General features: G+C 39.3%; 1 protein-coding gene across 1 annotated transcript; it reads left to right on the plus strand.

Moving 5' to 3' along the window:
- The first annotated feature begins 22,861 nt into the window (after window positions 1-22,861).
- LOC113320635 (transcriptional regulator ATRX homolog) lies at window positions 22,862-24,756 on the plus strand. The gene is made up of 5 exons (XM_026568533.1): window positions 22,862-23,191; window positions 23,337-23,519; window positions 23,622-23,789; window positions 24,143-24,271; window positions 24,486-24,756. Exons 1-5 carry the CDS (start codon window positions 22,881-22,883, stop codon window positions 24,604-24,606), a joined length of 912 nt encoding a protein of 303 aa, XP_026424318.1. The 5' UTR covers window positions 22,862-22,880; the 3' UTR covers window positions 24,607-24,756.
- The last annotated feature ends 47,333 nt before the right edge of the window (window positions 24,757-72,089 follow it).

Below are 72,089 nucleotides of genomic sequence, written 5' to 3' on the forward strand. Positions count from 1 at the left end.
TTTTCAGATTTCGTAGACCTGACGGTAAAGGCCATATCTTTCAGCTCGTATGTCCGATTGATGCGCCCTTTTGGTATGTTGTAGCAGATACATAGAAGAACATCTTTTGTTGAGGAAGAGTTTCCCCATTCCTCACCCATTGGTACGTTTTTGTAATCCCATGACCTTAAGCATGTCGTACCTCATTTGTAGAGGCAATGAGAACATTTTGTAGAAGACTTTGATTTGTGACCGTCTGTCGTGCAAGCTTTGGGAAGACGTTCATGTTAGAATGTGTTTATGTCTACACATCTTGATATGAATCATATTTAAGGCTTGAGGAAGTGTCATCCAAAGAGTAATTCTTCAGAGAATGGATAGTTGATGAAGCCGGATGTTGCACCTGAGACTGATGCGGAAATCACAATTGAATTTTCTCCATAAATTCTTATTGATGCTGAGACCATGAATGGAGTTCCTCCACATATCCTTATTGGTGCTGGCACTATGGTTGGAGTTGCTACAGAGACCGAAGATGATACTCTTTGGTCTTCCATCCAGTGATCCTTTACATGCACGAACTAATTGGTGAGTTGAGAATTCCCAAGAGGAAGGTGTACTAGGATTTCATCCCAAATTCTCCTGAATATGACTTTACTGTGAAGTGGATTCATCAAGGACTCGATGTTGTTGTGTGGTAGATAACAACATCGGTCTTTATTCTGGATATGATTGGTGAAGAGAGGAAGTTCATCAGTCGTGAAAGGGCTTGCGATGTAGAGAGGTTCTGTTTGATGACGTTTTATGGAATCACATCAGGTTACAATGAATTGTTATGTGGAAAACATTTATTGAAATATATTGAATTGATATTTCCAATAAGATCAAGTCCCCCAGTGCATCCCTTATTCACTTAGCAGAGTTGAAGGAGTTTGTAGCATCCATTGATGAATGATGTTGCATCTTCTTCAGAAGTCTCATCGTGGGATAGTGAATACCTATCGTTGTAATTCATCTACCCTTTGATCGTGTCGGTGTTGAACCATTTTGTCACCCTCGAGATATTGTGTTGAATCTAGAGGCGCTATTATTGAAGTTGTACTATTTGATTGGGAGTACAATTTGAAGGCTTCTTATATGCTTAAGCGCTGAAGCGTCGAACGTCTTAGGCTTGATCGTCTCGGCCCCGTGTATCTTCTGTTGATTCAGCATCCCGCTGTGATAGTGGGATTCAACACTTGTGCAGACATCACAGATTTATAATTTTGTGTCCTGGACATTCCTGCAAGTCTATGGAGAAATGCCCAGAGTGTCTCTCAGTAGTGAATGTCCCGGTGAGATGCTCGATTCGAAGCGGTGTCAGATTCAACGACTTGGTAAAATATTTCTAAAGTGAGATTACCCACTCATAACATCTTGCAAAGTTGCTAGCAATGGGTCCCCATGCTAGGATAGCATTGAGGAAATAAATGACATAGTCACGGAAGGAACGAGACTTACCTGAGTGCGGAACCTCTTGATGAATGTCTATGCATCTGTTGCAAGTTCTTGCTTCAAGCTCGTCAAAGTTCGAAATTTCTTCAAGTGATCTGATGATGGGATGACGAGTAGCTTCCTGTCGAGTGATGCCTGCGTCTCTAAGGGTTTTCAGTGGAATGATGTTGATGACGGTGTCAGCATCGATCAACATTCTTTCGAATTCATTTCCTCTGAGATGGACTGTGGTAAGCAGTTCCAAGTCACGCATATCCTTGTCTGTGGATGGTGTTTCAAGAAGTATTTCCGGGATGGACAGACGCGACACAATGTAATTTGGTGCTGTGACCATGTCTTTCCTTTGTGCCTTAGACGGATAGAACAATTCACAGATACGCTCGATCAACGATTGATCTGCTTCTTTGACTAGTTGTTCAGAGAGTGAAAGTCCTGACTGAGAGAGGATCCCTGTGCACCCCTTAAGTCCCCAGATTAAGTTCTCCTGATTCGACCTTTTCCTTGAAGATGCGCTTCAAAACTTTGCATTCGCTTGTTGGATGATTGACGAACCTATGAAAGCGACAATAACGAGGATTCTTCATTTCTTTTTCAATCGACTTTTTCCTGACGTATGGAATTTTGATTGCACCATCTTGAATCCAGACTTCTAGCAACTCAATCAATTTTTGGATTGGAAGAGGGAAATCTGGGTCTGTCTGGTCATTTTTTTGATGTTGAGTCGACACTTGTGTATTTCGGGTTTGATTATTCTTCCTTTGTGAAGGAGCCTGGGATACCGGAGAAGCATGTTTGTGTTATTGTTCCTCGGTTTTCCTTTTATTTCCTTCAACAACAACGTTCATGGAAGGATGGAGGTTGAGTTTTAGATTGAAAGAATACCCATTTTTCCTTATAACCTTGCAAACTTCTTTATTCTGGAATCGCTTGGATTGGCTGAGTAGAGCAACAGCCGATCGGTCAGTTGCTTCGGCTACGATCCGAGAATGTAAATCCTCCAAAAGGGATTTATCAAATGGCATTATCCCTTCATCGTAACAGTCTAGATTGAAGCGTTCCAAAAGGGACGGGTCTTCTTTATGAATTCTTGAGAATTGTCCCGAGCTTTCACGAACGTCCAAGTTAGATTGGTGGAGCCTTTTTCCCTTAGCATGGGTGTGGACTTCGTCTTCGTCGTTTTTGGTGGAGGTGTGGATCTTAGAAGATAAATCAACACCAGTGATAACATATGAAGGATTTCCAGAAGCATTCTTTTTAGAGCGATCATATGTTGGTTCCTTTGATAACTGATCTGTAAGAACTTTCAGAAGGGTAAACACTTCGTTCTGTATCTTGACAATTTCCGCTTGATTTGTTACTACATCATTTAGGATTTTCATCAGATCAGCAATGGTGTTTGAGCTTTGAGTGTTCATAGCCCCTATGGGAGCTTGACCAGGCCAGCCGAGTTTAGTAGTAATTGGAAGAAATTCTCCATTACTATGATATAATAAATTTAGATTGGATGTTTCTAAGACCTCCCCATAATCGACCATCGGTGATGAAATTGTGAGTTGCAACCGAGAGAATGATATCCCACTGTGGTCGCCAATCTGTTGATGGGAGAAAACCATTTACTGGTTTTCTAGGAAATGAGGAGACGACCTTGCGGAGGAGACTCCACGAACCGAGAAAATTTCTTTAACCTTTTGCAAACAGATGCACTGCAAAAATGGAGTGCTTTGAATTCGATAGATCAATCTTTAGGACTCCGGCCTAAACCAAGAAAATGGTCGTTCCAGAGTCAATTCGGTCACAAGAGAGGATGGGTTGATCTGTAGGAGGGAAGCTGAGAAATGTGTGAGATCAATGGTGATCAAGGATTGTTGGTGTGTTGTGTATTTGCGTGAAAATAGTTTATGAATGATTGAATTTACTCAGTTGAGATTAATTGATAAGACGATAAGTTCGTGTATACGAAAGGCTGTCTGTTGTACGAATGTTGTTTGACAAGAATTGTATGTTTTTCAATCATAAATTCAGAGAACTATTTATGTTGCAAAAGCAGTAGACACCTTGATACAGTAAGTGTGACAGTTGTTGAAGTCGAAGAGTGGGAGAGTAGGAAATCGTGTAAAACCAGTTTCTCATCGTGCGGAGGTTTGGTTGATTTTCCACCCACTACTTCGTTAACTTCCTCAACTGCTTGCAAGACTTAGTCACATTCTCATCGTGGATGAACACACGTGTCGTAGACCGCCAGACCAAAACCTTAGTTAGTATCCCCCTATGTGACACGATTGATGTCTCGTGATTGTGGAGTCTGCAAGGCAGACGTGTATTTAATAAATCAGTTGCTGACTTGATGAGACGATGAGTCTTTGTATTGCTGAGTCGAGCATGGTTTACGAATGCTCTTGGATTCATGAATTGGACATGTATGTTGAGATAGAGGTATAATAATAAAGTGAGCAAATATTGCTCGTACGAGCAAGTATTGGTCATTTGATGAATTGTTGAATATTGATAGTTGAACGAATATTCCTTAGTCTGAGCAAATGTTGCTCGTTTGATGAATTATTGGTAACATAACCAAATAAAATATTAATTAAAATACTGGCAGCTGAACGAGTATAATTAATTAAAATGTTGATCATGAGATCAACGCAAAATTATTAGTGTTTGAATCTGGAATTATGAACCCTGGATTCGAAAACCCTAATTTCGATTAATTGCTGATCAATTGATGATTTATTGATAATCAACCACGGAGTGAAGGAGGAACCGGTTACATGGGATGATGGATCGACCATGTAGTGTCCAGATGCTTGGGTGAGCAAATTCCAAAGTCTCTTGAAGACCAGTTGGTGAAAAGATGATTAATGTTGGTTTAAACATTTATTAGAATAGTGCTCGAGTGAGCGTTAGGTAATAAAACCTAATTGTGGAGAGATGAAGGACCGACCAAGGGGGCATAAACCGTCCCTTGGTTACCGTGGGACCAGTTGCCGGTCGTTTGATCGAGTGGTTAATTTGAAGAGAGTTTGGACCCAATGAGCAATCGATGGCAAATTAGGTCAAAATTAGGGTTTGAGTGTGGGATCGGCTTCTTGAAAGCCTTAGGGCCGGCCATGGTCGGTCATAGAGGCATGTCCGTGTCACCATGGTGTCCGTGTCTCAGTCCTAAGAATTTTGGTATTTTCTGACGAGCGGTCGAGCAATATATTGAATTTCAGAAGAGTTTGACTTTGACTGAAACTCTTGATTTTTCTCGAATGAGCAAGAAGAACTTTGCTCATGCGACAGATAATTTGAAAATATTAAAATAATAATATTTTAATATTGACGTGTGAAGCCTAATCGGTTGAGTGACCGTTTGACCTTTTGGCTTTTCCATGGTTTGAGCAATATTTGAGAAAATATTAGAAAACTAGGGTTTTCGAGCAAACGATGGAGTTCCATGAGATGATGGAAATAATTAATAAAATAAGGAATTACAAGGTGTGGGACCGGTAACGGCTAGGGCATGGCCGTCCAGTTAGTGACCACGGTTCCGTGACACCTTTCCTGATTTTATGTAATTTTTGTATAATTTCCTTAATGTGAAGGAAATACTATGAAACGAAGGAGTTTCATAAGATTAAGGGATTTCCATGATACGATGGAAATAATAATATGGAAAAATAAGAAATTGTAAGGTGTGGGACCGGCCACGGCTAGGCGGCTCGGTCCCGTGACACCTTTTCCCTATTTTTATTTGATTAAAGCATGGAAACCCAAGAGTTTCTCTCAAACGAGGGAGTTTTCTCTTTCTCAAGTGAGGGAAAACCTATGAGATGGGGGAAGAAATAAAATAAAGTAAATAAAATAAGGGGGACCAGCCATGGCATGACCGTCCGGCCGGCTAGTAGGCCCAGTGGCCCGGTCCCACGCCCTAGCTTATGTTATTAATTATTTCATTATCTCTATGGGTAGCTCGTCCGTCCATACTTCGATCGTTTGTTCGTGTGTTTGGGTGCTCGTTTGTGCATTATTTTTCGTACACTTGCACCATTTTCTCGTGGCTTACTCGATGGTGGCTCAGATTCCCGTACGTTGAATATTTATTACTAACCGATGGAATTCTGCTGGATAAGCCATGAATTGAAGTAATGAAATATACGTAGAATATTTTATATGGATTCGATTAATAAATCTTGCGACTAGAAATAATTAATTGATGGCTCTATACTAGCAGGCATGTTGTCTATGAGCATTATAATTATTAGATAATTGAGCAATATGAGCCAATTGAAGCGTCATATTTATTTTGTATAGTCAGGGAAAACATTGTTACATCCTGGAGACGTTATCGCTCTATACTAGCAGGAAAGTTGTCTAGGAGCCGTCCAATCGTTAAGATTTTATACATATGTCTTTTATATATTCAGGGAAAACGTTGTTGCATCCTAAAGATGTTATCGCTCTATACTAGCAGGCAGGCTGTTAGGAGCCGTCCAATCGTTCGATTTTATATAAAAGTGATTACTGAAATTGCTCAGTTAATGAAATATGTCGTGGTCCCAGTTGAGAGACTGCATACATATGCTCTGAGAAGTAATATACTCGATCATAGGCTCTTAGAGATGTTCTGAGAGACAATACGCTCGATCAGAGATCACTGTGGCATGAGCTTTCACGCTGTAATGAGAGATAACTCTCAATATTCATCTGACTGCTGGATCAGGAATGTGTAAGGTTACGATTTTACCCTTTGTCAAAAATCCACCATCAACAAACTTCAATCAGTATCTAGTTTATAAACAATAATTTTTTTCTTAACTAAATTCGTCAAGTGGATGATTGTCTTATAGCTTAAATCATATTTCAAAAAACAATTCAACAAGATAAACTTGGATCGAAATTTCTGTTGTGTTATAATTTAAAGTCCACTTAGTCATACGACTTAGTCTTATGGATAATATTATGAATACTTTGAGTAAGTAGGAATGATTCAGTCTTCATGTACCTTTTTCGATGAAATCTTCCAAAGTGTTCAGTTGATCTCCATCTTCAATTGGTGAACATAGTGAAGTTTAATACACAACTACACAATTATATTCTAATCTGAGGCATGACTAAAATGTAGACTAGAAAATAAGATATAATTTTGATCAACTAATTTTGACAACAAGCTTGATATAGGAACACTTGTGAGTTCGACCGAGCTATGCTCTAACATTAATCTATAATGAACCCAAGATTTTTTTCTTGCATACGTTACTAAATGCTAAATTCTTGGAAGAATCCAAATGACTCTTTTTAATTATAAATTATGGAATCAAATCAATAACACCGTAAAATAGTATATGAATCCAAGTCCGTACCTAACTATTTAGGGGCCCTAGGAAAAAACCAAAAATTGGGGCCCTAAATATTTTTTTCCCGATCGTTTAAAACAAAATTATAATACTGTAAAAATTTGAAAATGAAAACAACTATATAAAAGAGGTAATCTACTAAAAAATTACCTTCCTCACCTCCTCGATGCAAACTCATCAATTATGGCATCGTAATCAATGTTGTTCACCATATCGACCTCAATAGATAACATTTCTAAGTCGTTTAATCTTTCCTATGATATTGTCGGCCGAAGATAGGACTTGATCAGCTTCAACTTTAAAAACTTCTTTCTGCACGAGGAAACTATAATTGGAATTATCAGTAAAATATTATATTTGATTCCTTCATTTAGATATCAACTTTTCATTTCTTTCAAGAAATCCAACCCTTCAATTACCCTTTCAGTTTCTTCTGGAAAATAACTTTTTAGAACTTTCTATTCAGCATACAAGTTATGCCTATCAATATCAGAACTCATGCCATGCTTTAGATAATTTTGAAGCTTGATACAATTTGCCTTTAAAGTGCTATCATAAAGAGAGTATAAATTATTTACTTGAAAAAAGAACCAAAAAAGCTTCATTGAACTCTTGGAATTGTTCAAACCTACTAGTAAGTGATGATATAGCTTGATCTACCATATAATTAAATAGTTAACTTGAAAAGATCGTTTACCTCATAATGGTGCTTATTCTTCGGTCACAATCTCGTCAAAATATTTTTTCCTTCGAATGATTTGTGGCTCATAGAAATTAGGTTATATTCCAATTGTTTCTGCCAACTCCGTAGCTTCTTCCAATAACTTTTCAAATCCAGTACCCCTTCACTTAAAAGAAAAGAAAGATCTTTTATTCGGTCCATGACAACATCAAGATGCATATCCTCTTTTTGTAAAAGTTTGATGATGAAGTTGATTGCAATTATAAAATGATGCAAGATAACCATGCCCAATATAACTCAAAATTATCGATCTCGCGTGTCAATAACAAATCAACTTCTGCCCTTATTTTCGCATTAAAGCCAATGGATTCTGAAAATTCTAGCAAAGCCTGCCGTATTTTAGGAAGTTGGAATCATATTGATTTAACCTTCTCTATATGACTTTCTCATCGAGTATCTGATAATGTCTTAGCAGTGAAACCACTTATATGTTTTTTAAATACTTGTCACCGTTTTGTAGACGATGAAAACAACTTGTATATCCGTTTCATAACATTAATAAATGACTTTTCTTTAGGACATGATTTATCCATATTCAGAAGCAAAGGATTAAGACTATGACAATCACACGGCATATAAAATTCCCTTGGATTTACCTTGAGTAGCCTGTTTTGCGCCCCTTTATTTTTTCCCTTTATATTAGCTCCGTTATCGTACTCTTGTCCTATAATATCATCAATATCAAGTTTAAGCTTCTCCAAAAGTTTTTCAGATCATCAAAAAATCCTAGTCCAGGTGTTTCTTCCACCTTTAAGAAACCTAGAAAGTATTTTTCAACTTTCGGAGTTCTTAAATAATCCACATATCTTTAAATAATAAATATTTTTTCTTCACGGCGGATTATGTCTGAAGTACAATCAAGCACCACAAAAAATATTGTCCTTCGCGAATTTTTTTCCATAATTTTCTCTCCCACATGGGGTGTGGGAATAGCGAAATCAACTCATTTTGTGTCTTGGGACTAATTAAGGTAATGATGGAAATGTCCTGAACTTTGAAACGTCGAAGATGATCTTGCATTACCAAATCAAACTCCGCAATCATTTATATAAATCTCAAAAAATTGTCGTTATTTGGTTGGCCAATATTTTCGTGATCACTGAGGAAAGTTAAATTACTTTTTGAAAGAGTTTTGATAAAAGAAACTATTTTAACCAAGACTTGTTTCCAATACTCATTTTTTTATTAATTTGTTCTTGCATAGCCTTATCAATTGTTTCATTGTTCTTCAATCTCCTTTCCAATTCATTCCAGTTAGACATATATTCTAGATGTCCCTGATAGGTATCATGTTGTTTAAGTTTTTACCAAGATTATGGAAATCGTTAGTGCCAATGGTATCCAACTGACAATCAACCCCATCTCCCTTAAACAATTTACAACTAAAACAAAACATGCAATCCCTAACGGTTGAATATTCTAGCCATTTCCTATCAACCCTTTCCGCATTACTCATTTTTCGTTTATAATAACGATTAGAGAATCGTATGCGATGTTCATTGTAAGGATGTGAACATGTTTACTTACTTTTATGTGACCTTTCCTACAAAAAGATATCTGAAACGTTGATCAGTTCTTCACCTTGCACATTCTGATTAATTCCACTAAGACCACCACTACTACTACCACCATTGAGAAAACTATCCTCTTTCTTCGTTTCATTAACCAAATTTGCATATTCTCCATCACTGTCATTCATTATTTATCCTGCTGCAGGACCATCAGTTTCACTTATTCTTTCTGGAAGTCCAACACTATCAATTGATCGAGCCAAATATTTGTTCATCGGTCTTCTAAAAAAACTTTGAAGCTGCTCATTATTTTATTTTTTTTTCTTAGCTTTGAAAGAACCCGCTCTGGCATTTTGTTTTCCTACGGGTCATAATCCTTGGTAGTTATTCCCACTCTTTTATTTTGAAGGCTGTTTTTAGGCATACCTAAAAATTTCTAGGCATATCAAGTGAAGATAAAAAGGGATGCCAAATAAAAAAATCAGAAAGCCCTTTAACCAAAAAATTTTATAATGACAAATCTGCCCTTTTATGTATTAGTGTTAATAATCTGGATTAGTGATTAAATTTTTTGTTTAGGGATAAGCTAATTTTCAGAATTATAAGGTTTGTTTGTGTAGATGATAAATTTTGGGGGGAAATTTTTTTATTGAGAAGGAGAGAAGGAGAAGGAGAAAGTGAGAATAAAAATTTCTTGATTCAATGGAGGATGAGGAGGGTCATTCTTCATACAAAAAACCTAGGAAAATACATATCAACTACAACAATGATTCCCAAATGGCTGATTTCTTAGATTATGAGAATGATTTTGCGAACCATGAACAGTTCGGCTTACATCTATGAGCAGAACCAATCCCTTGATGAATAGTTCGGCTAGCTGAAACTGTTTAGGTATGCGCCGAACATATATTTTCCACTTCCAACCCATTTGCTAGACACTAGTTCGGCTTGTATAAAATTTTCCTAGAAAGCCGAACCTATTCCTGAGAGTTCTGGAATAAAATTTTTTAATGGTTCGGCTTATATAATGAAAATCGTATGAGCCGAACCATTTCGTTCATGAATGAAAAGGGTATATTCTGCACAACCAAAATAATGAAGGGCATCTCATACAGTTTATTCTTTCCATTCTTGAATGAAAGGGGTATTTCGTGTACTTCAACTAATGAACAGCTCGGCAAGCTGAAAGTGTTATTATTATGAGCCGAACCTACTATTTCGGCTTGTTTAAGAATGTCATAATGAGCCGAACCTAATCCAGTGTGATCTGGAAGAAAAATCATGTGAGGTTCGGCTTATATTGAGAAAATCGTAAGCGCCGAACCTTTTGGTAGTACATGGTTCGGCTATTTACATAAGTATTATATAAGCCAAACCTGATCATTTATATTCCTGATAATTGTTGGGGTAAGAATTTTGTATTGGTTCGGCACATAATGTGAATATCGTAATAGCCGAACCTCGTAAATGTGCTAGGTTCGGCACATATTATGATTATCAAATACGCCGAACCCCTATCTGTGACTAGGTTCGGCTTGAAATTTCATGCCGAACTGTTCATATACACTTACAGAAACCTTTTGTGAAGAACAGTTCGGCTAAAAACGCAACTCAATTTTGAGCCGAACCAACACCGTAACCGTCATTTAATCGATGAAAAACAGCAAATAGGAGATTGGGTTTGTAAAACTTACTTTCTTATCCTCATTTCCGGAGTTGGAGATGCAGTTGGTTCAATTTCTGGTTCAATTGGTGGTTGATTTTCAGTTTCTACACCTTCATCTTCAATTGGTTCTTCTTCTTCAATTGATGGATTAGAAGGCGATTTGATTTGCCTAGTCCCTGCTTTTTTTTGTACGAGTCATTATGTAGTTGAATTTAATCGACGATCAAATTTTTGTGAATCGATGATTAATCACGGTGATGAATTTTTTTTCGCGGGAAGGGAAAAGTTCGTCTAGAAGAGGAAGAAGATGTTAAGGGAAACTGATTTTGATTTTTAGAAAACTGATTTTAGATTTTTGTATTAAGGGTATATGGTTAGTTGAACTACCCATAGGTTACCTCTTATAAGGTCACCCAAGTTAGGCATACCATTGTGTATGCCTAGAAATTATTGGGTATGCCTAAAAACATCCTTCTTTATTTTGTTACTTCAAGTTGAAAACCTACACGGGAGAAAGCTTATTTAACATGGATAGCATATCGACACATATGCAACATCAAAATTCAAAAATCCTGGTTTAAAAACTCCACGGGTGATCTTGGACAGTAATTTGTAAACCCAAAATCACCATTCACATTATAGTTTGCAGGATTTCACCCTTACACCATAAAACTGTGATTCAAAGAAGAATTAAAATCGAAATTAAACAACCAAAATCAGGACAGTTAACAAAACAACACCATTTGTACGTAATTCGTTCTCCTCCATTAACTATTATGAAACCCTAACTTGCAATTGAATAAAATTACTAATGTCTACTGATAATATTAAAAAATCAATACCCATATCAATGATGTCATGCAGATTCTAAACATAAGTTTGAGAAAAAATATGAAGAATGGTACTAAATTACTAATTTGTGAATGAACTTATCAGAGAGAACGACGATAGTCGAAAGAGGCAGTCAGGCAGAGACGAAACAGTTGAGTAAAGTAACGGCTTGAAAGGGATTTAGGATGGGTTCGGTAATGATTTATTTTATTGTATTTTCAAAAAGCACTTTCGAAATATATATATATATATATATATATAGCATTTTTTTTCATGGCAGTGTTTGGTAAAAATAATTTCAAAGTGCTTTTAACTCAAAGCACTTCCAAAATTCTCCAATTTCTAAAAGCTGGGGGAGAGGAGCTTTTAAAAGCCCTAAAAGCATAAGGTTTGGTCCCACCTAATTTTAATGCATGTTTTTTCTTTTATATCCCTATTATATTCTATAAATGACCAAAATTGCCTTAAATTTTTGTTAATCAGTCTATTATTCTTTATATTATATTCTTTTAGCTCATTGGAACTCACAAAAGTATTTATTGAGTAAACCCGTGTAAGATTTTTATTCTGAATTTATAATACATTTTTTTAAGATTATTATTTTCACTTTCGAACTATATTTATATACAATTTCGATTAAAAAAGGCAATAATAAATAAAAAATTGATTTTAGTATGATTTTTATCCCAAATTATATCTATAATGAAAAATGTTTACTCAATATATATATATATATATATATATATAATTATGTTTTAATCCGATAAAACATAATAAAACTAAATTAAAAGATTATGTATATTTTTGTCATTTGTTACAACTATAATAAGTGAATCTATATTTTACCAAACACAATTTAATTACTTTTTTAATCAGCTTTAGCTTTTAATATATAGTTTACCAAAATACTTAACTGTTTCTTTTACACAACACAACACAACAGAAAAGCGTTTTTATAAAAGTCGCAACATTACTAAACTAAGCCTTAGTCAATTAGGACATTTTACTTATTGAAACTTGGATACTAGATGTGGCAAAAGGTAAGGCTTTTTCTTTGTTGGGATTTTATAGAAAACTGTAAGTCTGTCCATAATGTTCTTATTTTTTTAACTCATGATCGGTCGTTCACAGTAGCATATATACCAGAAAATAAAAATTTGGGACCCCTTTCATCCGGGGTCCCTAGGCGGATGCATATGCCTCCTAAGCATCAGGTACATCCTTGTATGATCTTATGATCCATATTCAACAACCATGATGTCGACTAGTATCTTTGTTACTTTTGTTATACTAATTTCAACATGAGGCCCTTTAACCATTTAGGAATCATGAACGATACTGCCAAAAAAAGAAAGTTAATTTGTAAAAAGACTTGCATGACCAATAGTAATTAACCTCACCAACCAAACACACACAAAATTATTGCTAAAATATAGTTCAAAGTATTTTCGAGTTTATACTCATATATTCGATCAGTCATAATACACTCGAGAGAGTTTTTCTTAAAGTATGTATGAAGCCTCCATCATGTATGCATTGCTGCCGAAATCAACTCAAGGCCATCAAGAGTAAACTTTAAACTCGCAGGAATGGTGTTATAACTTATGAGAATCATATTGCTAAGATTCCAATAGTAAGTAGTGTTGTGCTCTAAGTACTCTTTGCCAATAAAATAAAATAAAATAAAATAAAATAAACAAATTTTTTGATAACCTTCAAATGAAGAAGTTATTTGGCGACCAAGAGATCAAAATTTAATTAGTCAAAAATAAAATTTGAAATTGAAATTGAAGATAGTAGAATTATTATCAAATCAACCTTTTACCAAACCTTGAGGATCATTTTGATTGCTTCAAGTTATGAAAATTGTTTCCTAAATTAAACGAATTCATCGAAGCTGTAAACAGGAAAAGAAAACTTCTTTAATACCTACACTCCCCAAATTAGTTACCCATTCATTAACAACCACACAAAATGTACGACTAGCAGATAGAAAAAATGGGAAAAGTTTAATTAAATGCATATCAAAGTAAGATAATCCAAACCCTAAATAACGTGTTATTGGGAATGATTTTGAGCATAACCTCAACCAATTCCATCAACCTAAATTTTGAAAAGCAAAACCAAAGCAAACGATTAAATTAAAATGAAGTAGAATAATTAGAAAGAAACCTAATTTAGACGAAGAGTATACATCTAGCAGGCTGACACCAATTAAAAAAACAGATTGTTATTCCATGCTTGTGTATGTTTCTCGATTCATAAATGAGACTAAAAATAAAAATTAAAAAAGAACCCTAATCTGAACCAAAAAAAATAGGAATGACCGATACCTGGTATAATTATAGATCTTGCCGATGAGTAATCTTTCTTTCATCTTCGATCTCTCATAACTCAAAAGAGTAACGTCTTCAAAAAATGAAAATTATTATTTGATCACTAAGAAGGGTACGTCTTTTACATTGAACCGCTATCATAAGGCTACCGTTGTAAGGATAAGGGAAATGTTTTAAGGGGTGGATCTTAACCGTTTTTTTTTATCACCATAATTGTAGATCACCGTTGATGCTGGTTATAGAAGAAACACATATTAGTAGATAAATGTGGACCGTGTTTTATAAATCGCAAATGTAGGTCACTGTCTGTATCCATAACACATATTCGCTGATCAATCATGACCGTCCTCTAAGTATCAAAACTGTAGATGGTCTTCCATATAAAAAAACACTGTTAACTATTATAATATAGATTTAGGTGTTTTCCCTTGAGTTTATCCAAAAAAAAGTCCATTTAAGCTAGTTAGATGGACGTATAGCTGCACACGTCTTTAGTTGTTACTATACTCGTTTAATATGGAGAAGCAAAGTATTCAACGTCTCAAAAGAAACACCCGAGTTCAATCTGAGAAAGAAAGGAAAAAAAAACGGTTATATCCACCACTTATCCTACCCGACTTGATATCTGATGAGTTGGGTAGGATCTTACCCCCTTACGAGGAATATGGTGGCAGGAATTTTTTTTTTATCACCCGCCATTCAATGTGTAAGGTGACGAAATATGTCATAACATACCCACTTTACCAACGCACATCCCTAAATACTTTACTATCTCAATGCGTTATAACGCGCTTTAGATTTTACTGAGCCAAATCTTCATTATTGATGCAATGGATTTGATATTCTATCATATATCCTTTTTGAAATATTCTTATATTATGGAGAATATATTGAAATTATTATATAAATGGAGAATATATTGTTAGATAAAGAAGATGAAAACCCAAAATTGAAATTGCAAAATAGAAACAAATTAAATTTAAAAGACTATTAGTGGAAGTGTCATTTCCTCAAAATAATAAAATATTTTTAAACATTATCGAAATGTGGATAAAGCTTAAAACTTTGTAATTATGTTAACCAAAAAATATATTTATTTATCTACATAAAACATAATATAATCTAGATTATATTATGTTTTATGTAGATAAATAAATATATTATTTGTTTAACATAATTACAAATTTTTAAGCTTTATCCACAGTTCGGTAATGCTTAAAAATATTTTATTATTTTAAGGAAATGACACTTCCACTTATAGTCTTTTAAATTTAATCTGTTTCTATTTTGCAATTTCAATTTTGGGTTTTCATCTTCTTTATCTAACAATATATTCTCCATTTGCATGGGAGTTCTTATTTTATATGCCCGTATATAGGATAAGCATTTATTAGCTGTCCATAATTTTATTGATTCCGCAAATATTTGTATCGGTAAAATAAACTTCTATGATACAATAATTACTATAATAAAGATTAGATTATTTCCACAAATACCCTTAAATTCTAGAGATTCTTTATTTGACCTTCTAACTGTTTCTTCTTCCTCTCGTCTTTGTTCACAGACTTACAATTTCTATGAATCTCTATTAAATTTAGACAATGAAAATCAGTTTATCTTTGAAAGAAAATCCTCCTTAACTATAAGAGTTAGTCTGTATGATATGGAGTCTTCCCTTATCTTTTGTATGTGTGTACTTGTATTACTGGGTGTAACGGTTTTGTCTGTAACTTGTGATGTCTTTACACGTGTATAGTACTCTCTAGTCAGCTATATAACTATTCTGACAGAGTACTTTGTCCTGTAACTTTGATAACTCAACGATACAAATTTTCTATCTTTACTCTGATTATCTTATATGGTATCAGATTAGGTTAGATCTTGAAACTTCATTTCAATCAATTTTTCTGCAAATTCTTCTTAAATCATCAGAAATCTTTCATCATTACATATAGCAAACTTGATCTTTGATCAGATTATCTCATAATTACATCTCTGTTATAGTAATTTCAATATATTTCTACTACTCTGATCTGAGTTCTTGAATATTGTTTTCAAAAAATCTTTCTTTTTGTGATCAAATCATCTTTGATTGATCTTTATTTCATTAGCACTATCAAATTTTCCGATTCCTGAGTCTTTTTGATTCAACAATACCTCCAGTTACTCGTACTTCTATCTCTTTCGCTGCTCAACATGGGGAATCTATTCAACATGATGATTCCTTTTACTAATATTGCGAATTTTATTTCTCTAGAACTTGATGGTACCAATTTTTTACTCTGGAAGGATCAATTTGAGTCAGTCCTTATCTAGGTCGATTTGTTTAAGTATGTTGATGGTACAATCCAAGAACCACCTCGTTATACAATAGTTGATGGTGTGCAAATTACAAATCCTGATTGGTTGTATTGGAGGAAAGTAGATCGGTTTGTTTCTAGTTGTCTTAAAGCTACATTTACTCAATCAATTTTTGGAGATGTTCTTGGTTTGGGAACTTCTCATGAGATTTGGGAGTTTCTTGAAACTACATTCACTACTCAGTTTGCTTCTATCCAATCTATGTTACGAAAACAACTTCAATCGATTCGGCGTGGTAACCGATCTGTGAAAGATTATCTTCATGAGATCAAGACTATTACTGATAATCTTGCTGCAATCAATGAACGAGTCAGTAATTCAGATATCATTATGCATGTATTGAACGGTCTTGGTCGTGATTACAACAATTTTGTGATTGCTGCTCAAACACGTGAAGTTCCCTTTACATTCCTTGAGATTAAGGAGAGATTGATTAGTCATCAACAATAGCTTAAGGACCAAGATGCATAGGTTCAAAGTATGTTTGACAATCAACATACCACATCAATGTATGGTAGAAATACAAATTCTGGTGGTGGTAATGGTTCTAAAAAGAACAATAATAAGAATCAGAAGATAAATTCTTCAAACTTCAAAAACAACACTTATACTCAAGGCTCTTCTAGTGGTAGTTCTAATGGTGCTAGAGGTGGTACTGGTGGTTCTAGTTATGGTGCTCAGACAAGTTCTGGTGGTAGAACTTCAGCTTCTGGTGGTTGAACTATTGATTAGTCTCAGGTGGAATGTCAAATCTGTAGAAGACATGGACACTCTTCAAGTAGATTCTATTACAGATATACACCTGATAGGAACTATATCAGTTCAATGCAGAGAGCTTTTTTTGGTGTTGAGTTAGACTCTGATAATGTTGAACAGTCTGCTTCCTTACCTACTTCTGCCAGTTGGATTCCAGATTCTGGTGCTACAAATCACATGACTAGTGATTCCACTCTTCTCACAAATACTTTTTCTTATACTGGATCTTCACAGTTCATGATGGGCAATGGTAAGATTCTATCCATATCTCATATTGGTGATTCCATTATTCAAACTCCACATCAGAAGTTTCAAATTTCTAAGGTATTATATATTCCTAGTTTGAAAGCCAATTTACTGTCTATAACAATATTTACTAAAGATAATTCTTGCTTTTTTGAACTGCATGATTGGGGTTACTTGATAAAGGATGTGGTGACAAACCAGGTTCTTGATAGAGGTTCCATTTCCAACAACCTATATCCTCTAAAGTCTCAGCATGCTGCTCCTCCAGTTTGTTTTCACACCTCAATTGTTGCTTCTTCACCAACTTGGCACAATAGGCTTGGCTATCCTGCTGTTGCTGTTGTTCAAAAATTAGAGTCTTTTGAGTCAATAAAGCTTACTTCAAAAGCTGTAGAGTTTGTGTGTACCTCTTGTCAGTTGGGAAAAAGTAAAAAATTTCCTTTCCATTTGTCTAGTAGAGTCAGTTCTGCTCCTATGCAGCTTGTCCATTGTGATGTTTGGGGCCTTGCCCCTGTATCTTCTCTTTCTGGTTTTAAGTATTACATTGTTTTCATAGATAATTACAGTCGTTTTCATTGGATTTATCCAATAAAAGCAAAAACTGATTGTCTTGTATCTTTTCAGCATTTTAAAACTATCACTGAAAATTTGTTGGCCACCAAAATCAATTATTTTCAAACAGATAATGCTTATGAACTAAGTAAAGGACCATTCAAATTATTTCTTGATCAATGTGGGATGTCTTTGAGACTTTCTTGTCCTCATACCTCTAAGCAAAATGGTGTTGCTGAGAGGAAGCATCGACATATAACTGAAGTTGGTCGTCCTCTTCTTTTTCAATCTCATATGCCTAAATTTTCTGGTATGATGCTTTTCGAACTGCAACCTTTCTTATTAATAGGCTACCAACTAAAGCTCTTCAATTTCATTCTCCTTTTGAATTTTTATTTTCTATACCCCCTGATTACTCATTTCTTAAGGTCTTTGGCTCTTGTTGTTATCCATATTTAGGTGCATATAGGGCTGATAAATTGAGTCCTAAGTTTACATTGTGCACTTTTATTGGTTATAGTTCATCTCATAAGGGCTATAGATGCTATGATAATTCTTCTGGTAAAATATATGTTTCCAGACATGTTATATTTGATGAAACATTTTTTCCTTTTGCCCCTAAACAACTTTCTGCTCCTTCTGACACTTCAGTCACTTCTTCACCTACTGCCAGTTTTGTGCTTATCTCTCCTCCTGACAATTGTCAAACTTCTACTTCTGTTTCTACTCCAATGCTTACCAGATCAAAAGTTGGAACCTTTAAGAAGAAGCAATTTCCTGATTATGTCACAAATCATCATGTTATGCACCCAATTGATTCTGCTTTTACCTCATCACTGCATATCACTGAACCTAAGTCCTTTAAAAGTGCCATTAAGATTCCTGTACGGGCTACTGAAATGAAGGAAGAACATACTGCCTTAAGAGATAATGACACTTGGGATTATGTTCCATATCATCCTGGTATAACTGTGTTGGGTTGCAAATGGTATATAAAGTTAAGATGAAAGCAGATGGGACAGTTGAGAGATGTAAAGCAAGACGGGTGGCTAAAGGTTATGATCAGTTAGATGGAGTGGATTACTCTGAAACTTACAGTCCAGTGGTTAAAGCACCGACAATTAAAACTGTTTTAACAATTGCTATTTCAAGAGGATGGGAAGTGAAGCAATTGGATGTATCCAATGCCTTTTTACATGGTAATTTGAATGAGTGTGTTTTCATGGAACAGCCTGAAGGTTTTATATTGCCAGGAAAAGAGAATTATGTGTGTCATTTAAAGAAGTCACTTTATGGGTTGAAACAGGCACCAAGGGCATGGTTTCAAAAATTCAGCAGCAGCTTGATTTCTTATGGTTTTAAACAATCCAAGTGTGATCATTCTCTTTTCATCTTCAATTCTTATGATGGTATGATGTTTTTACTCTTGTATGTGGATGATATCATTTTAAAAAGAAGTTCTTCCTCTCTGCTCTCAGCATTCACTACCTATCTTGGTTCTGAATTCAAGATGAAATATTTAGGGGATTTGCACTATTTTTTGGGTATAGAAGTTACCAGGAATTTCAGTAACTCCACCATGTTGTTAACTCAAAACAAGTACACCCTTGACCTTCTTAAGAAAGCAGATATGGTTGATTGCAAGACCAGTGCTACTCCAGTTTCCAAGGGTGCTAAATCTTTTCTTTATGATGGTGATCTTCTTCATAATCCCCTACTATATAAAAGTCTAGTAGGTGGTTTGCAGTATTTGACCATGACAAGACCTGACATAGCTTATGCAGTCAGTTATGTATCCCAATTTATGCATCAATTAACTACTGCACACTTGCAGTTAGTTAAGAGAATATTCAGATTCTTAAAAGGCAGTCTAGGCTCTGGAATCACATTAGGGTCTTCTGATTTAACTTCTCTATCAACTTATTCAGATCCTGACTGGGCTGGATGCCCTGACACAAGGAGAAGCACATCTGGTTATTGTGTTTTTCTAGGCAGTTCTTTAATCTCATGGACTTCTAAAAAGCAGCCTACAGTTTCCAGAAGCTCAGCAGAAGCAGAGTATAAAACCTTGGCAAATACATCAGCTGAACTCCTTTGCCTCTCATATCTTCTGAAGGAGTTAGGTATTATTCTACATCAACCATTTTCTCTATACTGTGATAACAAGAGTGCTTCTAGTCTTGCCTGCAATCCTGTGTTTCATGCAAGAACTAAACATGTGGAGATTGATTATCACTTTATTAGAGATCTTGTTGTGTCCAAGTTTTTGGTGATTAAATTTGTTCCTTCTCTACATCAGCTTGCTGACATCTTTACAAAGGGACTGTCTTCTGATCTCTTTACTTCTTTGGTTTCCAAGCTCATGTTCTTTCAGCATACTGAGCTTGAGGGGGAGTATAAGAGTTAGTCTGTATGATATGGAGTCTGCCTTTATCTTTTTTATGTGTGTACTTGTATTACTGGGTGTAACAGTTTTGTCTGTACCCTGTGCTGTCTTTACACGTGTCTAGTACTCTCTGGTCAACTATATAACTATTCTGACAGAGTACTTTGTCCTGTAACTTTGATAACTCATCAATACAACTTTTCTATCTTTACTCTGATTATCTTACCCAGACCCGAAGATCAAAACATAGCGTATAAACGATTTCCAACCTAAACCGATCCAAATCAAGTCTGTTCAAGCCATAGATTCATCTTGATAGAACCCTAAAAAAAATCCTCAAACAATTACCAACTGCAATTCTTTTTAATCTTCTACCAGTGTCTTTCGATTTGCTCGTTCACCTTGATTATCAACATAATCAATCACAACTGTTGAGAAAATTTTAAAGTCCCTAACCTTGGGAATAAATCAGGGAAATTAACTATTTTGCAACCATGGTTATAACTCTAATCTTGTTTATTCATTTTGCATAAGAACAAAAATGGTGATATTATTTGGGTTTTTGAGATTCTCCCGAGATCTATCAATGGCGGAATGGTCGAGGGGGAGATTCTTAGTGATTATAAATAAGGATATTTTTGGAAACTTTCCTCTATTTAATGAGTAGTTTTTTGAAAAATTATATTATTATAGTTCCAAGAAAAAATTGGTGAAAACAATAGAAAATGGGGAAAGTTAATAAATGTTTATCCTGTGGCCTGGTATACATATCAACATGACCCAATTTTCATAGAATGAGAAAGTCTTTCAGTTTTTATAAATAACCTAATCTTATCTTATTTATCCCTATTAATAGTTATCCTAATTAAGGGTCTTATGCCTAAATATACAAGAGTATATTTTCTTAAACCACTTTGGAAGGTGTTGAACGTACTGTCCTAACTACTTTTGGGAATCACTGGTAAATATGGAAACAACCATAACGGAATTAGTCTTATGCCTAAATATAAGGAGTAGAATTTTTTGATTCTCGGCATTTACAAAGGGCCGGGACGTTGATATTTCTCATAATTACCCGGAATAAATGCGAATATAGCGGAGCATATAAGTTACAGCTGTTCCCAAGAACCACTTACTTAAAACCCCTCGTATTCTGGCGCTCTTTCCCGATCACAATAAGGGTTTAAGCGGGAGGTAGAGAAAGAGTCGCTCTCTAAAGCTAGGGTTTTTCTTTATAAGTCTGCTACGAAATCTGTTCATCACAGAAGGCGATTTCATTTCTGAACTATATACTTAAAAGAAATAATAATAATGTCTTTTTGGGGTAAAAATCATTTCCACTTTTCTGATTCCTGTATTTGTAAGTATTCCCATGTTTGATTGATCCTTTTGTTACTTATTATTATTTTAGGTATTGAAATCAAACCTGGAAAACGCTTCGTGCTTCATCCTCATGATACTTCAGGGAAGATTCTAATAACCCAGGTTACTCTTTCTTTCTATTTCTCACAACTTTTCTTGTTTTTAAACCGATTCAGTTTAACTATCAATGTTACTTATAACAACTTGATCATGCAGGCAACTCTGGGCTTGGGAATATCAACAAAGAGAAGTGTCGTTCAGTGCACTATTGTCGGGAAAAGTCCAGTTTTACTATGTGCATTATTGCCGGACAAGATTGAGTCTTTATCTTTAAATCATCAATTTGACGAAAAGATGACGTGACTTTGTCAGTTCTTGGTCCCCGAAGTGTTCACCTTACAGGGTTCTATTGTGAGAGTGGTAGCGGTCGACGTGGCGCCGATGGTGATTCTGATTCGTATCCATCATTATGTCATGAGTTCACTATATATAATCTTTTAACGTTTTGTTTTATGTTATTTGCTTCATTTGTTTTTTGGCTTAAACTTTATAAGCGAATCCTACGGGGTAGATATTGCTGACACTGACAACGAGTCTGATCAGTCTGATGATAGTGAAGAGGAAGATGACTTAGATGGCTTTATTGTTGGTGATGATGATATTGAAATGTCTCGACCATCAAAAGGCCGCAAGAGTGCAGGTATAGATTGGGCTTTCTTCGCTTTTCATTGGCATATAGAGTCTGTTAGATTGGGCTTTCTTTACTTATTTGTCGATTTCCTAGTATATTTGGAGTAGTCCCCAAAAATATATAGAGTGCAGGAATAGTTTGTGGCTGTAAAACTTATTATCTGAAGCTGTAAATAGATCTAGTGAAACCCACAATGCGTATTAACTTCAAAATTTATCATTTATTTGATAGTATATTTATGAACAAAAATGCTGTATGAGAGTTCTAATACAGGTTGTGCTACCCTCACCCAGTAAGAAAATGAGCAATACTAACGTACTAATTTTCTTATGCAAATCGAAAATTCAAAGCCATTTGATTATGCTATCATTGGTTCAATCATGATTCTTTATTCTGGTTGTAAGCCACATAAAAACAATCAAGTTTATATCGAGTATAGTTGGGCCTTTCAGGTAGTATATCAATGATATGTGCATTAGTGAGGTTATTTGAGGTGCTTCCTTCATCAGCTGATATTGATTACGTTTCCCTTGCAAAAATTGAATAAGAATGTGCCTTTTTGAGTCATAATTTTTATTTGCCAAAAATTTATGCTTTGTGATCCCAGGTTACAATTTTTTCTTAGCTAATGTTTCATTCGATGCTCTCTCATACAGTGGTGGAAATTGAGGACTCCGATGATGATGCAAAACCTACGAATAAGAAATGGAACCTAAAAAAGTACCAAGTAGTAAGCAGCGACTCAGAGACCGATGATCAGGAGATTTTGGAGGTCAAGAGTGGAGATGAAGATGAAGATATTGTTCCTATTTCCCAATTATTCAAGAAGTCCGAAACACAATTAGCCAAGGAAAGCAAGGAGGGCAATGGTTGCAGTGATTCTGGCACATTTGAAAAATTGAATCAGGATAGCCATGTTCAGGTCAGCAAATCAGAAAAGTGAGATACTTCTTATGCATTTTTATTTTTCTCAATTAATGGAAAATAAAACTGCACATTATAAATGATAGGTTCATGAAAGTTCTCTCAAGTATTAGTAGCATAAACGTACCTTCTCCCTTATCCTTTTTGTTTGTAAAACCAGGATATCTGAACCACCTAAAGATTCCTTGACCACAGCTACTGATATTGAGCAAGAAAGCAATGTTAAGGCGAAGAAGAAAAAGAAAAGGAGTCGTGGTGAAGATGGGGATGCAAAGACTGAACAGATGGATCTTGATCATGTTGAACTGAAGCCTACGGAGGGGCAACCTGGTCCTAGTGCCATGTGAGACCTGAACTGTTTAGTACCTTTTTTTTTGTTTTTTTTTTCACAAGTCATAAAAATGTGTTTTCTGTTGTTTTCACAATATTTCTTATCCATTTGTAGTCCATCCAAAGATTTATCCGTGCCATATAATGGCGTCGCGCTTGGAAGCGATGTTAAGCCCAAGAAGAGAAATAGAAGGAATCGCGGTGAAGATGGAGGAGCAAGGGCTAAAAACACGGATCAGGATTGTGTTGGAGCCAAACCTGAGGAGGAGCAACCTAATGATAGGTTAGACCTGATCTTCTCTGGTTAACCCTTTTTGGTTTGTTCTTACGGGCATATCCTAAAATGCCCTAATTTTGTGTTTATTTTTAGTGACGCCTCTTGTTTATTTGTAAAATCATGTTCTTTGAACCATCTAAGGATTCATCTGTGCCATCCACTGATATTGGGCCAGAAAATGTTACACCCAAGAAAAGAAAAAAGGATTATATTAGAGTCCAAACCGAAGGATGTGCAACCTTTGTTTGGAATAACCTTTGTTTTGTATGTAATGCATGTACACGTTCCATGTATTAATTCTCACCACAACTCTTGTTTAAAGATTCTGAAAATTCATTTGTGTCATGCAATGGTATCAGGCTAGAGAGTGATGGTACACCTAAGAAAAAACATGGAAGGAATCATGGTGAAGATGTACTTGCGAAGACTAAAGGCATGAATCAGGATCTTGCTGGAGTGGAACCTGAAAAGGATCAACTTACTGGCAAGTGAGACCTGATATTTAATTATATATTAACCTTTTTTGTTTGTTTTGCGTGATAAAAATGTCTTTCACTTGTAGCTATTAATAGTAGCTCTTGTTTATATTTGTATATAAAGGGTTGGTGGTGAGCTAGGATGTAGTGCAAAGACCGAAAACATGGTGTTACGGTATTTGAAATGGCAATCATTTTGTTAGACTGACAAAGTACTTCTATGCAGGATTATCAATTCTGCTGGACACGTCAGTAATCAAGATAATGGCGAGGTGAAGAGAAAAAAGAAGAAGAAGAAAGCCCAGAAGAGTGCTGAGAATGTAAATTATGAACAAGATAAGAACTGATGAGAAAGAGAACACAAGCAATGGTATTTTGGCAGATGGTTTAGAAACCGATGGTAATTAGTAGACACATGTATCAATAGGTGCTTTTGCTGTAAAGGTCCTCCTACAGTAGTTCTTTTTGAGATATACCCACTGAAGATTGGTGAAAGATTAGGCCTTCAACTTTATAAGAAAGTTCGAATCATTTACCACTATGTCAAATATGCATTCTATCAATCTTTTAAAATGTTCACTTTTAACAGTTTCATGAGTAACATAAATATTTTGTCCAAATATTCTAAGCAAGATCAAAGGATTTTTCTGGTTCTTTGTTAGAGCAGGACCTTGATTTAAGCAAGCTCCTAAGTTCTATTGATAATGTTGCTCCTCATATTGCATATATATTTTTAATCAATATATGTAGGCTACTAGGCTGGAACCTGGATAGGTAATTTCGTGCTATTAAGATTGGTGAACTTAAGCATCCATACCTCAAAATCATGCTTAAAGAAACTTGGCTCGCTCGTCTCAACAGCATATTTGAATCTCAGACTTCACTTTTCCTTTTTTATTTTTCCTTTTTTATTTTTTTTCAGCTGGATTACCCATTATAAAAATTACCCATACTTTCCAAAACTAATGTTTTTTTTTTTTTTTTCTCTCTTTTTTGTTCATTTCTAATGAAAAATACTGTCCAAAACTGATGTTTTTTTTTTCTTTTGCTCAGTTCCAATGAAAATCGGATAAATGTTAGTTCATCTAGATAGCTTACAATTTGTAGACACGTATCTATCACCCTTAAAAAAACTTGATACTAAAGAAATATGTGCAGAATTGGCGAGTTTATTTCTCATGGTTTTACAGACAAAATAAACAACCTGCTATTTTTAGGGGCTCCCTGAAAGGAATTAGGAGTGACTACCCAAACCTAAAATGAAGCCACCCCTTATCTCTCATTTTTCGTAATGACTAATTTTTCCTTTAATAATCGATAAATAATTAGTATAATAAGTAGTTAGTGTTAGGAAGATTATTTGAGTTATCTAGTTTTAAAGTTTAGAGTGGGAAGAGGAGCAAAACCATCCTTTCTTAAATCCATAACAAAAATGGATGTCTACGAAGAAGAAGGTGAGAAACATCATGATGAAGATTTGATAATGTTTAGAGATGACGATTTGGAGTATCTGTTGAATGATCCAAATTTTGGTGGAGGAAAAGAAGCCCTATATAGAAACTTCATGGAAGAGAACGAGGAATCATACGAGATCGAAGTTAATAATGGATCAAACATACATGTATTGTGTTAAGAAAACTCAAATACCCACTTTATATACGCTTGTATGCGTATCTAAACCAAAAAAATTGATTTTTGCATGCATTAAATGCCATGAACTACCCAGAATCGGTAGATAATGGAGTACCATATCTACCGGTTATAAGCCAGTGCACCAAAATATATATTTAATCCGTAGTTTCGTGAACTTAGATTACTACCGATTATGAAAAACCCCCAAATTGAAATTTTCAGTTTTTCATAATCGGTAGTTTTCTAAAATAACTTAACTATCGATTTTAAAAGTCGCCCCAAAAACGATTTTTTCCAAACTTATAAAACTTTGGTCTGTTTCATCTTTTATAATCGGTAGTTCAGTAAAATGATTTAACTTCTGATTGTTTTTGTATCCCCAAAATCAAATTTCTCCAAAGTTGATATATTTGTAATTCTTCATCTTTCATAATCGGTAGTCGATGAATTCATTTATCTCCCGATTATAGATGTCGGTCCAGCACTGAATTTTCTTCAAATTTTCAAATCTGAAAAATTATAATCGATTTTATTTTGTTTACATATATCTACTGATTGTCTTACAATCGGTTGTTTTTCTACATATTATACCTCTGATTGTACTAGTTTTTTGTATATAAAAATCTGTAGTCTAGGGTAAACATTTTCTTACCCATTATGGCATAATCGGTAGAAAAATTTAATCATGTGTTTCCGATTATTATATCCTAACTTGTTGTTGTCATATGTAGGCCATTGTAGCGGTTGATGATTTGCATTTGAGATCTGATACTACCCTACACTATGCAAACAATTTGGTATGCTCGTGAATACTCTTTTGTTTTTCAAAAAATGTATGTTAAATGCTTACGCTTATGAGGTTTGTTTTGTTATATGCGCATTTGGTCATTTGCAAGTAAGGTGGAGGAAAATGAATGGCTTATTAACAAGGAAAAAGAGAAGATATGTGTGGTAGTTCAGAAAAATTTCGTGAAGGACATTCGGTTTGAAATAATCTGTGAGAAAGGTGGGGAGAAAAAGAGTCACGAGGGAAAGAATCGTAAGTACGTAAGGAAAACGGAGAGGAAATACCGAAGTAATACAAAGAAGATAGGATTGCCATTTAAGGTTGTATTCTATAAGTACGACAATAGGGAATGTAAAGAGTGGAAATTTTTTAAAGTTGCTAACGGTTTCCACAACCACGATGATCGGGACACTCTTGTTGGGCATGTAATGGTTTTCAAGTTAAAACAATATCAAATGAAGACGGTGAGGTCTATGAGGATTTGTAAAGCGAGTGTAATATTCAGTAAGATAAATTCGTACGACCCAAAAAACTTGTTTTATTTTTCTACAATTAAGTCGGCACTAGTTACGATCAAAAGGACGAAATGGGATGATAGATCGGTTATGAAACAATCAGAGTGGTTCGAGGAGTTACATGACTACACATTGAGAAAGGAAGAAAAGGATGGTAAAGTGGTTTGCATTTTCTTATCATATCCTTTGATGATCCAATTGGCTCAATGCATTCTTAATTTTTTTTTCTGATAAATGCTACTTATAAGACAAACAAATATAAAATGCCGTTGTTGAACATTGCTTGTCACACTTTGGACAAAAACACGTTTACGGTGGAGTGGGGTTTAACGGATCATGAGAACGATGTGAGTTTCATTTGGATGTTGCAACATTGGGGTCAATTTGTAACGACGAGCATTTTCCAAGGGTTATTGTAACGGATAATGATCTAGCCTTAATGAATGCAATAAATGTAGTATTTTAGGAAGCCCAAAACTTGCGCTGTACGTGGCACATTCAATGCAACCTCACATCCGATTGCAGACATCATATCCAAGCTAAAAACTAAATAAGGGTATCCAAGAGGTCGAAGGAAGAGGATGAACGCATTAATAAATTAACCGTGGAAGAACGAGAAGAAAAGAAAAGGTTGTTTGAAATTTTTTGGAAAGAGGATGGAACAAAGTGGAAGTTATTTATAAAAGCATGGGACAAGATCGTTTAGTCGATAACCAAGGAAATTTATGAGGTTAACTTGATGAAATTTGAGGATGAATGAGGCACGAACTATCTAAAACCTGTTGAGTATTGTAAAAAAAATGGTTGGCATTACATAAGGATAGGTTTGTATTTGCATGGACATATGAATATCGAAACCTCAAGAACTAGGAGACAATAGCATTACAAAGGGGTCTCATGGGCGATTGAAGAAACTACTACTCAGTAGTCAAAATAGAGTTATATCGATCCAATAAGCAATCCATGAATACACCTGTTAGAGCATCGCTCGGTTGAACCCACCCTGCGTTGGTATGTTAAGTTTGGTTGTCATATTTTAGCATCGAAACTCAATTAGAGTCGCTTGATTAAATACTAGAGTCAAATTCATTTAGGTTAGACTATAAAGTGTATAAAAGTTGATACGTACAAGTATTACTCTGAAGACCTGAAGAAAGTGAAGAAGTAACGACTGCAACGAAGACATCATCCTTCCACTTGAGGTTAGTAATACTGAATTGACTTGTTTTTTTTTTATTCCATTCACAAGGTATCTTTAAAGTCACTTTATATTTAAAACATAACATAAGAAGTTGTATATATATATATATATATATATATATATAATACTATAGTGATTGTACTTGGTCATATTATTATGATCAAATTATCAAGGAAATATATTCCGAAGTATAACACTTATCTTTTAAACTTCATAATAAATACGGCATCTACATAATCTATGTATTTATTTACTTGATTATGTATGGGATATATGTATGATTTCATCCTAGGAAAATATGTAATATTACATTGCTTTAAGGAAGTGGATGTATGAACTTGTTTCATAATCGAAAGGGAAAACATAAGTATGTTGGTCCGGTTCTTTATTGAATATATTTTGGATGACCAATACAAGATGACAAGGTACCTATCTTAACTTATGTTGGGAATTGAGTTATAACCGGTCATGACCAATAGTGTGTGACAAGATATAACCTGAAAGATGAGGGTACCCAAATAAACCACGATTTTTTTCCCAACCTATAAGTCCTCTTACCAAGTGTGATCGTCTATGGACAAAGTCGAGACAATACAACAACTTCGGTATTCACACTTTGTGTGATTGTCTATGGATACGAAATCGAGACAATAAGACTACCAAAGTGTGATACTTGATAATAGTTTCTCACTTTACCAAACTCTATAGAATCACTATCAAGTATATCGGAGTTAACGTAAAGTGAAATTTACTTTTAAACCATATAAACAAATATAATTGCGGGAAAAAAAGTAAATCACACAACAAGATTTTTTTAACGAGGAAAACTGCAAGTGCAGAAAAACCCCGGGACCTAGTCCAGAATTGAGTACTCTCAGAATTAAGACGTTATACAAAATCTACACCAACTTTGTATAGTTGAGACCAAGCAACTACCCATAGTTTACTTAGTTTCCTCAGTATCCCTGCGCTTCCGAATTCGAAGGTAACGCACTAGTACAATTCCTTTGGATCGTATTCCAAACAGTAAAGGAACAACAAATCTATTTGGTAACAACTCTATTGATTCTTTCAAGATAAAGATATCTCAAGTCATACGAAAAGGCTCTTCTGTTTAATCTAATAAACTCATTTTCCTGGTTAGATCAATCTATCCAATAACTACAAAAGAAGTTAAGTTTCTATTCACACTCAATCAAAAATAATCTCAAAGAGAAATATTGAGAATGCCGATCTCACACAACTAATCAATCGAATAAATCTGATTCTAGTTGGATCCCATCCGATCAAAGTTTGTGCACGCGCAAAGATATGAGAACTAATAAAAAATCTTCTTCGTCTTCAAATCGTCTTTAATCTTCAATAAAAACTTGCATAACACCACTTGAATATCTTGTGATCAATCACACACAGATCGGAGTCTGTTAACAATAGATTATCAAAAGATATATTGAGATCTATATACAGTTGTAAAGATCCCATCGATACTTCGATCTAGTTTGAGTGAATCTTATATCAGAAGAGAATATTCTCAAGAATAAAGAAACTAGGTGCAATCAAAGTTTCAAAAATCGTTAGTCAGTCGAATCAATTGAAGAGTAATAACACTGTAATTATCTAGTTTCCTACTCGTAGAGCTTCTTGATCCCACATAAGTATTTAAACGAGAATTTTAAAGAAAATTTTCAATTGATAATTGAATAAGTATATATTTAATAAAATGATTGCCACTTAACAAAAGATAAGCAAAGCTGAATAATTACTAACATACATCCACTGCATTATCTTATTTACGGGAAATAATGGCTTTCATGGGAGCACTTGACCTGCATTCGTCATACGATAATGTTGCAACTCGCTTGGGGGAAGAAGGATCCAATCATATCTGGTAATAACTTTGGAATTGTAACTGCAACCAAACAAGAGATTAGTATACATAAGAGTGTTTATACCAGAAACCGTAGGACATAAACAACGGTACAAAATGTCACTGCTTAATTACCTTATAGGCTCGCGCCCCGCAGCTCTGGATTCTTCTTCAGCTGTGACGGACCGGAAAATTACGCCTTTGGCGCATTTACCTGCAGAACGTAATCTCCCCGATGCGCCATGATGAAGCTACGATATGCGTACTTAAAACTAGGCAAATGCATGTCCATTCGCCTTTGCAAGCATGCTCGTGGAGAATAATTCAGCTAACTTATCTTCCACACCGTTCCAACTCACCCTTGATCCAAAAAGGTTTTATTAAGAAAATAAAAACCTTCTTAAAATGGGAAAAACGCCCTTTGAGTCCCTAAACAATGGAATTTGGTTATATTCTGGTGATCATGTAGATCTATAGATCGACATGTCTTGATCTTTGGGCCGTTTCCCATCTAAATGGACTCCTTTTGAGATAAATTACGACACTCGGGGTTTTAGCCTCCAAATAGGCAATAGATTGCTCTTTGTAGCTTGATAGGAAGTATGAGCATCCAATTTCTGGCATGCAACTAAGACTCATCAAGCTTGCCCACAATCATCTCTTGCATCGAGCTACCGAGCTTACATGATATGAGGGGCCAAACTGCCGCAATCATCTCACAATTAGATGATATGAGCGGCAACGTGCTGGACCGGCAATGCTGCAACTCATTGCGGCTACCTACGTACCCTTCCCTACTCTAAAGGGATCAAGCACAGACCGTAATTCATCATCAAAGGGACAAAAGCTTAAGACAAACTCGCTTGCAAGGTTGTTGCCAATAAATAATGGTAATGACCTTGTCCGTACAGGCCGTTACGTCAAGATGCACAATGATTATGCATCATCGGGTCCGCGACATAGCATAATGATGCCTAAGCATCATATGCTCCATTCGTAAGGCTACACAGCTATAAATGAGGCTTACGCATCATTTATACTCTTCCGGCTAAGCTATGAAGCTTACTTTGCGCATGGTCCGCATATGCACCTTCAACTCACCACCCCTTCCTATATATGTCTTATTGACATTTCACAAGTATAAAAAGGGGACCACATTGGCATGCCTGCTTCACTATTCATCGCAATGATTGTGTGCAATGATTACATAACAGTCCTTTGGCCATCCTTCTCTGGCCTAATGCACAATGATTGTGCATTATTCGTTCTGCCAGCCCTCTATGTCCTGATGCACAATGATTGAGCATAATGATTGCGCAGCACTCCTTTGGACATCCCTCTCTGGCCTGGTGCACAATGATTTCGCTGCAACGCTCGAAGCCACCTACGCAACTGGCCTAATGCATCATAAATGATGCAACACTGGCTCTGGAACAAATGCATCTTACTATGCAAGGGAAGCTTTAATGAAGCTTCAATCTCGAGCCATGGCGCATATTTTGCATGCGCCATGCTAAAAACACAGGGTGTTACATTATTCACCCCTTTAAAGAATTTCGTCCCTGAAATTCAAAACAAAACTATTGTGGACAATCTCTTCGGTCTGTATTTCCTGAGCAAAAGTCTCATACCAGATGCTCAGAAATCACGAGTTTCTTCAGTTTTTCATGGAACATGAATTAGGACCTTCTGAGCAAACGTCCCATACCGCATGCCCAGGAATCCAAAAGTTCCCACAACAATAGCAAGATATTGGCCAGTGCCAAGAGGATATCATCCCATACTACCACCCAGGAATCCCTAAGGTTAACAAGTTGAAAGGTGTCATCGAAATGACAAGATCTTAGCACAATACTGTGTGGAACAGTATCCAGTCGCCCACAGTCCCTGACGGTCATCCATGTTGCCACTCGTAAGTGGGATGCTTGTCGAGCCTGATAACGCACACCGTTGGCCAGTTTCCAACGTGTGGGGATGATCAGTCCCATTGTATACCCACCGTCCCAGACGGTCTTCCGGATATCCAATCATAAGTTGGGTGCCACTTAGGCCAGGAAAACTCACATCACTCAACACAAGCTCAACTCGATTCGCAATGTAACTGGCATAGCAGTTACAACTCTTTCCGCGCAAAAGTTTGTCTACTCTCCAACTTTAAGTTTTCCATTAAGGAAAATACTCCCTGACAAGCCATTCCCGCAAAGTCCCTAGAGTTATCTCGGAACTTGCTCAGATACCAACTGTGACAGACCGAAAATTATGTCCTTGGCGTGTTGCCTCGCAGACCGTAATCACCCCGATGCGCCCAAAGATCAAGACATGTCGATCTATAGCCTATTTGGAGTCTAAAAACCCGAGTGTCTTAATTTAGCTCAAGAGGAGTCCATTTTGATGGGAAACGGCCCAAAGATCAAGACATGTCAATCTACAGATCCACGTGGTCACCATAATATATCCAAATTCCACTGTTTAGGGCCTCAAAAGGGTGTTTTTCCCGTTTTAAGAAGGTTTTTATTTTCTTAATAAACCCTTTGTGGATCAAGGGTGAGTTGGAATGGTGTGAAAGATAAGTTAGCTGAATCGTGATCCACGAGCATGCTTGAAAAGGCGAATGGACGTGCATTTTCCTAGTTTTAAGTCCCGCAGATCGTAGCTTCATCATGGCGCATCGGGGAGATTACGGCATGCGGGGCAACGCTCCAAAGGCGTAATTTTCCGGTCCGTCACCGCAGCACTACAACAAGATAATATTGTGGAGGAATCAATTAAAGCTACTTAATAATGTAAATGATTTAACAAAATAAAAAATGCAATAAAATTATCGTTCTTTGGCGTAATTGTTCTTGCTATTAGTGGTCACTATATTCAGCCATTTTCCTCCTTTCCTGCATTTCCTTTTCCTTTTCTTCAGGATACATTTCAGGATCGTCACCATTGAAGGAAATGGAGAGTACCTACCCTGTTGTTACAATTCAAAGGAGTAATGGTTTCAACTGCTCATTGTTTAGTTTCTATTCCCTAACCTTGATAGTAGCTTGCATATAATTTTACTGGAAAAAAATCAAATCTTAAAAACAAGGGTATCAAAATCTACAGAAATAAGGAATTATATTATCTAGAATAAGTATGGTTAAAAAGATGATGTTCTGCAATACCTATTAACTAGGCAAATATCTTTCTTTGAAGAACTTAGTCATTCAAAGATTGAATAGAGATTGATATTACCCTGGTGATTTCAAGAGAAAAACAAATAAATCTAGGTGTTGATGGTGGTTTTTAGCTAAGGGTTAAAATCGTAAAACCCTAGTCAGACAGTGACGTCACCGAATTTCAGTAATAATGTCTCCACCAAGCGCATTTATTGAACCCTTTAATATTTCTACGTAAGAACTACCAGGGTACCTTTTTTTATATATATGTGTGTCATGTTCCACGACAGGTTCCTTAGTATTAACCGATATCATCTTCGTACATACCAAACCCTAATTCTCCCGCCACCGTGCCAATGGAAAACCATGCCAGCCACGTGGTAGGATTAGAAACCTACAATATTAAACTGCAAGTGCACATCGTCTAGTATGTAGAACAGGGCAAATATAGGTCGAACCCACCGAGACTAGGGCGATGTGAAGATGAAATCAAAGTCTACTTATACTTATTTAAACAAGGGTGTTTGTCGATACGACGAGATGTTTTGTTATGAGAAATTGAACTGAAGAACAAAAATATAATTGAAATGAAGGGTTAAAGACATGATAAGAGGGAACTAGGGTAATTGAATTCACCACTTAACCTACACGCTAATGAAACTATTCTTGTTCCTTACAGTAGACAGCGGGGAAGATTTGAGTCTGCCGCATATCCAAGGCTATCTTCAGATGGATGATTTAACATCAACTAAGGTATTAATCCCTAGCATTAGTTGTCTTATTACAGCACAACTAATCACAGATTAACAACAATCAATTAATCACAAGTTGAAGTACAACATAAAATTATTCTGACTACCTAGGTTGCATAACAAGCAAGGTGAAAGTAATATGTTGTAACACAAGATTAAATCTATCCTTAAACATTGAAGCACAACAAGAACAATGACATCGCAGAAATATCCTAGATTTAAATTAAGGGCTTCATCTAAACCCTAGCTTAGAGATTTAGAACATGATGAAAACTGATCACATATGAGATTCACAAATTGAGATATTCATTCATGCAAACTTCTTAATATTCAACTGATTTCTACCAAGGACAGTTTTTAAGAAGATAGATTACAACTGATTTCTCCTATGACCCCTCTCATCTTTTTCTATCAATACACAAAGACAACCCCTATTTATACATCAGCTTCACCCTAAATTGGGTTTTTAATATCTCCATCAGTACAACTGAAATTAGGGATTGAAATAGGGATTTGAGATGTCATCACTCACCAAAAGATACAACTGAGATGTACTCCACATCCTTCAACACCATGCTGCTAGACTTTAGGTTTTCATTTCTTACATCAATGACTTTTAACCTACTTCTCCAATTTCACGCAAACGGCTACAACAAGAATAGATAGGTGGAAATGATGAAATTCGGTAATTGTCATTCGATATTGAGAAGAAAGGTGGCAAGGATGTTACAGCAGAAGTATGATTAGGGAAATATTATGTTGTACAAAAATTATGGGCGTGAGAGAGACTGGTGGTGGTATGGGTTTGACAGTAGAGAGGGAGGTGGTGTCTGGTTTGAGAGAATAGGTTTTTCTGATTTTAGACATGAGAAGGGAAAGTGTAAAGGATGGTTTACTTGGGTGTTAGGCATGTGTAGCCTTTTTAGGTGTTCAAGGGTGAGATTTGTTGACTTCTTGTCTTCAAACATGACTTGAGCACTTTGGACCATTGATTTTCATTCCGAATTTCTTAGCCGTCCACTTCTTGGCAACCATTTGATACAAACATTTCCACTTTCCATAATACTCTTCCGCTATAGTCTTCAGAGTTCAGTCACCTGCTCCCTCTATAAACATCCCCATATTTATTAATCCTACAAACACAAAATATACACAAAATATCATTATTTACAACAAAATGATTATTGATGCCCGAGACACTAAATGCATAATTTGGCATAAAATAAGATATTAAAGCACTTGAGATGTGACAAAAGACAACAAAATGATCTATAAATATGCAATATTAGGCACCGATCACACCCCCAAACCTGCATTTTGCTCGTCCTCGGGTAAAACAAAAACTAAGGAAATCCTACCTATACCACTGTCGTTGGTCTCTCGATTGCATTTAGCGAATGCAATAAGCCTTTTAAACCACTAAGTGTTCCTAGTGGACGAGTTGAAGTCTCGTGAGGGCTTGCTTAGAACATACCCACAAATTTCTAGGTCAAAAGAGAGCTCACCTTGTATGATGTGTAACACCTGCATTTCAGATTAAGCTCACAGCAAAATGGATATGTCAATCTAGCTTTCAAAGGTACAAGCGACACACACTGATTCCAGCACAAAAACTATTTTGAAATCCAAGAGTTCGAATGGTTAACATGTGATAAGAGTGTAAGGTGTAATTCTATCGTGAACATGCATAGCAACTTATTTATCAACCTAAGTCATCACTGCCAATGCTGAGAGATAGTTGAACCGATTCAAAGGAAAGCTAGTTACATCCTCTTTTGCTCATACAATATTATTTACAAAACAGACACGAAGATTAATTATAACATACTCATTGACTGACTATTTACTTTGACAACTTTGAAGCAAGAAATACTGATTTCATGGAACACAAGATAACAAAATGTCTTTTTCATTTTTGTTCTCTTTCCTTTTTTGATTTTTTTGATTTTTTTTTGTTGTTTTGAAGTTTTTTGATTTTCTTTTCATTCTTTTCTCTTTTCTGTTTAGATGAAAGAGTCACAAAGACAAGATGATACAATGACTTTACATAAATCAAAAAAATATACATTATATTGACATTATAGCAAGAGGCAGTATCGGTATTCTAGATGATTGGCAGTCTACCGGATTACGCAAATCAGGCGCTATACATGCTTGACAGATGGTGCAAGTGCAAGTTTCATATCACATGTTCAAAAAGTTTCAAAAAAAATTGTAAATAGAACTCACAAGTTGTAGTGCTAGAATCAGAAAGATATCAAACTTTTACCTCGTCATCTAGATCGAGAACCCTAACATATACGCGCAGGCATTACATATCAAGGCAGATGAGCTCAATTATTTTTTATGTTTTTTTCTTTCATTTTTAGATATCTATAAGTTCTAACATGTGCACTACAAAGTTCATGATTTCTAACATATCTGATTTCTAACATATCTGATTTCTACCGATATCTGATATTTACCAGCTAACGTGTGGCAACCTTTGGCCCAACGCCAAGCCCTAATTTTGACCGTGCCCAAACTATGCCAAAACCCTAGTTCTTGGCCGCGCCTAAACTATGCCAAAATCCTATTTTGGCCACGCCTAACCATGTAAAACCCATGCCGGGCATGCTTTCATACCGCTGGCTACCAAACGAAGGGTTGCAATAATCAACGGCTACCCTTCCTCTCAAGATGCAAAATCTCGACCGTCAAGGGTCACCACCGAACCGGCAAGTCTCCCAAGCTCAACTTTCCAAACAGCAGCAACATGCTACATGTTTTCCATAAAAACACTCGAAACATCAATACATGTCACAAACTGGGGGATGCTCATTAGGGTATTGGTTTGGCGGTTTACAGCTTGCGGCGTACATTACGCTCGTTACAAGAAAGTGTCATAAGAATGAGGCGGTTAGTAAATACAAGGAGTAATGGTGAAACGTTTCCTTCATTATGGAACATCAATTCCAGGCGTTACCCATTATCGTTTCCTTCCATTTACTCAAACCTTTTCCTATTCTTACGAGACCAGGGTACGTTTCGTTGCGACTAGTATAAATAGGTCTCACCTATTTCCACCAAACAACAAGTTTTGGGTCAGGAGCATACAACACTCAGAAATCACCTGTTAGCTTTCTCATCTGTTAGCTTACGCTTTCTGATACAACTACTCTTCCAGAATCAACTATTCTGGTCTCAACACTCTCTTCGCTTCCCTCCCCAAAACCAACCCTTCTCCTACACTTTGTGACCTAAGCAAGTGTGGAATGGTCATTTCTTGGTTTAGGCCGGATTTTTAAAAATTGATCTCTTGAATCTAAAGTACTCTCTTGCAGTACATTGTTTAGGGTTTAGACTCGTTTCTCACCCAACACAAGAAATTACCGAAACCAGCAGAAACTTTTTTCACCCTCAAACAATTGGCGACCACAGTGGGAGATTGATATTTCGGTTACAATGTCAATTTCCAATTCCCGATTTCATTTTTCAACCCAGATTCTAAGATGGTGAAAGCAAACGATCCACTCAGGAATCCACGACTCAGTTACTAGACGGCCCGACTACCATTCATGACACGACAAGGGATGACTGGGGACTTCCCAGAGGTTAGAAGCAAATGATCCGTCCAGAGATCGAAGACCCGGTTATCATATGACTCAGGAACGACTGGGGACTTTCCACAATCGCGGCGGTGCTTCCCACAAAACTCGATCTTACACCCGGAAGATACATTTTTCGTTAGGAGATCCTAAAAACCGAGTAAGTATTGCTAGACAAAAAACATGGTCTACTACTTCAAGTTTTCACAGGAATGATAAAAACAGATAGCCATGTTATGTTTCATCCCATGCCCTCTACTGATATGCAACGCTCATGGTTCCATGGCCTTCCTGGGATGTTTGTTTCACTTGCAATCGCAACCAAAAAACATATTTATTCTAAAACAGTTCATTCTAAATAATAATCCAAAACCCTCATAGATAACAGTTATCTATCAATTCAAATCAAACCGTAAACCAGGCGCTTTGTTTGCCTTTCAAGAAAAAAGGGAAAAACCCTAACGCCCAGTTCGTTGTGGAATCAATGGCAGTCACCTACCCGTACGTGGCTACTTCGCATAATAATGATTACACGTCACTGTCCATGAGGTAGATGACGTTACTACGGTGATATTCGAAGAGGAATTGTTTAAGATGAAATATTTCTACAAGTTTATGGAACGCATACCTACGTCTAGGGTTTATACCAATTCAGAAGAACAATATTTCTACAGATTTATGGAAGGCATACCTATGGCTAAGATTTGCACCAACACGAGAAAACAAGAAAACAAATGAAAAGAGGCAACTGGGTCCGCAAGAACAAGCCAGCGCCATGCCAAGCCAACAGTCCGTGCCACGCCAATCCAGCGTCGTGCCAAGCCAGCGTCCACGCCAAGCCAGCGCCCATTCCAAGCCTATCCAGCGCTAACAGCTTGCATCCTTACAGCGAAAGCAGCTTGCATCCTTCCAGCGCTAACATCTTACATCTTTCAAGCAACAACAGCTTGCATCCTTCCAGCGTTGCTCTTGAACGCCCAGTAGAAAGGAATCGGCAATCCAATTTCGTCACACGTAAAGATCAGGAATGACTTCTCCAAAATCAAGGCAAAGAAAATCAGCAACCCCCCCTGAGTTCACAAAGACTCTCTACCTATCATGAGCTGCATGATTTCCGGGGTCTTCGCCCACAAAATCGTGCAGTCTATGATGAAACACTTATTTGAGATTATATATTTCCCCAAGGCCCAGAGCCAAGACATATTTGCATTCCTCAACCGCACTGCGTCAGGGAAGAAGTTGTTTCCAACTAGAGAAGTCGTTCCCAAACCCCAACCTCTCCTGGAAAGCACGATTGATAGATGGAACTGGGGACTCCTAACCATTATTCGCTTGAGGGGTGTCCAGTTTGACAGCACACTGATTGATGCAGCCGCTCCGCTTCAACGTTCGCTCCAACAACCACTTCACTTCAACTTCCTCCAGCAGCGGCTCCGCTTCAACGTTCACTCCGACAGTCGCTCCGGTTCAACGCTCGCTCCAGCAGCCGCTCTGCTTCAGCGTTCTCTCTATAATCTTCTCCAGGATCCGATTCGAAGCTTCATCATTTGGTTGCTTAAGTTTCAATATCCTCTTCAAGAGCCGAAGCTGCTTCAACGCCGCTTCTTCCTGCAAAGGGTCGTACCACCACGCTCCCCATGTCAAGGATCATGATCGCAACCAACCAATCTTCGTAGTCATGGCCTCCTTTTTATCCATCCCGCCAAAACTCGTGATCGTGGACAGTTTGCTCGCTTACACATCCAGCCAATACTTTTACTTCCATGGATTCCCATACAATTCCAGCAAACCTACTTTGTTACCACAACAATGTAGTCTATTCTAATTACATCTTCTACCAAGAACTATTGTCGCTCATTTGTCGATACCATCCAGAGCTTCACCACAGCATCAATCACTACAAAGGTAACCCTTACTCCTCCATATTTTAAGTTCCTCGTGGAAGAAGTAACAAAATCACCAGTACGAACGCACGATGGTAATGTCTTTATCATGGTCAACCCACTTACCATACAAGATGGAAACATGTAAACCATACTTGGGGCTGAGGATATACACGGAATCCCTTCACTGTCAAAGCTCAGAAAACACAGTCAACCAAAAGGCCATAGCCACAACAAGGTCACCTGCTCTTCAAGGGTGAAGCCGCAAGAATATCATCACCTCTCTGTCTAGAAGACGCCTTCCACACTTTGCGAGGCCGCAGAGGATCCCAAGCCTTATCATAGGAAAAAACTTCAGAAACTAAAGAAAAATGCGATTGGGGACTGCTCATCGCAGTCCATCCCGACGAACATAAAAGACTCGTGCGATAACTCCAGAGACACGGCTGAAACATTTTCTTGAAGAAACAGAGGGATCCATGATAAACAACATAACTCTCTCATTTCTGCCACTTCACTATCCAAAATATTTCATCATGTGATATTCTGAGCATCCCAGCGTCACATCCAGAAGAGTACGATAAGCTTATATCAAATCCCGTGAACGTGGATTCAATGAAATGCAATGAAAGTAGGATACTGTTACGATATTTTTCAAGTGGTAGTAAGAGTTCGTTGCTCGGACTTGTAAAGATTTAAAAACCAAAAATATGTACAAAATATGTGTCACAATGATCAAGAGACTGGGACTCAGGATTCCACCAATTCTTATACTCATGCGGTTCAACTATCAATTCTAAACAGTTATAGCTTATAAATATTGACTCTTTTATTTGCCAAAAACAGATTTTGTAAAACATCAATTGTAAATCACAAGCATGGTGCATCAAAAGCTCTTACATCTAAGCATACACCATCAAACGACATCACAACTAATTAATAAAAATCATAAAACGATTAATAATAGTGCAAATAGTCATAAAAGAATTAAATAAAAATACCACATGCGTGAAAAATGGCTTCCTCCATCATCCCAGTGTTGGGGTTTAGCTCCTTATATTAATAACTTGCTCAAAAGATGTTTATGAAGCTCAAAAGTTGATTAAAAGATGAAGAAAAACTAAAATAATGGTTCTGAGACTGACAGTAGGCGTCTAGAAGGAAACGATAAAATAAGACTGCTGTAGTGGAAAACAACGATACTTAGCTTCCACTGTCGCTGTCTCTGTCGTTTTAAGACTGCTGGAAAACGACTTCTCTGAAGCGTCTGTTCTTCGTGTTCTTGAAGGTTCTTCAATGGCGGCACAGCAGCAGGTGACTTCTCTGCAACTCCTCCTGCGCCTCTCTGCTCGCCTCCAGACCTCCCCAAAACTCTCGGTAACCTTTCCTGGACTCGATGAAACCTATTTATATACAACGACACCGATTAAATCCCAAGATAAATCCGAGTATAACTCGGTTTCCTTTTTTTATAAAAACACGGACTCTCTTCTTCTGTTGGTCCCTGTACGCGCTGTGGATGTGTTTAATCCTTTCCAAACTCTTCATAAGATTTATTAGAATCATTAGGAAGATATATATGCTCTTTAGTCATGCTAGGAAATCCAAACTCGACTCCAACAGAGTCCGAGTTTTCTTCGCCTCTGTCCAGCTCCAATTGGTCCTCACGGATTATCCAGCCACTTCTGTCCCTTCAAATTACTCCCATTAGATTCCTATGAGTCCATAGAATAATCCCAAGCAATTCCATCTCTTTAATTGTGAGCACACAAACCACGAGGGGGTCCAAACGCTCACAATCAATCATTATCATCTAAAGAGATTGTGATGATGATATCCTGGTGTTGATTCATTGGCTCAAAACCTTCGGGTTTATCATGGCCTCATTTAACAACTCTATACGAGGCGTTTACGTATGTGATATAAGTATTAAGGAAAACAAAACATACAAGTAAACATCCGTGGAGCTAAATAAATGTAAAATGCTGAAATGTAAATAAGACCAAGGTTTACGTGGTTCAACACTAAGGCCTACATCCACGGGGTTTGTTGTTTTACTATGTTCTTCACGGTTACACGAATAGTCGAATGAATTTTGGGTTTACATGTTTCTCTCTTCTAAGTGATTAACTTACCCTTGCAATCTCTCTATCTCTCTCTCCTTCTCTTCCTGATTTTTCCGATCTCCTTTCCTCTTGGTGGAGATGGGGTATTTATAAGGTTAGAATGTGGGACCCATCTCTGAAGACCGTTGGAACCTTATCTTCTTGTGTCCTTGCGTCCATCACGCAGAGGTCTGTGTTTGCCCCTTGATCCCGCAGAGGTATCCTCGCTCGTTCCACAGGTTGGTCGACACGTACACTGCTCAGAGTGTTTAATGCGGGTAGTTGAGGGGTCTGCTCGTGTCAGACAAGTGTCTTCTGCCCCTGTCAGTCCGTGTCAGCTAACTTTCTCTCCACCGTTGATCTTAGCTTCTCTTTTGGGGATGAGATAAAGTAACTCCTCGGGGTTTATTTGGTGTTTCGTGACGCATCATGTTTTGATGTTTTGGCCTGCATGCTTTCCACGTATTTTTATATACACGTGTCTGATAGTGAGATATATGTGTACACAATTTGCCCCTTTTCTTCGGGCTTGAATGACTAATGGGTGCCTTGAAGAAAAACTATCGTCGCATATTCTTCTCACTCCTAATAACTTCTCCTAGATACTTGGGCACGTCTTTTATTCGTGCATTAACTGCTTATGTAACGGGCACGTTTCCCATTCCTCCCTTAATTTCCTTCTCTTTCTTTCGGGTATTTTAAGGATAGAAAGAAAATTTAATTTCATTCTTCCTAAACACTCTCTCAGTTTTCATTCTTTTTCAGCTTAAATTTCTGTCTGTCTTCATTGAACCTGTGACCTTAAATTCTCTGTCAGTCTTCATTGACCTGTGATCTTAAATTCTCTGTCAGTCTTCATTGACCTGTGATCTTAAATTCTCTCCACCTTAGCATTAACACGCCCGCTTCCCTGTTTGTTTCTTCTACTGCTGTTTTTGCCGGTAAGTTTTTCTTTTCTTTATTTCCACTGTTTTATGCTGTGTTGATTTGTAATTCTCTGCTACTGTTGTTCCTTGTTTGTGATGAAGAACTTCTTCTGATGCTTGCATACTAGTTTGCCCCTGTTCTTCATCTTAAATTAAGGAAGCCACTACTTCGAGGGTGAATTTATGAAATTGAGCATGTATACTAATTTTAGGGTTTGCGTTATCGTGTGTGTATTGCTATGGATGTGTTTTTTGATTTTGGTAATGTTTTTGATTGTGTAACTTGTTCTTGATTTTATTCTTTCGCAGCCATGTCTGACCGTCCGCGGCTACTTATCAGACTCCTGATTCTGGGTTCGAGATCTCCTCCGCGTCGAGAGTCTCAAGATGATGTTCGTCGGAGTCGAGTTTCTTCTGGAGCGAAAGCCTCGTCCTCTAGGGAAGAGATTCCTCCGATAATTCCGTCTGGTTCCGAAGAGTCTTTGATCGCTCAGCGGCTCGTCCTCGTGATGATACTAGGAGTACGCAGGCTCCGCCCCGCTGTTGCTTTTGACATTCCTCCTCTACGTTCGTTAGTGCCCGAGCATCATCTACGGTCTTCTCCAACTTTTAAAGGGAAGAATACGAAGGGTGTAGCTCCTAGGGTTGAATCTTCAAAGAATCCCCCCGTGAAGAGAAAAGCTTCGAAGCGTTCGTTAGTTCATCCGGCCCCGCCGAGGAGGATGAGGCTGCTCCCTTGATACGCAGTGTCTCTGTTAGTAGGAAAAAAGTAACCTTCAAGCATATCGATCTTGAAATATTCAAGGAAAAGCATGAGCTTCAAGCCTTCGGGGTTCGTTTCTATGCCCCTGAGGATGATATTACGTATGAGCTTATCTCCAAGTATGAGTTCGATGAATTTCATTTGTTAACGACGGTTGGGCATTCGAAGCTGGTCTTATGCTGCCGTTGTACAAATCAGGTGATTCCTTCTACTACGACGTGCTCGCTAGTCGTGAGGCTTCCACCAATACTCACAGCCGTTCCGTATCCCAACTATCGGGGAATTATCTCCGCGCCCTGAAGGAATGCTATCTGCGGAGTAAGGGGGAAACGTCGATGACTTGTACGTCCCCAATCCCATGGAGAAGGAATGGTATACTCCTGAGAATTTCAATAACTCCTTCGGTGATTACGTCAATAGTAGGAATCGCAAGCCGTGGAGTGTCAGCCTTCGGAATCTCCCTGCTCCTCGGGCGAGATTCGTCTGTTAAATGAGGTCAGCGATGCCAAGCTGAAGTATGTTCCTGGCACGGAGGCGTCCAGTCGTCGGAAACTCTTCCCCGCGCGAGAGAGGATCAAGCGCGATCATGACTACGAGTGGCACGCCACCGTTATCGAGATAGTTGGTCCGTGGGCTTACGGTTGGATTCCTGGTCCCCGCGGTTGGCGGCCTACCGAGAATAGTAAGCCGCGAGTCTCCTCCTGTTCGCTATGGAGATTTCTGTCCCTGGCGTCTGAACTTTGCGGGCATGAATTTTCCTTATGCCCTGGACGTCGTAGAGGGAGACGAGGAGGATGGTTCCGGTGCTATACTCCACCGAAGAATACTCAGCTGCTCAGGTACGCGATTCTAGCTGCGCTTCTTTTTAGAACTTCCATCAGGGGAAAAATAATTCTTTTTGTGGTGTTGGTTTCAGGTTGAAGAAGAAAAAGATTAGGCCGAAGCAGTCTTCTACTACGGTGATGGGCGAGGTTGAGCCCAAGAAGAAGTTACTAGTCCAGTGAACGAAGAGTTTGCTGAGGACGAGATTACAGATGGGGAGGAACGTACTGGTACCTCCCCTATCAATGTCGAAGAAGAGGTCTTCGCTGGTCATGTGATGAAGGAAGGAACAAAGCCGTGGTGGCTGATGACGTTGTCATCGGGGATGTTTCCGTCCCTGCTGGTGATGTCGCGGATACCCTTCCCACTTCTCAAGAATTTTCTTTTGATCGGATGTATTCCACGGGGGAGTTCTTTGACGAAGCCCTCGATTTTCCCGAGGACTTCTCTTTACTTTCCCCCAATGATGATTGGGATGTTCTTGGTGGTGATGGTAATGGGACGCTACTGTAGAAGATGTTGGTGCGGAGGAGCCTGCTGTGCATGTAGGCGCGGAGGAGCATGCCAACATTGTGCTGAGGGGGTCGTGTCAGAGAAGGAAAATCGTCATGATGCGCCTGCCGATAGTCTTCCCCAGTCGCCGACGTCTGAGGGTGAGGACGCCATCATGGATTGGTTTAAGGAAAAAATCTTCTGTTTGTCTCTCATCCCGCCCTGTTGTTGCTGGGGAAAAGGAATCAACCGCGTATACCCGTCGCATGATGGAGATGTCTTCTAAGGCGCGGTGTCTGAAGCCTGGGGAAAAAGGTTGACTGTTCCCGAAGCTACCCTTGTGCCGGAGCCTCCTACTTCCGTTGCCGATATGATGGCCATCGCCGACGGGTATCAATATGGCTTTCCGCAGCAGCGTGTGCTGGAGGTAAATTTTCGTACATACTTTACGTGACGATCAAGCTTCGGTGAAATAATGTTTTGTCATCTTGATGTGTAGATGATGAGGAGAGCATTGTAACCACGTGCTGTATCAGTTCTTCAAAGCGAAATCTCTGAAGCTCGAGGCTAAGCTTCGTCACAGAAAAGGAATTATCTGCGGCTGAGGTGGAAATAGAAGAGCTGAAGAAAAGCCTTAAGGAGAAAGAAAAGCTGGGTGAAGCAGAGGCTGATCTTCGTTCAGAACTTGTTGTGCGCGCTGAGTTAGAGCAAACTCGTAGCCAAGTTTCCACTTTCACAGGTTTGGTTCTTTTCCCTCGCCGTATGTCGTCATTCTTTATTCTTAGTTGTTCTGTCTGAGTCTCCCCACCCTATCTCCAGTGGGTGGCGTCCCCGAGCTGATATGGCTTCGAAACGAAAGAGCTCGGCAAAAATCTCGTATTAGAGATTTGGTTGAGAAAATTAAGAGTGAAGCTAAGAAATGGGATGCTCGGGCTGAGGTATGGCGCGCGCGGCATGTTCAGATGGTCGACATGCAAAATCTGTACAACCATGATCGTGCTTTATTTAATGGCACACTGCTGTGGACCCGTGATAATCTGCGGGAAGCCCGTGAGCGTACTTCCTTGTTGGAATCTAGGATTCAGCTGTTGGAAGAAGAATTACAGACGGCTCGATCCATTCCTCTTTCAGGGGTCCAGGATAATATGCTCTGTCTTGCCAGAGAAAGAGATGATGCTCGTGCTGAAGTCTACGCTCTCAGCAATGCTCTTTCCGCGTCTCGTGCCGACGTAGCTCGTCATGCTGAGTCTGAGAGGAATCTTGAAGTGTGCATGTACAGACTCAGCAAAGGGGTCTCAGAGATAAATAAAGAGGTCGACCACCTTCGTCATATGGACTCGATGAAGCAGGTAGAATTAGATGCCTGTCAATTTACTCTCACCAACCTTCAACTAGACTATAAGAAATTATCCGCGGAATATGATCATCTTGATGAAGCGCGAGATGCGGTTGTTAATGAGTATGAAGAGGCTTCGGCTTGTGTCGAAGGTATAATCCCTTTCATCGAGTGTGACCTTGTTTTTTTCTACGCTAACTCCGTGGTGTTGTCTTTTTCAGAGCTCGAGGGACGCCTTCGCGTCACAAATGAAAAACTTGAAAAGGCTCAATCTTCCTTAGCGCAGCAGGAAGAACAGACCAATCACTTCAAGAATTTAGCAGCAACCCGCGAGGAGGCCGTTGGTGCTGCTTCTAGAGAAGTGAATCGGCTATCTTCGTTATTATCCCAAGCCCAACAGCGGACAACAGTTATTAAGCACAAGGCTCGTTGTCAATTGGCTGAGGAGACGAACAAGATGCTGGAGAGGATAGAACTTGGCCTAAGGAAACGAACATGGTCTCGTGAAGAACTATCCTCGTCGTCCCGTTCCTTCTGCCTTGCCCAGCTCCTCGGGCCCTCTTCTGGTGGGAGCGTCCCTCAAGTCTTCGGAATAATCCTGCCGATGGGGCCGCCACTAGGTAGAGACCGCAGCATTTTGTAGGGTCCGCGGCATCATTATCTTTTTGTAATCATGTAACAAGGATATTTTTTGCTGATATCCTGTAAAAGGAATATTTTTTGATGTGTATCCTTGAATTTGGCCTTTCACTTCTTGTAATCATCCTTTATGAAATGAATCCTCTTCTTGATATACCTGCAATGTTGTTTGTTTTTATTTTAAGCATTTGTGAAAAACAAAACAAAAGTTTTTAAGTGTTTGAGTGCGATACTGAAGGAAGGTACCTTCGTGATCGTCTTGAGACCTGTCACCCCGCTGGCGAATCCTGGGCCAGAGGATTCCCAGACGGTGGGGGCCGGGGCAACGTTCTAGGATATGGGATTAAAATATTTACACACCCATTCCGTCGACCCGTTGCCTTAAGATTGGTTGGGTATCTCTTTCTGCTGGGTGCCTTCCCCCTGGTCCTACACTTATGGACACTGATGGGGGAGCCCTGAGAGATTGTAGATTAACTACTTTCCCCAATATTGTCGGTAGATTCCACTGACTTGATAATTTGAAAGCTTGTTTGATTGATAAGTTGAGGCTGCAATTCCTCTTCCAGAGATAGAAACATGTGGAGCGGTCAGGCTCCCTTCTTCTTCTGGTACACTCCAAGCAGATTCAAATCTGCGTTGCTTCTATGGGAAGTATGGTTTGAGCCATTAGCATTCCAAGGATGCCGGAGGACCTCGCCTTTTAGATTACGAAGGTAGTAGGAACCGTTACCCGCAACGTCGTGTATTATAAAAGGTCCTCCCCATGTAGGTGCTAACTTTCCCCATTTCTTTTCTTGCTGATACCGTGGGATTGTTCTCAACACATACTGTCCCTCTACAAAATTCCGTAGCTTTACCTTTTTGTTGTACTCCCTTGCTAGTCTTCGTTGATAATTTTCCATCTTTTGCAATGCTACTTCCCTTCTTCCTTCCAAGTCGTCCAACCTTTCTAACATCATATCTGTTGTGAGGTTTTTCTCCCAAGCTTCGGTCTTCGTGGTTGGCATGAGGATTTCCGTAGGTATGACTGCTTCAGCTCCATAAGTTAGAAGAAACGGGGATTCCCCGGTGGCGGATCTTCGTGTTGTCCTGTATGCCCATAACATTGTGCAGTTGTTCGCACCATCTTCCCTTATGCTCGTCTAATTGTTTTTTGAGTATAAGGGCGAGGGTCTTGTTGGTAGCTTCCGCTTGTCCGTTGCTTTGAGGGTATATGGGGGTGGACTTGTTCTTTCTTATTTTGAAAGTGTCGAAGAGCATGTCTATATTTTTTCCCTGTAATTGCTTGCCGTTATCAGATACAATTTCAGCAGGTATACCAAATCTGCAAATGATGTTCTGGAATATGAAAGTGAACACATCCGCGTCTCTGATCCTGGCCAAGGCCTTAGCCTCCACCCATTTACTGAAGTAGTCCGTGGCTACTATCAAAAATCGTCTCTTCCCTGATCCTTCGATGAAAGGCCCGACGATGTCTACGCCCCATTTTGCAAATGGCCACGGGCTATCGACGAGTTTAACATTGTTGCCGGCGCGTGGATCTTTTTTGCGAAGCGCTGACATTCTTCACATCGTCGGGACATCCTCGCGGCATCTTGTATCATTGTCGGCCAGTAATATCCTTGCGTTTTTGCTTTGTCAGCTAGTGATCTCATGCCGCTATGATTCCCCGCGTCACCATAATGGATATCATTTAGAATTCGATGCCCCTCTTTCCGGGACAAGCAGCGTAGTAATGGTCCAAGGAAGGATTTCTATACAGGACCCCCTCCCGAAGATCATATCTTCCCACTTTGGAGAGTATCTTCCTAGCTTGTTTCCGATCCGCAGGTAAGCTTCCTTTTCGAGAAAGGCATGTATTGTCACCCTCCAGTCATCTTCGTTGCTGAAGTCTTCGTCTTGATTTGCTCTTGACAGGATATCCTCTTCGTCAAAGTCATTATGGATGTCTTCTCCTACCTGGTCTTCGATATTTTCTTCCACCATCTTGATTGGTAGCGAAGGAGAATTGAGATGCAATCGAAGGCTCGTATACCCTTGCTATTTTAATACTTCGGCATTTTTATCCCTCAGCATGGATGATATATATGCTAGGGCATCCGCGTGCCTGAGGTCCCTTCTGCATAAGTGCCGGAACTTAATGTTCGGGATTTGTGATGCCAATGTTTGGACCAAGGCCATGTAAGCTGAAGGGTGTCATCGTACACATTATACTCGAGCCCTATTTGCCGTATGACAAGCTGCGAATCACTTGTCAGCCTTACATCGGTTACCCCCATCTCTATTATTATACGTAGGGCATGTACGACAGCTTCGTATTCAACAATGTTGTTGGTATGCTCTTTGAATTCCAATCTAAGTGCCTGTATAATCCTTTCTCCAGTTGGGGTGATAATGACAATGCCTATTCCTGCTCCTTCCTTATTTTTAGATCCGTCGACAAAGACTTCCCATTGTCTTGACTCGCAGGTTCGAGGATATCCATTGGATCCTTGATTTCTTCCTCGGCTTCTGGTATTCCCTTAATCTCTTCGTCGTTGTCAGGGGGAGGTCTGCTAAGAAATCTGCCAGAACTTGGGACTTCTGAGAATGTTGAATTTCATGAATGATGTTGAATTGGTCCAGATGGGTGTTCCATTTGGCTATTCGGCCCACTTTTCCCGTGCTTTTGAGGACTGCTTCCAATGGTGCTTTGCATGGTACCCTGACGAGGTGAGTTAGGAAGTAGGTTCTCAGTTTTTGGGTAGCCCATACCAGTGCGAGGATGAGTTGTTCAATCTTAGTATAATTTCTTTCCGCGAATTGAGTGTCTTGCTGACGTAATAGATAGGCTGTTCTACCTTTGTATTGGTTTTGACTAATACCGCGCTGACTGCGTCCTCCGTTGCTGCTATGTACAGTGCCAAAACTCATCAGGGTCTGGCTTCTGCAGGATCGGGATTGAAGCTAGATGTTCTTTGATTTTTTGGAATGCTTCCTCGCATTCAGCGGTCCATTCGAACCTGCTCCCTTTTTTAGAATATTGAAGAAATGTTTGCATTTGTCCGAAGACCGTGCAATAAATCTGCCCAACGCTGCTATACCCATTGAGCTTCTGCACTTCCTTCAGATTCTTTGGGGACGGCATCTCTACTATGGCTTGAATCTTGCTGGGTCTACCTCGATGCCCCTTTTGTCACCAGATACCCGAGGAACTTCCCCGAGGTGACACCGAAAGTACATTTCTCCGGATTCACTTTCATGTGATGCTGTCTCATTGCTTCGAAGATATTCCTCAGGTCCTGGTGGTGATTTTTACGCAGCTTGCTTTTGACGAGCATGTCGTCCACGTAGACTTCTAGGGTTCCTCCAATCCATGGCTTGAAGATAGCATCGACCATCCTTTGGTATGTTGCCCCTGCGTTTCGGTCCGAAAGGCATTCTGGTATAGCAATAAAGGCCATGTGGGGTATAGAACGCTGTGTGTGGCTGATCTTCTTCTGCCAGGGCTACTTGGTTGTAACCAGAATGTCCGTCCATGAATGACAGTCTTCGTATCCTTCACTACTGCTTCACCAGCTGATCTATGCTCGGCAGGGGATAGCTGTCCTTTGGACATGCCTTGTTGAGATTAGTAAAGTCGATGCATATTCTAACCCCTCCATTTTTCTTAGGAACAATGACCATGTTGGAGATCCAGGTAGGGTACTTGACTTCCTTGATAAATCCTGCTCTAGTAGCTTCCGAAGTTCTGTTTCTACTCGCCTCATGATATGGAGCCACTTTTCGTATTTTCTGCCTGAACGGGGGCGTGCCCGGTTTGATGCGTAGTTCATGTTGGATTACTTTTGGGTCAATCCCCGGCATATCTCCTAACTTCCAGGCGAACACATCCGCATATTCCTTAAGTAATTTGGTTAAGGAATGTTCTCTTCCTTCGTCCATGATGGTCCCATTTTGATCATCTTCGGGTCTTCTTCCGTTCCTATGTTGATTTCCTTTACGGGTTCTACTGGTGTGAACACAGGCTTCGGGTTTCCGAGGACTGGGGCGCTCTTTAATTGCTATTTAGCGTGTTTCTCTTCGCTGGTTGTTGAGGTACTTGTTTCCGAGCTTGGACATTACCATCTTTCGTCAAGCCTTTCCTGTAGTTTCCTTAAGGAACAGGTCTACGGCTTCTCTTTCGCGGTTTCTTGATTTTTACTCTTCGGATTTTTCGCTGCTCTTCTTGCTCATTGTTGATATGATCCTGAGTGGCCTGGCACTCGCGTAGCGATCGATCTCCCTTGATCTCCATTATTCCCTCAGGTGTTGGAAATCTGAGGTATTGGTGGTATGTTGCCGCAACTCCTTTGAGCTTGTGTACCCATTTCGTCCAATAATGCGTTGTAGGGGGAAGGGGTGTCCACCACACTGAATCGGGTTCCAGTTTCATGGGCCCTGCGTTAACCTGTAACACGATGTCTCCCAAGGGCTTCGTGGCTGCTCCATTGAATCCGTAGATGGTGTGATAAGAGGTCATCAACTGTTCATCATGGAGCTTCATCCGTTTGAATGCATCATAGAATAGGACATTTACAGAGCTTCCCCCGTCTATGAGGATCTTTTTGAGGTTACATCCAGCTACTGGTAATGTTAGGACCAAGGGATCGTTATGGTCTTCCATATCTTCTTCGATATCCTCGGCATCGAAGATGATAGGAGATTCCATCCATTCTTCGTGTTCGTCCACCGCTATCCCATCGACCTTATATAACTCGCAGCGGTCTTCGAATTGCTTCCGTAACCTTTTTCCAATCTGCGCTGTGAGTGAGGGTCCTGTGGCTTCGGAACACGAGATGGTGTTGATTGTTCGGTTTCTTCCGGAAGTTGGACTGGTTTGGTTCGTTTGGATCTGTCCTCGGTAACCTCCTTTCGTATGTAATGTTTGAGCTCTCCCGCATCAATTAATTTTTGGATCATTATTTTAAGGTTCTTGCATTTTCGGTCTGGTGTCCGTTGAAACAGTGATATCACAGTAATCTTTAGACTTCTCGGATCTCGGGGGCTGCTTTCCCTTAGACCATGGCCACTCTAAGTTTTCCCTCCCTTTGATCTCTCGTAGGATACGAGCATAGCTAGCGTTGAGTTTCGTGTAAACTTGATCTTCGAATTTTCGGTCGCCTGTTCTTCGTTCATCCCTCCGTTCCTTCCTATCTTCGTGAGGTCTCTCCTGAGCAACCCTTTTGGCCCCATTGGTTTGTTCCGCTGAATTGGTGCGGTGAGACCTCTGCGGATATGCCCTCGGGTTTTCCCGTTGAATTTCTTCAAGTCGAGCGTGCTTTTCGATAATTATTCGAGATCTCCTCTGTCTTGGGCACGCTCCCGTGAATTTCAACAAATAGGGGACTCATTCGGTCTAAGCCCCATTTATAGCAGTTGATGCTTACCACTGGGTCCACGCTCCCTATGGCTTGGCAGATCTTGTGCCATCTGTTGTGTACTCCCTCGTGGTTTCCTTGTAGCCAATTGCTAGTGAAAAGAGCTTATCCATCCCGGTGTTTACAGTCTTGTTGTACATGTATGTTCTTAAGAATTTCTCTGCGAGTTGGTCGTATGAGTGGATGGAGTTTGGTGGCAGATTATCAAACCATGATAACGCCGATCCCTTCAGCTTGACGGGAAGTATCTGCAGAGTACGGCGTCGTTCTGACCCCATCTAGCTAAGACACGGTTGTAGTACCGAATATGTGCAGCAGGGTCGCTGGATCCATCATAGCATTCGAACGTCGGGACAGGGCATTTCAGTGGAATAGGGGTGTTGGCCAAGCGATGCGTTAAGGGCGTGGAGTTAGCTTCTCTCATGACCTCTTCTAACCTTCCCCCCCTTGTTTATTTTTTAATTGCCTGATCTCGCCATCATCTCATCTCGTAGTTCCTCCATTGCGCGTTGGTGCTCTAAATTCTTCGCTCATTACCGTCTGACTCTCCATCGTCATAATCCGGGTCGGATACGCTACGTCTCCTTGTCGCGTCTTCATTAGCCGCTAGGACGACTCTACAGTCTTGGTTTGGCTCTGGTGCTTTGGAGCTTGCTTCATCAAGTTGTTGGCTGGTCTTCGTGCTTAGAGCAATCCGCTCCTTTAAATCTTGATTTTCTCTGGCCAACAGAGCTACAGCTTCTGCGTAAACCTGCTGGTCTTCCTCAGTTCCTCAAGCTCAGCCATTAGTCGGTGTGATTGGTTGGACCCCTGATTGGGAGTCCCAGCGCGTGCCTACAGCCATGGTGCCGCCCTCCTCCATGGTCTGTACTAAAGGTGGCAGGGGTTCAGCTTCGGTTGCTGGTTTTCCAAATTGGGTGAGCGCCCCTCTGCGGTGCCAGAGCCGCCGGTATGGTTTGATTCTGATCATTTGTTAGCGGCATTCCAAAGTTAGAAGGTGCGCGGGTTGGAATGTTCTGGATTCATCCACCCTTTCTCTTGGTTGATTAAGTTGACTCATGGCGAAGGTATTGCTAGCCTCCGCAGCCTTCGGGACTACCGCAGCCTCCCCGTACTTTTCGTTGCTGCTCTGAGAGCCGCCGCTGCAACTGAATTAGCGTTCATGGTGAAGTGATTTCCGCAGTATCTTGCGCCTTCGATTGGTCATTTTAGCTTTATCTCCTTTCTGCTTGCTTCGGGTGATGACGGGGTTGTCCTGGGTGTTTCTTTTGACAAAGCTTTGGATTTTCCTGCTTCCTGCGTCTTTTCCATCACGTGCCCTTTTGTTGATAATGAAATCTCGCGAAACTTGCCTTCTTTACTCACAACGTTCTTTGCATAAGTTATTTCAAACAACAAAACGGGAATATCCGCGTGAAGCGGGTTAGTTGGCGAAATACAATTTCAAGAGAATTAATACCGCAGTATAATACGGGTTAAAGTTTTATTAAAGGAGATCCTTAGTATAAAAACTACGAAAATTGTAAATCCGATGGATTAGAACAATAACTCTTATCGAAGATAAAAGGTGGGTTTTTGAACATAATACAGTTACGAATGATCTATACGGTCCGAGCTGATAAATCAGAGCAATCATATGCCAATTAAAATGAAATCACAGGACAAGATAAATCTTTTACCGGGACGAAGTCCCTGTTTCTAGCGCCAAATTGTGAGCACACAAACCACGAGGGGTCCGAACGCTCACAATCAATCATTATCATCTAAAGAGATTGATGATGATACCTGGTGTTGATTCATTGGCTCAAAACCTTCGGGTTTATCATGGCCTCATCCAACAACTCCATGCGTGGCGTTTGTGCATGGGATATAAGTATTAAGGAAAACAAAACATATAAGTAAACATCGTGGAGCTAAATGAATGTAAAGTGCTGAAATGTAAATAAGACCAAGGTTTACGTGGTTCAGCACTAAGGCCTACATCCACGGGGTTTGTTGTTTTACTATGTTCTTCACGGTTACACGAATAGTTGAATGACTTTTGGGTTTACATGTTTCTCTCTCTAAGGATTAACTTACCCTTGCATCTCTCTCTCTCTCTCCTCTTCCTGATTTTTCCGATCCCCTTCCTCTTGGTGGAGATTGGGTATTTATAAGGTTAGAACGTGGGACCCATCTCTGAAGACCGTTGGAACCTTATCTTCTTGTGTCCTTGCGTCCATCACGCGTAGGTCTGTGTTTGCCCCTTGATCCCGCAGAGGCATCCTCGCTCGTTCCACAGGTTGGTCGACACGTACACTGCTCAGAGTGTTTAATGCGGGTAGTTGAGGGGTCTGCTCATGTCAGACAAGTGTCTTCTGCCCCTGTCAGTTCGTGTCAGCTAACTTTCTCTCCACCGTTGATCTTAGCTTCTCTTTTGGGGATGAGATAAAGTAACTCCTCGGGGTTTATTTGGTGTTTCGTGACGCATCATGTTTTGATGTTTTGGCCTGCATGCTTTCCACGTATCTTTTTATATACACGTGTCTGATAGTGAGATATATGTGTACACATTAATCTCCCAAAAACTACCCAAACAATTAAATCAAAACTCTGCCAGCGCTGGTTCAATATTTCCCGCCAAAATTCATTTTTTGAATTTGAAAAGATATGCCCCCTATCCAGCTCCGGTGTCCCTTTAGCAGCTGCCTGGAATTGGGTCACCCCTTAGTAATTAGGTTACCCCTTATCCAAAATCAAGGGTCTGTATAACAGGTGTCCTCTGGGGCATTTTCCGCACTTTTTCCGGGGTTTCTCCGGGGTATTTCTGGGATACTTCCGGTACACTTCTGAGGTACTTCCGGCACTCTATCAACGGAGGTCCAACTGCCACATTTTTAGCCAATTTCGCCGCATATTCTTCTAAAAACACCTACAAATAAATAAAATAACCAAATAAGTACATAATCGAGCACTAACAATATATACAATTGAGCTATATTAGACACATAAATGCGTCTATCAAATACCCCCAAACTTATTATTTGCTAGTCCCGATCAAATCAAAACTACAAAATAAAATCCTAACTCACTTTCGCAGGCATCGTCGATTGCATTTAGCGTATGCAATAAGCCTTTAAACCCCTAGGTGGCCCTAGTGGCCGAGTTATAGTCTCGGGTGGGTTTACCAGAGATATACCCACAAAACCTTTATACTCCAGACCCTAACCATTTACGCAGAACCTTGGAAAGCACTAAAGAACCTCCTTGGTTGGCATACTTATCGATTACAAGAGGAAGTACCCTGATGCGAAATTCCAATTGTTGTACACGAGTTTGCACTCCAGCATACTAAAAATCATATAAAGTGACAGAGCTCTACTCAGATAGTTTCACTATGGACATCATATTCGGAGTCAAACTAATCACATGGATAGATTAAGAGATGGATATAAAAAAACATAGATGGTTTTGATGTTAACTAGGTGAACGGTGTTTCTCATATCTGTCTGAAGGCCACTGCCAAAATAAACCTATCCTAAATGACTGAGATAGTCTGACTAGTATCAACTCACCGGCATATACAAGGGAACCAGTGGTCAATAACCCTAACTCTAGGTCAACACAACTGGCATATACAAGGGTTCCAGTGGTCGACTTTATTGAATCTTATTCCGTTTTGGTCTAATGGTCTGGTCTCAATACTTTTTTTTTTCTTTTTTCATTTTTTTTTTCACAATTTTTTTTTTCATCTCATGTTTCTTTTTTTTTTTTTTTTTTGGTATCTCAATCACTCTATCTCACCCTAGCAGTGGTAACAACTTGAATCGTGAGCCCCACCTAATCACTTAGAGAAACATAGTTTAAAATGATAAAAATAAAAAACAGAAGTGAAAAGGACTCAACGAGATATGGTGAAACTATCATGTTATTTCTAACACCTGAGCTCTGTACTTTTATGAATAGACTCTTCTAGATGTTTCCATCTAATCAGATTGGTTCCTCAACTCCTACAACCAAAATGCTTCCATCCACTTAGATTGGTTAGTGCCGACCTTAGTAAGCATAAATGTCTAGGCCCTGGAGTTTATCAATGCAACTAAAAAGTTTCTCCCATACCCCAAAACTTAAATCTAACATTGTCCTCAATGTTCTAAAGATAAAATTAAAAGCATGAACAAGGAGAAACTGTTACCATTCGAAGCAAAAGAGTTAAAAGATATTACCGCGTTGCGTGAGTTTGGGTCACCTCCCAAGAAGTGCTAAGTTTAAAGTCTTCAGCCAGACTTAGGAAAGCATTAGTCAACTCGAACCGTATAATAGTTTCCGAAATAACTGTGGGTCTTCAAAATCAAAAAGAGATGACCAAAGGAAACTGCAGTAAACCAAGAAATTGAACAATACTAGCATGCCCTTACCTAGTTTCCTGATTAAGAAATTTATATCTAATTGTGGTTCAGGTTCAGGTTCTATGAAAGGGTCTAAATAGAAGATTTTCATTGGATGCGTTTCTTCATAGATGGGATCCGAATTACCAGGTCTTAGAGTCTGTAGAAACTCAAATAAAAGCTTAGAATCTCGAAGTAATAACCTAAATAACTGAGGATCCTCTAAGTCAATCAGATTTGACTTACATAATTGACCACAATGAGAGTAGTGGTCATTCTTAGGAAAATGTGTCGATTCTATTAACCTAAAGTACATAGGCTTAGTCTCAGAACTTAATAAGCGACTCATTTTAAATATAAACGTTCCCACATTTGGAAGAAAACTATTTGGTGGGAAAACAAATTCAAACTTGGTATTATTGCTTGGGCTAACCACATCTACCAGAGGATGGGTTTCTATCGACTGAACTTCTTCTTGGACATTATGAGGTTAAAGAGAGCGAGCATGAAGATAATCTTGTAAGATGGTTGAGGCATTGATGTCAAGTCCCAAGTGAGGGACCTTTCTAAGAGTTAAAGCATATGGAGAATGATAATCACCCCCAAACTTAGAGTTTTCAGTGTCTCTAGTTAGACTAGTCACAATCTCCTTAATTTCTAGGTCATCAGATTCCGGAAAATGGGCAATTGATTCTTCTAAGTCAGGTTCATCCTCATTAATCTCTACGAGTTCATCTAAGACTATTGTTTCTAAATCGTACGACTCTAAAACAGTATTCTCAGGATAAAACTGTTCCTCAAAACAGTCATCGATCACAGTTTCTAAATCGTTCGACTCGAAAACAGTAGTCTCAAGATAAATCGGTTCCTCTAAACCTTTATCGGATTCGTAAACAGGACATACTACATCGTCTAAAACGGGGGTATCTCTAGTCAAATCCTCGTCCTTTTGAATAGGTGAATAATTGTTAAAATTATTAGGATCTGAACCAGAAATAATATAATCATTATAAAGCTCATTTGGATTAATAGATTCCTGATCACTATGCCTACATATTTCAGATTCTTCATTACTACTATCCTCATCATCATCATCATCATCATTATAATAACATGAAAATGACCGAACCTCATCTAAACATGTAATGTTACCAATTCTAATCTCTTCATCTTGATTATGCAAATAACTATCCTCATTTTCAAGGGTATTATTGGAAACACTGTATTGGAAATTATTTCGAGCAATTCTTTCATTCGTCTCAGCTATCATCTTTAAGGATTCCTCTAGAGAAAGTGTTCTTTCATCATAAACTAAGTTATTCATCTCAGCTAACTTAACTCTTCTAATTTTCTGAAAGACTCTTCTAGAGGAGGAATAGGAACTTAAGGATCATAAAAAGGACTACTTTTCAAAAGTTTGATTGTATCCTCTAAAGACGAAGAACTAGTATTATAATCTTCTTGCTCGTAAGACTGATGCACATGCGGATAGTAATTGGGCTCACTATGGTATGAACCATAACCTTGAAAAGGTTGGCGTTCCCAAACACTATTCTCACTATAGTCATAATAATGATGATGTTCGTATTCAAATTCAGGTCGATACTCATTGTATTGGCTTCTATTGTACCAGTTTGACATTCTTAATTTGCAAGGGAATTTTACACAATCACAAACAAGGCCGACTCGACTTCACCAAAGCAAACCTAAAGATTTCTAGCAAACAAAAAGCATGATGGCTCCACTTAGATTGTTTCTAGACTAGCTTCTATCTCTCGAAGGGGAATTCGTTACAGTTTGAGCAAACCCCTCTGGATCAATCCGAGCTAATGTGAGATGAAACTGAGGCGAGGGAAGCTCAATGGAGCTTTGATACCCAAGGCCTCACCGGCGTTACAAGGCGGCTTGTTTCAACTCCCAGAAGTCATCATGAACTTTGAAGTTGCTGAAAAGGTGACCAATATCCTTCGAAAAATTTTCCTAACAAGCTCGATACCCTATAGGTCTCTTTCTAATCAGATTTTAAAGCTTGGGTTCGCGTTAGGTTTCGTTTTCCTAAGGCGGGCAAGAAGGGAGCGGTGATGAAATCCAAACCCTTATCTTATTTAGGCCAGGCCTTTCCCTTTACTAGGAATTTAAAGCAGTCCGGTTCGTCCTCAAACAATTATCACCTTAAGGAATACAGTAAACCCGCTTACAGGGGATTCACGGGTGATTAGAATTTTACCTCCCGTACCAGAAGGGGGATGGACCATTGAAGTCGACTCGGGCCACTGACTCCGGTGTCAGTGTGCGAACCCGAGGGGCCGAGACGATATCGTAATCGTCGTCCTTCCCTGCACACAGTTTATATTTAATTTTAACCCTTCCTTAGGGTTTAAAAATAATAAAGTCCAAGTCCAAGTCCAAAGTCCAAAGTCCAAAGAAAAGTCCAAAAGAAAAGAAAAGAAAAAGTACAAAATAATAAAGAAACCCTAATACAATTTCTAAAAATAAAATCAAATAGTTGTTTACAAAACTTCTTCTTCACTCCTTTTAGATTCCTCTTTTCTTTCGTTCTTTGGCCTCACTTTTCTTTTCAGCACTTTATCTTTCTTTCCTTAGCTCAGCTCCAAGTCTGAAAGCAAATAAAAACACCAAAACGAGTAAAAAAGAACAAAAATAATAATAAAAAAAAATAAACCTAAAAATAAAATAAACAAATCTATAAACAAGTCCCCGGCAGCGGCGCCATTTTGTTGCGGTATTTTTCAAGTGGTAGTAAGAGTTCGTTGCTCGGACTTGTAAAGATTTAAAAACCAAAAATATGTACAAAATATGTGTCACAATGATCAAGAGACTGGGACTCAGGATTCCACCAATTCTTATACTCATGCGGTTCAACTATCAATTCTAAACAGTTATACCTTATAAATATTGACTCTTTTATTTGCCAAAAATAGATTTTGTAAAACATCAATTGTAAATCACAAGCATGGTGCATCAAAATCTCTTACGCCTAAGCATACACCATCAAACGACATCACAACTAATTAATAAAAATCATAAAACGATTAATAATAGTGCAAATAGTCATAAAAGAATTAAATAAAAATACCACATGCGTGAAAAATGGCTTCCTCCATCATCCCAGTGTTGGGGTTTAGCTCCTCATATTAATAACTTTCTCAAAAGATGTTTATGAAGCTCAAAAGTTGATTAAAAGATGAAGAAAAACTAAAATAATGGTTCTGAGACTGACGGTAGGCGTCTAGAAAGAAACGATAAAATAAGACTGCTGTAGTGGAAAACAACGATACTTAGCTTCCACTGTCGCTGTCACTGTCGTTTTAAGACTGCTGGAAAACGACTACTCTGAAGCGTCTGTTCTTCGAGTTCTTGAAGGTTCTTCAATGGCGGCACATCAGCAGGTGACTTCTCTGCAACTCCTCCTGCGCCTCTCTGCTCGCTTCCAGACCTCCCCAAAACTCTCGATAACCTTTCCTCGACTCGAAGAAACCTATTTATATACAACGACACCGATTAAATCCCAAGATAAATCCGAGTATAACTCGGTTTCCTTTTTTTATAAAAACACGGACTCTCTTCTTCTGTTGGTCCCTGTACGCGCTGTGGATGTGTTTAATCCTTTACAAACTCTTCATAAGATTTATTAGAATCATTAGGAAGATATATATGCTCTTTAGTCATGCTAGGAAATCCAAACTCGACTCCAACAGAGTCCGAGTTTTCTTCGCCTCTGTCCAGCTCCAATTGGTCCTCACGGATTATCCAGCCACTTCTGTCCCTTCAAATTACTCCCATTAGATTCATATGAGTCCATAGAATAAGCCCAAGCAATTCCAGCTCTTTAATCTCCCAAAAACTACCCAAACAATTAAATCAAAACTCTGCCAGCGCTGGTTCAATATTTCCCGCCAAAATTCATTTTTTGAATTTGAAAAGATATGCCCCCTATCCAGCTCCGGTGTCCCTTTAGCAGCTACCTGGAATTAGGTCACCCCTTAGTAATTAGGTTACCCCTTATCCAAAATCAAGGGACTGTATAACAGGTGTCCTCTGGGGCATTTTCCGCACTTTTTCCGGGGTTTCTCCGGGGTATTTCTGGGATACTTCCGGTACACTTCTGGGGTACTTCCGGCACTCTATCAACGGAGGTCCAACTGCCACATTTTTAGCAAATTTCGCCGCAAATCCTTATTCTTCTAAAAACACCTACAAATAAATAAAATAACCAAATAAGTGCAAAATCGAGCACTAACAATATATACAATTGAGCTATATTAGACACATAAATGCGCCTATCAGATACACATGGGGACTACCAGCATGGGACGCTTTCACTCCCCTCAACCAGTTTATTACTGATTTCAACATCACTACTGTCGAAGTTTTACGAGCCACAGGAATTTCTCAACATGAAGCCGTACATGTGCACCGAAGACTCCAAAAGCACGCCACTGGGGACTTCTCACCGCATCACATTCCATACGATAGTCCAAGATTCACAAGATGGTTCGAAGGATGTCGCTTGGAACAAAGTCCTGAAAGACTTGATAGCACCACATCGGCAACGGAACGTCTCCCTATTTCATCCAGTGGCGCCGGAAGTTTTCGACCATATAATCATTCACATCACATCATCATCGCGATCAGAAAGTCCAGGCACTGAAAAACCTAAATCCGAGGATGGACCGACAACGCAACCACAATCTCCAAGATTAATCCTGACATGATCGTTTCCGAGCATATATTTCATCCATCCGTCCCAAGAATGCAATGGAGTTTGGTAAATTTTGGAATCCACTGGAGAGACACTGGAGACGAAAGCACAGATCCAGACGAGCAACAAAAAACTGAAGATGGTCGATACCTCTTTTCATGCGGACGGAGTTTCTATAGTTTGAACAGAATAAAGATTCCTTCTTGCTCCATGAACGGGAATAGATGACTAGGAGAGACTATGCCACCTCGGGTCCGCAACATCCCTCATGAATTCTTCCTGGGTTCTACTATTGGGATGTTTTCACCACATAAACGAGCTCAAAACCTAAATATTCCCGCGTAGGCAGATAGGAAATTCTTTTCCGATCGAAATGGAGCGGCGGACCGTCAAAATCCGAGTTCGTACGAAAATTCTACAACGATCCTAATAAGGGGCGCTAATTAGGGTTTCGGCATGACAAAGCCTTGCCATCTTTCCACGGAACTAAAGCCAGTCGTCATCCTTCCACGGAACTGAAGCCACTCTCCACCATTCCACGGAACTGAAGCCGGTCGTCACCCTTCCACGGAACTGAAGCCAGTCTTCATCCCTCCACAGAACTGAAGCCAGTCGTCATCCTTACACGGAACTGAAGCCAGTCTCCACCATTCCACGTAACTGAAGCCGGTCGTTACCCTTCCACGGAACTGAAGCCAGTTGCCATCGTTCCACGGGCCCGCAACATCCCTCCTGGATTCTCCTGGGTTTTACTATCGGACTGTTTTCACATCATAAACGAGCTCAAAACCTAAATATTCCCACGTAAGGAGATAGGAAATTCTTTCCGATCAAAATGGAGGGGCGAACAGTCAGAATCCGAGTTCATACGAGAATTCTGAAACGATTTTAGTAAAAGGCGCTAATTCGGGTTTCGGCATGCCAAACCCTAATTTATGAAGACTTTCCAGTCACCATCACCAATATTTGGTAGCCGAATTTCTGAACCAGTATCCTCCATTCCAAGCCGACCAATGCCGATGGCTCCACTCCAAGCCGACCACTGTGGACGGCTCCGCTCCAAGTCGACCAATGCTGACGGCTCCATTCCAGGCCGACCAATGCTGACGGCTTCATTCCAAGCCGACCAATGCTGACGACTCCATTCCAAGCTGACCAATGCCGACCGCTCCGCTCCAAGCCGACCAATGTTGACGGCTCCATTCCAAGCCGACCAATTCTGACGGCTCCATTCCAAGCCGACCAATGCTGACGGCTCCAAGTCCAAGCTGTCCAAATGATGACGACTCGTTCCACGAGAACCCTTAGTATTGAACGACATCATCTTCGTACATACCAAATCCTAATTATCACGCCACCGTGCCAATTGCAAACCATGCCAGCCACGTCTCCGCGCCAAGGCATGCCAACCATGCCACCCGCACCACCGTGCCAATGGCAAACCATTCCAGCCACGTCTCCGCGCCAAGGCATGCCGACCATGCCAGCCGCACCACCGTGCCAATGACAAACCATTCCAGCCACGTCCCCGCGCCAAGGCATGCCAACCATGCCAGCCGCACCACCGTGCCAAATGGCAAACCATGCCAGCCACGTCTCTGCGCTAAGGCATGCCAGCCACGTCTCCGCACCAAAGCATGCCAGACGCACCACCGTGCCAATGGCAAACCAAGCAATCCACGTCCTTGCGCCAAGGCATGCCAACCATGCCAGCCGCACCACCATGCCAATGGAAAATCATGCCAGCCACATCTCCGCGCCAAGGCATGCCAGCCGCACCACCGTGCCAATGGCAAACCATGCCAGCCACGTCTCCGCGCCAAGGAATGCGAACCATGCCATCCGCACCATCGTGCTAATGGCATACCATGCCAGCCACGTCTCCGCGCCAAGGAATGCCAACCATGCCAGCGGCATCACATGTGCCAATGGCATGTCGTTCCAGCCAAATATCCGCGCCAAGGCATGCCGACCATGCCAGGCATCCCAACATGCCATGCACGACGCTGGATGCCAAAACGGAGGGTTGCAATAATCAACGGCTGCTCTTCCTTCTGAGATGCAAATCTTAGACACACAGGTGAGGTACAGTTCCAAATTCTAACAAATTTGAAGTACAAACTCTTTGATTTCACCATCTTCTGAGCTAGAATACTGATGGTTTATCAAAAGTGATTGTAGTAGTGGTAAAAACTGGGTCTTTTCAGACTTGTGAAGAAAACAATTTTTATAGATTTAAATTAAACAGGCAACTAAATAAAATAATTCAAAGTTTTGGAGAAAAATACCAAGACTAGGATTCCACCATTGACCAAATAAATAGTAAACTCTAAATAATATTCATGCAATTCTATCTTTAAAAATAATTCTAATATTTGCCTCAAATATATTCTTGAAGTAATAGTTGTAATCAAAGAGTATAAAACATCAAAAGTATTTAAAACCCAGCATGCTTCATCAAATTAATTCACAACTATTCAATAAGAACTAATATTTCAATTCAATCCCATGCAAATAATCAAATAATAATATTGCAAATAAATAGTAAAATTAGAATTATACCAATTAATGTGGAACAATGGCTTCCTCCGTCGCCTTGGCTAATGAGTTTAGCTCCTCATCCCAAAAACATAATCATAAGATGTATCCATGGCTTAATAATGTGTTTTTATTGATGAAAATGGTGTAAAAAGAAGTTTGCAACGCTGTATAAATGTTACAGCGTCACTGTTACAAAGTGGAAAAGGCTGAAAATAAACGATACAAGCCTCTGCTGTTGTAAAACAACGACAGTTGGGGTTGAAATTAAGACTGCTGAAGAACGACGGACTCTGCGAGTCTGTTCTTCGTGTTCTTCAGGTTCTTCAATGGCAGCAGCAGCAGCACCAATTCTCTGTAACTTCTTTGTTTCGGCTCTCCTGGACTCCAAACTCTCTCCTAAGGGTTTCTAACCCTTCTATGACTTGAACCAACTCTTATATAGTCTTTTAATCCCAAAAATCTCTACTGAATCCGACTTTTTCTTTTCTTTCTTCTCTGCGCTGTTGAGAGAATATCTCTCTCTGATCTCCCTGTACGCGTTTATGAGCTATTATATTGCCCCAAAACTCTCCCAAGACTTGAACAGGACCAAGTAGAGTTTTCTTTAGCGTAAAACTCTCCCAGAATCTCCTCAAAAAATCTTTGAAACGTAAACAGAACCATACGTGTCCTATTTGGACTCTGATTTCTTCTCCCGGCTATTCCAGCCCAATGTGATCGATCAAAACACATGTACCAGCTCTGTTTAGTCCATTCACATCCAGCCCAACTGATTTTGGGGGTTGAATCTCTTTAGAAACCGTCCATTAATCGAATCCAACTCTGCCAGTAAACATGCATGAAGTTTCCCGCCAAAACATTAATTTGAAAACGTGAAGAAATGTGATCTCCCCCTATCCAGTTCTGGTGTCCCTTTAGCAGATGCCTGGAAATGGGTCACCCCTTAGGTTACCCCTTATCCAAAGTGAGAGTCCGTATAGTAATTTTCTCCCACGAGCGCAAAAACCACTTTTTAGCCAATTTCGCCGCAAAAGCTTATTTCTCCAGAAATACCTACAGGGACATAAAAAGCCATAATAAGTACAAAAAATGGGTACTAACACAATATACAATTGGGCTATATTAGACACATAAATGCGTCTATCAAATACCCCCAAACTTATTATTTGCTAGTCCCGAGCAAATCAAAACTACAAAATAAAATCCTAACTCACTGTCGCAGGCATCGTCGATTGCATTTAGCGTATGCAATAAGCCTTTAAACGCCTAGGTGGCCCTAGTGGCCGAGTTATAGTCTCGGGAGGGCTTACCAGAGATATACCCACAAAACCTGTACTCCAGACCTTATCTATCTACGCAAAACCTTGGAAGGCACTAAAGAATCTCCTTGGTTGGCATACTTATTGACTACAGGAAGAAATACCCTGATGCGAAATTCCAATTGTTGTACACGAGTTTGCACTCAAGCATACTAAAATTCATATAAAGTGACAGAGCTCTACTCAGATAGATGCACTATGGACATCATATTCGGAGTCAAAACTAATCACATGGATAGATCAAGAAGATGGATATAGAAAAACATGTATGGTTTTGATGTTTACTAAGTGAACGGCGTTTCTCATATCTTTCTGAAGGCCTACGCCAAAATGAACCTATCCTAATGGATTGAGATACTAGTCTGACTAATATCAACACACTGGCATATACAAGGGTACCAGTGGTCGATAACCTAACTCTAGGTCAACACAACTGGCATATACAAGGGTACCAGTGGTCGACTTTATTGTATTTATTCCTTTTGGTCAATGGTCTGGTCTCAATTTAATTTTTTTTTTTTTTTTTTTTGGTAACTACCATTTTTTTTCATCTCTTTTACTTTTTCAACTTTTTTTTTTTGTTCATGGTATCTCAATCACTCTAATTCACCCTAGCATTGGTAACAACTTGAATCGTGGACCCCACCTATCACTTAGAGAAACATAGTTTAAAAACAAAATAAAGTAAAAATAGAAGTGAAAAGGACTCAACGAGATATGGTGAAACTATCATGTTATTTTTAACACCTGAGCTCTGTGCTTTTATGAATAGACTCTTTAGATGTTTCCATCTAATCAGATTGGTTCCTCAAACTCCTACAATCAAAATGCTTCCATCCACTTAGATTAGTTAGTGCAATCCTCAATAGGCATAAATTTTTAGGCTCTGGAGTTTATTTATTGCAACTAAAAGCTAACAAAAAGTTTCTTCCCCACCCCCAAACTTAAATCTAACATTGTCCTCAATGTTTCTCATGAAAAAACAGTACCAAGAATATAAGTAACATGAGGAAATAGTAAAGATAGAGTTCGGACAGATAGTACCTGAGTGAAGTGAACCCAAAAACTGAATACAAAAATTATACAACATACAAATCGCCTCGATGGTCAATCAAGGGTAAACAGGGTCCTCCAGAGGGACCTCCTCAACATCACCTGTAGGAAAAGGCTCTAAAAAAGGATTCAATCGCTGACCGTTAACCTTTGAAGAACTACTACCATCCAGTGTCTCGATCTCAACAGCTCCATGAGGAAAAACAATACGGACCACAAAAGGACCGGTCCACCGAGAGCGCAGTTTCCCGGGGAATAGATGCAAACGAGTGTCATACATAAGAACTTTTTGACCTGGAGAAAATGACTTCCGTAATATGTTTCTATCATGCACAAGTTTCATTTTGTTCTTATACTCCTTCGCACTATCGTAAGCATCTATACGAATCTCGTCCAACTCATTGAGCTGGAGTTTCCTATGGGCTCCTGCCTTGTCAAGTGAAAAATTTAGCTGCTTAACAGCCCAATAAGCTATGTGTTCTAACTCAACAGGTAAGTGACATGCCTTGCGATATACAAGCCGATAAGGCGATATTCCAATGGGTGTCTTAAACGCAGTACGGTAAGCCCATAAGGCATCAGTAAGCCTAGACGACCAGTCTTTCCGATTAGGATTAACTGTTTTCTCTAATATATGTTTTATCTCCCTATTGGAAATCTCTACCTGACCACTAGTATGTGGATGATACGGGGTAGCTACCTTATGTGTAATACCATATTTCTTCATCAGAAGTCTAAAAGTCCAATTACAAAAGTGCGACCCTCCATCACTAATTATAGCTCGCGGTGTACCAAAACGTGTAAGTATATTATTTTTCAAGAACTCAATCACAACCCTATGGTCATTGGTTTTACACGCAACCGCCTCAATCCACTTAGAGACATAGTCTACGGCGACAAGGATGTATAGGTTACCAAAAGAATTAGGAAACGGACCCATAAAGTCAATACCCCACACATCAAAGACCTCAACAATTAAAATAGGGTTCAAGGGCATCATGTTCCTACGGGAAACGGTTCCTAATTTCTGGCATCGTTCACAAGTAACGCAGTAACTGTGGGAGTCTTTAAACAACGAAGGCCAATAGAATCCACACTGCAATATCTTAGCAGCAGTTTTCTTAGCACTAAAGTGACCCCCACAAGCATGATCATGACAAAAGGAAATAATACTGGACTGGTCACTCTCAGGTATACATCTCCTAATAATCTGGTCTGGGAAATACTTAAACAAATAAGGATCATCCCAAAAGAAGTGCTTAACCTCAGCTAAAAATATAGAACGATCTTGTTTACCCCAATGTTGGGGCATTCGACCAGTAACAAGATAGTTCACTATATTCGCATACCAAGGTAATTGGGTAACAAAGAACAATTGTTCATCAGGAAAGCTATCCCTTATAGGAAGGGAATCATCTGGGGAACTAACAACTAGCCTAGACAAGTGATCTGCTACAATATTTTCGGCACCCTTTTTGTCTCTAATGTCTGGAGAAAACTCTTGCAACAACAGAATCCACCTAATCAATCTAGGTTTAGTATCCTTCTTAGACAAAAGATATTTTAAAGCAGCATAATCAGTATATATGATGATCTTAGAACCTAAGAGATAGGATCTAAACTTGTCTAAGGCAAACACAATGGCTAATAGTTAGTTCTCGGTAATGGTATAGTTCAACTGGGCATCATTCAGAGTTTTGCTAGCATAGTAAATCACATGAAGTAACTTATTTTCTCGCTGACCTAGCACAACACCAATAGCATAATCTGAAGCATCACACATGATCTCAAAGGGTAGGTTCCAGTTGGGTGCCTGGACTATGGGGGCGGTAGTGAATAATGACTTAAGCTTCTCAAAAGCCTCTAAACAAGCATCATCAAAAATAAACTTAACATCTTTTGCAAGCAAATTGCAAAGAGGTCTAGACATCAAGCTAAAATCCTTAATGAAACAACGATAAAAACCAGCATGTCCTAAGAATGACCTAATATCTCTTACGGTTTTTGGGACCGGTAAAGTTTTAATAAGGTCAACTTTTGCTCTATCCACCTCTATACCCTTTGAAGATACAATATGCCCTAGAACAATTCCTGAACGAACCATAAAGTGACATTTCTCCCAATTAAGCACTAAATTCTTTTCCTTACACCTAGTCAAAACTAATGACAAATGATGCAAGCACTCATCGAAAGACGAACCAAACACTGAAAAATCATCCATAAAGACCTCTAAGAACCGTTCTACCATGTCAGAAAATATGCTCATCATGCAACGCTGAAAAGTCGCAGGGGCATTACATAGCCCGAAAGGCATGCGTCTATACGCAAAGGTACCAAAGGGACAGGTAAAAGTGGTTTTCTCCTGGTCTTCTGGGGCAATAACGATCTGATTATATCCAGAGTAGCCATCTAAAAAGCAGTAGTGACTATGTCCAGCTAATCTCTCTAGCATCTGGTCGATGAAGGGAAGGGGAAAGTGGTCCTTCCTAGTGACCTTGTTCAATTTCCTATAGTCAATACAAACACGCCAACCCGTGGTCATTCGGGTCGGGATTAACTCATTGTTATTATTCTGGACTACAGTAATACCAGATTTCTTGGGAACAACCTGAACGGGGCTGACCCACTTACTGTCTGAAATAGGGTAGATGATGCCTGCATCTAATAGCTTAAGAACCTCAGTTCGAACTACTTCTTTCATATTAGGGTTTAGTCGACGTTGCATCTCCCTAGAAGGTTTGGTGTCTTCCTCTAAATAGATCTGATGCATACAAACAGTAGGACTTATACCCTTAATGTCTGCTATGGTCCACCCTAAAGCTTCCTTGTTGTTTTGAAGGACGGTTACTAGCCTACTTTCCTGATCTCTATCCAAGTCGGAAGAAACAATCACAGGTAAAGTCTCAGACGGGCCTAAAAACACATACTTCAGGGTATCTGGCAATGTTTTAGGTCCAACTTAGGAGGCTCTTCTAAAGAAGGAACTAGGGTAGACTTAGAAACTGGTAGTGGTTCGAACTTAGGTTTCCATCCATTACTAGTATCTAACAAAGGGGTTGAATCTAACAAAGCATTCACCTCATTAATTACATTATCATCATCAAAATCAATCCCAAAGTGAGCTAGGCATTTTTCTAATGGATCTTCTAACAAAGTGTTTGGTAATGACTCCTCGACTAATGTTCCTATCATGTTCACCTCTTCTATATTCGAGTCATCTAGTTCAGAGGGTAGCTTACTAATATTAAAAATGTTCAGCTCAATAGTCATATTACCAAAAGACAAATTCATAATACCATTTCGACAGTTAATGATCGCATGGATGTAGCTAAAAACGGCGACCTAAAATCACTGGTATTTGGTTCTCTGGGTCAGGGACAGGTTGGGTATCTAGGATAACAAAATCCACTGGATAATAAACTTGTCAACCTCTATGAGAACATCCTCGATCACACCACGAGGAATTTTAACGGACCTATCAGCTAACTGAAGTGTCATCTGGGTAGGTTTCATCTCACCAAGTCCTAGCTTAAGGTACACATGATATGGAAGTAAATTCACACTGGCTCCTAAGTCAAGCAAAGCTTTCTCAACACGGTACTTACCTATTGTACAAGCAATGGTAGGGGACCCTGGGTCTTTATACTTAGGAGTAGTGGTATTCTGAATAATAGAACTCACATGACTAGCTATGAAGGCTTTCTTCTGGACACTGAGCTTACGCTTTCGCGTACACAAGTCCTTAAGGAACTTGGCATAAGAGGGAATCTGCCTAATTGCATCTAATAATGGAAGGTTGATATTAACCTGCTTAAAACCTCCAATATATCATTAAAGTTGGACTCCCTCTTAGTCGGAACTAGCAGCTGGGAACGGGGCTCTGGGAACAAAGCCGGCTTAACAGGACCCTCATTGGTCTCTTTGGAGACTCTATCAGTCTCCTCATTTTCTGGCTCAGCAGGGTGAACTACAGCATGTTCATTATCAGGCATGGCGACCTTGTTGTCAACTTTCTTTCCACTCCTTAGGGTTGTGACAGCATTCACATGATTGTACGATTTCTCTCCTTTGGGGTTAGGATCAGTATGACTAGGGAACCTTCCTTCTTCTCTCTCATTGATAAACTTAGCTATTTGGCCGACTTGAAGCTCTAATTTAGCAAAAGACTGGGCACTATTCTTAAAATTCTGTTTGGTTTCCTCTTGAAAATTACCCTGGCTTTTTACTAACATTTCCTGGCTTTGTGATAGCATCTCCTGGCTCTTCCTTAATATACTAAGGGTTTCCTCTAAGCTAGCTATTCTATTCTCAGATGGGTTCTGGGTCTGACCTGAAGAGTTCTTAGTATAACCAAAACCTGGGGGAGGCTGAGAATTACTAGACTGGCCTTGATTCTGGCCCTTAGACCAAGAGAAATTAGGATGGTTTCTCCAACCAGGGTTGTAGGTTTCTGAGTATGGGTCAAACTTCTGACGGTTCTCAAACCTAGAGTTGTTATAGACAGCATGGGCTTGTTCTTCACTAACTTGACCTTCCCAAAATGAATTATCGGGCTCTATTCCACAACTAGAGACTTGAGAGGCTCTATTAGGTTCAACAAGGGACCTATTTTTAGACTGACCCATTTCTAAAGCTTCTAACCTTCTGGACAAAGCAGCAAACTTAGCATCTGACGCAAAACTCGTATCTACCATATTGGTGCTACTTCTATTGACCAAGAGTCTTTTAGGGGGTTCAACACAAGATTCCCACTGTTGGGATTTTTCAGCGATAGCTCCTAAGAAGGTAAAAGCATCATCAGCATTTTTACTAGTGAACTCACCAGCGCACATAGACTCAACCATGGCTTTGGTCGAATAGTCTAAACCATCATAAATAATCTGTACAAGTTTCATATTATCAAATCCATGGTGAGGACACTGAGATAGGAGATCATTGAATCGCTCTAAAAACCTATAAAGAGACTCTCCCTCTTGTTGCACACTAGCACTAATTTTCTGCCTAACAGCTGCAGTTTTATGCTTAGGGTAGAATTTCATATAGAAGGCAGCGATAAGTTCCTGCCATGTTTCTATGGATTCAGACGGTAGGTTGTTAAGCCAGGTCTTGGCTTTATCTCTCAAGGAAAAGGGAAACATTTTAAGTTTCAAGACTTCATCAGTAAGGTCTTTTATTCTAATTGTCCCACAGATTTCCTCAAAGTCCCTAATATGGAAATAAGGGTTCTCATCATCTTTTCCTAAGAATATAGAGATCATCTGAAAAATACTAGGTTTTATCTCAAAATTAGCCGTAGTGGCTGGCAATTTAATGCATGAAGCTCGATTGGTCCTAGTTGGGAACATGTAATCTTTCAAAGTTGCCATCGCTGGCACAACAGAAGTACTAGGGGTACTTTTATCACTCAGAGATAAATTCTCAAAACTGAAGTTTCCAAAAACAGGGCTCTCAAAAGAAGAGTCTTCGAGCTCCCTGCTTAAATCAGAAGAACTACTAGGTTTTTCGCTAATCAATCGACCTAGAGTATCTCTTTTCCAAGCCCTAACAAAATCGGGCATACACTGAAAAGAATTCAAAAAGAAATAAAAAAAATCCTAACATGAAGGTTCTAGCAATCACACAGCAGGCTGACTCGACTTTACCACATCAAACCTAAAGATTTCTAGCAAACAACAAGCATGATGGCTCCACTTAGATTGTTTCTAGACCAGCTTCTAATCCTTCGAAAGGGAATTCGTTACAATTTAAGCAAACCCCTCTGGAATCAATCCGAGTTAAAGCAAGTTTAATCGAGGCGAGGGAAGCTCAGTGGAGCTTTGATACCCAAAACCTCACCGATCCAATGCGGCGCAGTCACGCATTCAACTCGCAGAAACCGTCAAGAACTTCGAGTTGTGCTTAAAAGAGTAACCAATATTTTTCGAATGATTGTCCTGTTAAGCTCGATACCCTATAGGTCTCTTTCTATT

The sequence above is a fragment of the Papaver somniferum genome, chromosome 11 (assembly GCF_003573695.1).
Source record: "Papaver somniferum cultivar HN1 chromosome 11, ASM357369v1, whole genome shotgun sequence".
In the NCBI taxonomy this organism is placed as follows: Eukaryota; Viridiplantae; Streptophyta; class Magnoliopsida; order Ranunculales; family Papaveraceae; genus Papaver; species Papaver somniferum.

Excerpts from the sequence above, each read along its gene's own strand:
- LOC113320635 (XM_026568533.1), top strand. The coding sequence starts at position 22,881 with ATGTTTCATTCGATGCTCTCTCATACAGTGGTGGAAATTGAGGACTCC. Across the intron at positions 23,192-23,336 it reads CAGGTCAGCAAATCAGAAAA|GATATCTGAACCACCTAAAG; the intron begins GTGAGATACTTC and ends TTGTAAAACCAG. Across the intron at positions 23,520-23,621 it reads CAACCTGGTCCTAGTGCCAT|TCCATCCAAAGATTTATCCG; the intron begins GTGAGACCTGAA and ends ATCCATTTGTAG.